Raw genomic sequence first — 69,584 nt, forward strand, 5'->3', positions numbered from 1 at the left:
AGTTCAATTCCCAGCCACCATATGGTGGCTCACAATCATTTGCAATGAGATCTGGTGCCCTCTTCTAGCATGTAGGCATATATGTGTACCAAATACTGTAAAGATAATAAATTTAAAATTTTTTTGAGAGATCACATCCAAAGATGATCTAGGTCTGTGTGATCTGACTGGAATACAAACACATCTTTAATCCCAGGAGACAGAGGCTAGCAGATCTCTGAGTTCAAGGCCAGCCTGGTATAGAGCAAGTATCGGGTAAAGAAAAGCTTAGGTCCAGGCCTGGTGGTACATGCCTTTAACCCTAAACAAATGTAGAGTTAGTTTGTAGAAGGAAGCACCCATGTTTGAAAGTGATGTCTAATTGAGTGGCAGAGAATATTTGGCAGAATAGGATACGCCCAACTCTCACAAGAAGAGAGGAAAAAGGGAAGCTACTTAAGAGGCAGTTTTGTAGAGAGAGCAGGCAGTTTTACCAGGACAGTAACAGAGAGATGGATTGCAGAGAGAGAACTCAGGTGAAGACAGATCACATCAGAAAATGAAAAGAAGCCAGGTTAGAGCAGATGATTGCATTAATCTGGGGCCAAGCAGAGCAGTTCGGGGCTGAGAGAGAAGCCAGATTAAATAAGTCAGCTGGGAGGGGAGTTTGAGCCAGAACAGCTGAGTTGAACCAGGCAGCCCAGAGCTCAGAAAGAACAAGTAAGGGCGAGCTCGTTAAGCAGTAAAGAGGCTGAAAACATTCTAGGCCTAGCTTAGATTGTATGGAGGCTCGAAGCTTCCAGGACTTGGCCTAGGTTAGCAGAAGGAGGCAGTAACCCCCCCCCCCCCCCCAGGCAACAAATGAGCCTGGAGAGTAAAAGTTACTTTTACATATATTAGTATCTCACTCCTTTTTATAGCCGTGTGATATTCTACGATATGGATATGCCACATTTTATTTATTCATTCTTGAGTTGCTGGGCATTTGGGTTATTTATGATTTATACCATTCTGAACACTCATGTATGACCTATGGCTACAGTTTTCTTGATTGTAACTAGGAGTGGAATTGCTGGGTCATATGGTTATTCTGTGTTAAACTTTCGGGGGGAACCACCAGCTTTTTTCCAAAGCAACTGTGCCATTCTATACTCATACCAGACACGCTTTCCTGCCAGCTCCACACCATTACTTGTGTTTGTTGTTTTTTTGTATGAAGTGGTATCGCACTGTGGTTTTGATTTGCACTTCCCTGGTGCCTAATGACATCAGGTGCCTTTTCATGTGTCTGTCAGCTTTTCTGTATTTTCTTAAGGGGTGACCTATCACCAACCTTTGCCCATCTTCAGACTGTCACTTCATTGTTAAGCTGAAGGATATATTTTGAATGCAAGTCCTTTGCATGTATGTGTGTTGATATTCCTTTTAATCTGTTGCTCAACTTTTTAGTTTTCATGGTCTTTTTCTTTTCTTTCTTTTTTTTTGGGGGGGGGTTGGTTTTTTAAGACAGGGTTTCTCTGTGTAGCCTTGTCTGTCCTGGACTCACTTTGTAGACCAGGATGGCCTTGAACTCACAGTGATTGCCTGACTCTGCCTCCCAGTGCTGGGGTTAAATGCGTGCACCACCACACCTGGCTTTTTATGGTCTTTTTCAAACATCAGAAGATTTCAATTCTGAGGGAATCCAATTTATCAACTTTTGCTTTTATGTTGTATTGTTGTGTCCTAAGAAACCATTGTCTAGGGCTGGAGAGATGAGTTAAGAGTATTTGCTGCTCTTCCAGGAGACTTCAGTTAGGTTTTCATCCCTCATGTAAGGCAGCTTACAACCTCCTGTAACTCCTGTGCCGGGAGACCCAACACCCTCTTCTGGGCTTGTAGGGCACTCATATGGAGGGTGTGTGTGTGTTAGAGAAATTTTTTTTCTTTTGTTGTGTTTTGGTTTTTCCAGATAGGGTTTCTCTGTGTTTCAGATAAAGAAAAGCTTAGGTCTAGGCATGGTGGTACACACCGTTAATCCCAGCATTTAACAGACAGACATGCAGATCTCTGAGTTCTGTTCAGGCAGTTTATTGGAGTCAGGCAGTGCAGTGGAGTTGAGTCCCTGGCAGCTAAGTTTATGGAATTCAGGTTTTAGCAGGAGAGTTTTACAGTGAGGTGAAGATAGAACAGCCTAGACACAGGTGAAGACAAAACAGCCAGAGAATGAGAATGAGCTAGCAGATTAGAACAAATTGCTAGTTTGTTTGAGGCCACCAGAACTTTTCAGTGAGAAACAGAGAAGCCAGATTGAATCAGTCAGCTTGGAGAGGAGTTCAGCTCCAGAACAGCTGAGTTGAACCAGCCAGCCAGAGTTCAGAAAGAGCAAGAAAGGGTGAGCTTATTCAGCAGTGAGTCTCAGAGCTGAAAACACTCTAGGCCTAGATAAGATTGTACAGAAACTAGAAGCTTCCAGGACTAGGCCTAGGTTAGCAGACAAAGGCAATAAGCCTTGGAAATGACAATTAAATCAAGTAAATAAAAGTTACTTTAACAGTACATTTTTAAAAATCTAGAGGCTGAGGCCGGGTGTGGTGGCACACATCACTCAGGAGGCAGAGGCAGGTGGATCACTGTGAGTTCGAGGCTTGAGGCCAGCCTGGTGTACAAATCGAGGCCAGGACCGCCAAGGCTACACAGAGAAACCTGTCTTGAACAGCCAAAGAAGAAGGAGGAGGAGGAAGAGGAGGAGGAGGAAAAGAAGAAGCCGCCTATATGTAATTCAGAGTTCCGTGTATCTTCTTACACCCGGTGGACACAATGACACAATGGTCAAGGTCAAAACTCCTTGAAGAGAGCTGTTTAGGACCCGCCTATGTTACAGGAGGCAGGGCATGGGCCATAGCCCTATGTACTCTGCCAAGATCAGGGGAGCATGAGGGTGGGAAGAGGCTCTTGGGACAACAGCAGCCAGGATCAGGCCTCTCATATGGACTTGTTGGCTTATTCTTCGTGTGCTGGCTCCAAGCTGGACCTTAGGGTAAGCAAGTTACACGTTTCTGAGCACTGAAAGCTCAGTGTCTGGATTGTCTGGTGGCAGCCACTCCTCAATGGGATTTAAAAGATAGGAGCTTTAATCTCAGCACTGGGAGGCAGAGGCAGGTGGATCGCGGTGAGTTCGAGGCCAGCCTGGTCTCTACAAAGCAAGTCCAGGACAGCCAAGGCTACACAGAGAAACTCTGAAACTCTTTCTCAAAAGAACAATAGTAGTAGTAGTAGTAGTAGTAGTAGTAGTAGTAGTAGTAGTAGTAGTAGTAGTAGTAGTAGTAGTAATAATAATAATAATAATAATAATAATAATAATAATAATAATAATAATAATAATAATAATAATAGTATTGTAGCTTCAGACAGATGGACCAGGAAGACTAGAGATTCTATGGATATGTTGCTAGGACACTGTAGGAAACCCTCATCCATATGACAGCCTGTATTTTAGGCTCACCAGTAAAGTGGACTTAGTCATGTTTCTCTTTTTTGTTTTTGTTTTTTGGTTGTTTGTTTTTTGAGACAGAGTTTCTCTGTGTAGCCTTGGCTGTCCTAGATTCATGTTGTACACCAGGCTGGCCTTGAACTCGCAGAGATCCTCCTGGCTCTGCTTCCCGAGTGCTGGGATTAAAAACGTGCAGCACCACGACCACCACCACCACCACCACCATTGCCTGGCTTAGTGTTTCTGTCAGGAGAACTATGCAGGCTAGAGCATTGTTCACCTAGCACGGAGGTCTGAGACCATCAGCAATCAGCCACACTCAACACTGGCCTGACTTGCCCTGCAGGCTCTGAGAGGGGCTGGTGGGATCAGCCAATGGGGATGGGGAGAGAAGGGTAGCACCTCCTGGTGCCTGAGGAGGGCAATGGGCCTGCCAGGGTCCTGTCAGGCTTCCAGGGACAACGTCAGGCCTTTGTTCCCTGTCATTCCCAGTCTCTTCCTGTCTCTTTGAACTGGCTCAGTGTGAAGGAAGTGACTCCACAGTGACCTATGGATGGGTTTATGAGAATAATAGAAGATAGCGGATGTTGTGTGGCACAAGTAGACTTGGAAGCTCCTGTCTGGGGTCTTATTTGAGCTGACACCAAGAGGCCACCACTACAGGACTCTGGTACCCAAGAGGGTCTCAGCCTGCTTAAAGACCCTGGTTGAAGCCATATGGCACGTTGATGGCCGTTAGCTTCCAGCCTGGACCTACAACCTTAACCTAATTCTTCCCTCATTCCTTCTCAACCGGAATCATGGCCTATGAGGAGGCTACCCTAAGTGGTCACACTAGACACACTTGAGACTGTCACCTCAGCAGTAAATTCCTCAAGCCACCAAGAAGCTTAAAAACAAGAGCTCTGTGGCCTGCCTTCACCTCAGAAAAGCCACGTGAAAACCCAGGAGACTGGGCGGGGGCCCAGGGGTTGGGGCCCAGCTTTGTCAGAGGGTCGGAAACAGGATGTGAGCAGAGAGGGGGCTGTGAGAATCAAGGTGGCTTCCAGAAGAAGCGGCCACTTGGCACTGCATGTTCTTAGCTGTGGAAAAAGACCCTGGGCTGTGTGGGTGTCATCACATCCTGCTGCTTAGCAGGCTCCCCCCGCAGCCCTGCCTGCCTCCCTCCCAGAGCACAGTCTGACCCTTGGGCTTGGGGGATGGGGGGTGGGGGTGGGTGAGAGGAGGACAGGATATGACCTTTCAGAGAGATGGGATTAAATGTTAACTCATGTTCCTGACTCCCCAGGGAAGCCTGGTACTCAACGTGAACCTAAGCATGAAGGAGAGACAAGGCAGGCTGAGTGAATGGGCTGTCCATCCATCTGATGAATGGAAAAACAGTGATGTCCAGGCACTAGCTGGGGGTGGTAGGGTGAACTGAAAAAGCCCCCTTCCTGAAGTCAGGGAGCCATGGTGGGTGGAAACAAAATCAGGCCTACAAGGGGCAGAACCTGGTCTCTGAGTGACCCAGGGACAGGCACTGGATCCAGCCTGTGCATCTGCAAAGGCTTCTGGAAGGAAGTAAGGCCTAAAGAGGAGTCTCAAAAATAGGCAGGTGTGTGTGTGTGTGTGTGTCTGTGTGTGTGTGTTGTGAACCTGCAGTGTGTGGATCTGTGGCACAGGGGCTTTCTATTAATAAGAGCCCAACCCCTCTGACCTACTTGGGGTTTTTCTTTCCTTTTTTTCTTTCTTTCTTTTTTTTTTCGGGGTGGTTTTTTTTTTTTTTTTTGTTTTTCGAGACAGGGTTTCTCTGTGTAGCCTTGGCTGTTGTCCTGGACTTGCTTTGTTTGTTTTTTGTTTTTTCAAGACAGGGTCTCTCTGTGTGGCCTTGGCTGTCCTGGACTCGCTTTGTAGACCAGGCTGGCCTCGAACTGACAGCGATCCACCTGCTTCTGCCTACTGAGTGCTGGGATTAAAGGCGTGGGCCACTAAGCCCGGCCTTACTCGGGGGGGGGGGGGGGGGGGTTCTAACACAGCCTTCTAACCTGACCTCTCCACTCAGCTGAGGGGTTGCCTCTGAAGTCACTTTGTGTGATGACTTGGTATGGCTCCCCAAATCACCATCAGCCATCTGATGGACTAAGGCTTCCCACTTGCCGTAGCACCAGACTCTTCCTGCCTGAAACCTTTTCATATTCAATTTTACATAGAATGTAGCACTTTCTCTTTTATTATGTCTCTCCCAGGGAAGGAATTTTGGAGATAAGTAGGTATAAATTCACATGGTGATGGTGATGGTGATGGTGATGTATGGGGGTGTGTGCATACAAGCACTCACACATTTGTGGCTGTCAGATAACAATTTGGCAGAGCTGGTTCTATCCTTCCACAATGTGGGTTCCTGGGGTAGCTCTCAGATCCTCAGGCTTGGCTGCAAGCCCCTTTACTTCCTGAGCCATCTCACCAGTCCTGGTTATCTTCTCAAACAGAGCCTTATAAGGACTATAAAAATCATTTTTCATCTCCCGCATCACAGACCATGCTAAGTTGGAAGTCTTTGTCCCTGCCTTTCCAGGCTTGGTGTCCCGAAGAGGACCTGAAGGACAGCTCTCAGCACAATGTACACGCCTAGCAGAGGGCCCTGACCTCTCCTGTATCTGCCCTGCCTAGTGGGTTTCTCTGTATAGGCTTGGCTGTCCTGGCCTCCCTTTGTAGACTAGGCTGGCCTCGAACTCACCGAGATCCACCTGTCTCTGCCTCCCAAGTGCTGGGATTAAAGGCGTGTGCCACCACACCGGCTTGGGTATTGATCTCTTTAGATTACTTCCTGCTGATTAGGAGCATCCAGTTCCTTGGAGTAAATTTGATCTTTGCCATCAGAATATCTATAATTTCTTTTTCTCCTGGTTTCTTCTTTGCCTATCACTACTTGACAGACTACAGCAGCAGCCGCCCTCTCTCCCAGGACTCTGGCATCTTCTTACCCTCTCACGAGTCCCCAGAATTCCAAAGGTAAACTATCTGCAGCTGGCAAAGGTCACGTCCCTGTAGAGCATGAGGTAAATAAAGCATAACCACTCTCTGTGAAGCAGCCTCTTATCCCATGCCTGAGATTAAAACAGAAACATTTTCATATAGCATAACTGGGAGTTTTAAAGAAACCACATGCATTGTGGTAGTTTGAACGAGAAAGGCCTCTATGAGCTCAGATATTTGAATTATTATTATTATTATTATTATTATTATTATTATTATTATTATTATTATTATTATTATTTGATATTTGAATTCTTGGTCCCTAGTTAGTGGAGCTGTTTGGGAGGAACTAGGAGGATATGTGTCACTGGGTAGGTGTCAAAGGCCCACACTAGGCCCAGGCTCTCTTTTCTTCCTGCTGCCTTCAGATCAGGATGTAAAGCTCTCAGCTACTGGCTGTAAGATTCCAGGTGGCCTGAGCTTAGCCATCCTAACAGTAACATTGCTAGCTAAGCAATATGAGATTCCAGGTGGCTTGGCCTTAGCCATCATAACAACAGCGTGGTTAGCTGAGCAAAGCAAGTTAAGAATTGCAGGCCAATAGCAAGGGCAAACAAAGCAACAGCAAACTGAGAAGAACAAGTTAAAAATTCTCCACTAGCCTCCATCTCAACCCTGCCCCCCGGGATTTACTGCCCCCCTCTCACCCTACTTGGAATTTACTGCCTCAGACCCCCATTCACCTTAAAGGTCACCTGCTGTTAGCCTGTCACTTGTTAACTAACCACTATCGCTAAGTTCTGCTTCTGTATATGGTATATTAGTCCCGACTCTTGCAGAATGGGGTCTTCCATCTCCTCGGAGCTTGGTCAGCCCCAATGCGACAGTTTAATAAAAATTCCTTTGCTGTTGCATCTGTCTCTCATTGGGCTTCTAGGAATAGACTCTAGCTATCCGAGTCTGGCTACACTAATGGACTAAGCCTCTGCAACTGTAAGCAAGCCCTAATTAAATGATTTATTTTTTAAGACCAAGACATAGGACATGAAATGTTTCTCTTTGTCCTCAGCTCTGTTTTCCATGCAGTCACACTGCAGAGGTCTCTGTCTCCAGACCTTACTTTGTTCTTTGGGGCTTAGCCTCAGAGTCCTAGGGATACCTTTTTGTTGTTGTTTTGTTTTTCTCTGTTACACAGAGCCCTGGCTGTCCTAGACTCTCTTTGTAGACCAGGCTAGCCTTGAACTCAGAGATCCACCTGCCTCTGCCTCCCAAACACTGGGATTAAAGGCATGTACCACTGAGCCCAGCTGTCTTTCGTGTCTTTGTTTTTATTTTGTTTTGTTTGTTTGGTTGGTTTGGTTTTTGGTTTTTTTGAGACAGGGTTTCTCTATATAACCAGCCCTGGCTATCCTGGACTCTCTTTGTAGACCAGGCTGGCCTCAAACTCACAAAGGTCTGCCTGCCTCTGCCTCCTGAGTGCTGGGATTACAGGCGTGCACCACCACACCTGGCAACTGAGATAACATTTTTTTTTTTTTTTTTTGGTTTTTCAAGACAGAGTTTCTCTGTGTAGCCTTGGCCATCCTGGACTCACTTTGTAGACCAGGCTGGCCTCGAACTCACAGCGATCCACCTGCCTCTGCCTCCCGAGTGCTGGGATTAAAGGCGTGCGTCATCATGCCCGACTGAGATAACATTTTTTGATCATCATTTCTCACTAAATTTTCTAGAGTGTGGAAAAGCAAAGAGTCATGTGTGATCTCAATTTTGCTTACATTGTTCATGTCTCTGGGTTAGAGTGAGGGTTGTTTTCCTTGTCATCTCATCTCTCCTTTCTCCCATGGATGGCCAGCACTCCTGGAACGGGAAGCCATACTTATTCTTGTACCTTGTGCCTCTTTCTCCGAGGAGAGCTTCAATCAGCAGTGTGATGAGCTTGGGCATTTTTAAATTCTTGTATTTCATTGTTAAGATATCTTCTATTCGCTGGGCAGTGGTGATGCACACCTTTAATCCCAGCGCTTGGGAGGCAGAGGCAGGCAGATCGCTGTGAGTTCAAGGCTAGCCTGGTCTACAGAGCAAGTCCAGGATAGTCAAGGCTACACAGAGAAACCCTGTCTCAAAAAACCAAAAAAAAAAAAAAAAAAAAGAAAGGAAAAAAAAAGATGTCTACTGTTCTAAGAACCTACTTCCTGGGACCTCACTGAGTGTTGTCAGTCTTGTGGCAAGCTTTCTGGGCATACAGCTGTGTGCACAGGATGGCATGGCCCTCCTTAGAGTCCGGCGTGGCCAGGTGACCATGTTCTGGTCTGGATTTTGGAATGACAGTAATCCCTCCAGAAGTTTCTAAAGAGAGGTCCTGCTTTGCCTCTTTCTCTTCTTTGGTGGCTGAAATGTCTGTGATAGCAGGAGCTGCAGCAGGCATTATGGACTGCCAGGCAAACTTAGAAATGGGTACCAAATCCTACAGAGGTAAGCACTGAAGGAGCCAGTGCCTGGGAGCTTTAAGGCAAGTCTCTGTGGCAACTACTACCTAACGCTCAGCTAAACTGGAGGTGGTGTCTGTCGACTTCTCACCAGAGGCTACCAGGGACACATCTGTGGCTGAGGAAAATAGGCTTATCTACAGCGTGAGGTAACATATAGTACAGGAAACCATGGTGTCTCAGTAAAGGCCTGGGAAAGAACCTGCTCAGGATTTGGGCTGACATGGTGACTTTTTAAAAAAAATGTATTATCACTAGGGTTGAGGAGATGGCTCACCTATTAGCCTTGTAGTTCAATTCTCTGCATCCACATCAGGTGGCTCGCAAGTGCCTGTGACTCCAGCTGCAGGGGACCCAAATGCCTCTGTCCTCCTTGAGCACCTGCATACATGTGCACCCACACACATTTACAGATGCTTATTATCTGTGTGCGTGAACACCATGAGGTGAGGTGGGGGTCAGAGGTCAACTTTTCAGAGGTGGGTTTCTTCATTTATATGTGGGTTCTGGGGCTAGAACTCTGGTCATCAGGCTTATGCGGCAAGTGACTTACCCACTGAGATATCTTTTGTTTGTTTGTTTTGCTTTTTTTGAGACAGGGTTTCTCTGTGTAGCCTTGGCTATCCTGGACACACTTTGTAGACCAGGCTGGCCTCAAACTCACAGAGATCCGCCTGCTTCTGCCTCCCCAAGTGCTGGGATTACAGGTGTGTGCCACCATGCCTGGCCCACTGAGACATTTTGCCAGCTCCTTTGTAACTTGTTAGGGCAAAATATGGAGAGTGAGGCTTCAGCTCTGGGTAGAAAAGTTATCAAAACAGCATCGGCATTTTTTTTTTTAAGATTTATTTATTTATAATTATGTATACAGTGCTCTGCCTACATATACATCTGCAGGCCAGAAGAAGGCACCAGATCACATTATAAATGGTTGTGAGCCACCATGTGGTTGCTGGGAATTGAACTCAGGATTTCTTTTCCACTTAGCCATCTCTCCAGCCCCAGCATGGGCATTTTGCATTGCACTTCAGAGCACTCATACGCTGAAGGGCACAGGGAAGAAGGGAGGATGGAGGGACGCCAGAGCTGGGGCCGTGCAAAAGCAGCTGTCCACTGGGAGCCTAGGGTCCCAGGAAAACCAGCTATTGCTACACATGAGTGCTGGCACAGAAGCCCAAATCTCTCATCTCTTTGTCTGCCTGAGCCTCCTGGCAAAACCCTTAGGAAGCAGAGAAGGGAACTCACTCAGATGGGCCTTGAGGTCCAGAGCAGGGAGGAAACGGGTCAGGAAGTTGGAGATGACACGACCAACCAGGGCACACAGTGCATCCCCAAGGTGGAGGAGTTGCCTGACCCTTATGTTTATTCCAGAACCAGGGTGTCACTCATCCTAGGCTGTATGCTACTCTTGGGGAGACTTTGGTTAAAAAGTTACTGCCGGGTGTGATAGCACATGCCTTTATCTCAGCACTCGGGAGGCAGATCAGATCTCTGTGAGTTCAAGGCCAGCCTGCTCTACATAACAAATTCTAGGCCAGCCAGGGCCACATAGAGAGACACCCCCTATCCCCCACAATTGAGAGAGAAAGAGAGAGAGAGAGAGAGGAAGAAGGAGGAGGAGGAGGAAGAGAGAGAAGAAGAAGAAGAAGAAGAAGAAGAAGAAGAAGAAGAAGAAGAAGAAGAAGAAAGAGGAGGAGGAGGAGAGAAGGAAGGAGGGGAAGGGAGGGAGGGAAAGGGAGAGGGAAAGGCTGGGCCTATCTGGATGGAGCTTATCTCCTGTCATGTCCAGCCTTCTGATGGGGTAAGCCTTCATTGAATATGTGTAAGGCAGCTGGCTTCGACAAAATCCTTTCAAGGAACAAGTGACTGACTCCTAGGACATTTCTGCCTGGTCCCAGGGCTTTCCAGGCCTAAGCACGTTAGTCCCTCTGTTCCCAGAAAACAAACTTCTCAGCAAAGAGCATTACAAAGAAGGCTCAGGCCGGCTGGTGCGGGCACTGGCTGACTTGTGGACCCTGCCTGACTGCCTGACTGTGGACAACCATGAGGGCCTCTTTTCTCTTCTCTTTGAATGCTTTCTCTTGCCTCGAAGGGTTCAGGAAGTGGGGATGGGGCCAGGAGATTGAGGGACCAAGAAAAGAAAGGCCCTGAGGGAACATGTGTCCTCAGCTGGAAGAGGCAGCCTGTGCTTGGGCAGGTGGGTGATGCCCCTGGCCCCAGGCCAATTGACTTTCTTGAATTCATGAATCTGCTGTCCCTTAATTATTTAAATCATTTTTCCCACAGACAACCCTTCCTGGTTTCCAAAATGCCTTCCTCTGGGCTTGGTGAATTTGCACAGTAATGTGCTGAGGTGGCCCTGCTCCGGCCCCTTCCTCGGTGAGGCTAAGAGGACATGACTCATCAGAGGGGTGGCCCAGCGTTTGGCTGGGAAGGTTCCTTGCTGGTTTGTGAGCAGTTTCTTTCTTTCTTTCTTTCTTTCTTTTCTTTCTTTCTTTTAAGATTTATTTATTTATTGTATATGGGTGCTTTATCTACAGAAGAGGGCATCAGACCACATTATAGATGGTTTTGAGCCACCATGTGGTTGCTGGGAATTGAACTCAGGATCTCTGGAAGAGCAGAGCCATCTCTCCAGCCCGTCTTTCTTTCTTTCTTTCTTTCTTTCTTTCTTTCTTTCTTTCTTTCTTTCTTTCTTTCTTTCTTTCTTTTTCCTATCCCCTCCCCCCCAGTCAGGGTTTCTCTGTGTAGCCTTGGCTGTCCTGGACTTGCTCTGTAAACCAGCTTGGCCTCAAACTCACAGCGATCCACCTGCCTCTGCCTCCTGAGTGCTGGGATTAAAGGCTGTGCCACCACCACTTGGCTTTGAGCAGTTTCTATGTCCTTCATTTGACACACTGGGGGGGTCTCTTCCCTGCTGGGATCCGCAACTCACACTGGACTCTATTAAGAAGCTCCCCCTGCCCTGCAGGGTTGGGTATGGTGAAATGTCTGGCCTCTGGGCAGCACCTTGCATCCTTTCCTCCCTCATTCATTAACCAGTAAGCCCCCCCACTCCATGCCCCAGCCCCCCAACCTCCCCGCCTGTGCTTCCTCCCGCTTCTCAGGGCCCCAGGGAAGACTAAGCTGATCCTTTCCATCCAACAGGAACCAAGGCTGTTGGCTCATCACAGCTCCAATACTGATTGGCTCTAGGGAGATGGAAGGACCAGACAAGGTCTGTAGAGTGATGGGGGGAGAGGGGGCAGCCTGACTCAACACTCAGTCTTCTGCCCTGAAAGCCGCTTGCTTAGACCTTCACCAGGCCATAACTCATTCTCCTTCTCAAGGTCTCGGTGGGTTTCTCCCCTGAAGGAGGCCTGAAGACTGTCTCTGTGGTGAGGCTAGAGCAGGTCACTGGGGAGAGGTGAGGGTGGGTAGTGCCAGCTGTGTGGAGCGTGGCCTCAGAGGATCAAGCCTCTGATGGTTTCATAGTGCTGGAGGCTAAGCACTCAAGAAGTAGTCATTTGCTCTTCACTGTGGCAAACTGGGAGGCTTCCTGGAGGCGGTGGTATTGGTGCTGGACTTGAACAAGGGAGCTTTGGGGCATTCTGAGTCTATCTGGGTTCTTCGATGGAAAGAACCACTGAGCAAAAGGGGTGTGAGGTCTCAGGGAGCTCCATGGTAGGGGGACTGTTTGACTTTGCCATGGAACATGAACCAGAAAAAGGGAAGAAGAGATGACAGCCTTGACTGTCCTGCTGAGGGGTTCAGGTCCCCTCAGATGGCCTTAGAAAAATAATTTTGACTGTAGTGTGGAAGCTGGCTGGAGCTGGGAGGCAGGCTCCCAATGTGTGGGCAGGAGGAAGCTTACCATAGTCTGCTGGGGGCTGAGAGTGATGGCTCAGCTGAGGTCTGTGATCCCCACTGGCGGGAGGCTGAGACAGGATGACGGAGAATATTGAGGCCAGTCTGGACTATATAGTGAAGTGCTGGCTTTTTGGTTGTTTTTTTTTTTTTAATCTGGTTAGGAGATGACTAGGCCTAGTCAAATCTGAACCAAACTGGTTGGTTTGGGAAACCTCCCTGCCACAACCTCACATTGGCCTCAGAACAGTCTGTTCTGTCCCTTACATGCGTGGGAGGCCAGTCTCTGGTCGTTTCACACCCTGGGCTTAAGTACTCTGCTGCTTTCCTGTTAAGTGGTGTCAGGCAGGCTCAGGACACAGCTCAGCTGGTCAGATGCTTTGCTTGTAGCTTACACAAAGCACTGAGTTCAATCCACAATGTGTAAAACCAGGCACACCTGTGGTTTCAGCTCATTTTTTTTGGGAGATGTGAGGGAGTGTTTCGAGACAGGGTTTCTCTGTGTAGCCTTTCCTGTCCTGGATTCACTTTGTAGACCAGGCTGGCCTTGAACTCACAGAGATCCATCTGCCTCTGCCTCCCTGAGTGCTGGGATTAAAGGCATGTTTTATGATCAATATAAAATAAGAGAATAAGATAATAAGATGTCAGGCAACAGATATTAGGTTTTATGAGGTTTATTAAATGAGCATGGAGAGAGAAGGAAAGGGGGAGGGGTACCCCAAGGGAGGGAGAGAGAGAGAGAGAGAGAGAGAGAGAGAGAGAGAGAGAGAGAGAGAGAGAGAGAGAGAGAGAGACAGACAGACAGACAGACAGACAGACAGAGGAAGAGAGAAAGAGATTGAGGGAAAGGGAGTAAGGGGGTAAGAGAGAGAGGGGGCTAGGTGGGTCTGTACTTTTACAAAGCTCTGGGCAGGGCCAAGCCCCCGTGGTAGGTAGGCAATGACATCACAGGTAGGCAGACTGAAGCAAAACCTAAAAGTGTGTACCACCATGCCTAGCTATGGTTCCAGCTCTTAAGAGGCAAAGGCTGGAGAGATGGCTAAGAGTTAAGAGCATTGAGTGCTCTTCCAGAGGACCTGGGTCCAAGTCCCACTACCCACATGGCAGCTTACAGAGGGAGTCTGTAACTCCAAGAGCTGACATCCTCACACAGACATGCATGCAGGAAGGCAGGAGGAACAGAAGTGCATGGTCATCTGTGCTGTGCTTGGCGTTAGAGGTCTTGGATATGTGTATGACTGCTCCCCTTCCCTTGGATCCTACGTCAAGACAAACAAATAAACCCACAACAAACAAAAAAGCCTTGCTCTCTGCCCTCCTTTATGTTCTCACTCCAAACAAGTTCTGAAAGAGTCACGTAGATGAACTGGGGAGCTGGCTCAGCAGGTAAGGCTCTCGCCTCAAAAGCCTGGGAGACAGGGAGAGAATTCCGAGGAGTTAGACTGTCATCTCCATGCGTCCAAATGGAACTCAGGACCTCCGGAGAGCTGTCAGTGCCCTTAACCTCTGAGCCCTCTCTCCAGCCCACACTTCTTCTTCTTTTTTTTTTTTTTTAAAGAGTAAGACAGGTTTTCTGGGTGTGGTAGTGCATGCCTTTATTCCCAGTAGTTGGGAGGCAGAGGCAGGCAAATTGATGCAAGTTCGAGGCCAGCCTGGTCTACAAAGTGAGTCCAGGACAGCCAAGGCTACTCAGAGAAACCCTGTCTCCAAAACAAACAAAGAACAACAACAAAAAAACCTCTTGCTGTAACTGACTGGAAGGAACTGTGAAGGTTGTGTTGGCCATCTCCCTGCCTCAAGGAGGCCTCAGTTCCCAGAGGGAAAAGACTCTGGATGGTGTGAGTGTGTAAGTGTAAGTGTGTGTGTGTGTGTGTGTGTGTACCTTCAGAATACTTACCTTGCTCCCTCATCTTGCAGTTTCCTGACTTACTTCTGATCCAAGGGACAAACACCTGATGCTGGGGCAGGCCTGGTCTGGCTTCAGCCAGGATGCCCATGTTCCTCCTTAGACCCAGGGCTCAGAGGAGTGGCACTGAGTGTATGCTCCAGCCAGGGGCTGCCACCGAGCTGGGGAAGAGACGATGCAGAGGGAAGTCAGCTGGGTCAGCTGGTCTAGCCAGGATGTGTGGAAAGCTGCACAGCCAAGGTGCCCCCCCCCAACACCCATATGTAAGGAACACTAAGAGCAAAGGTACAGAATTTGGGGTGCAGAGAGAATGAAGTTGTGTGTGGAGTTCTTTTGTTTGTTTGTTTTGTTTGTTTGTTTGGCTGTTCTGGACTCGATATGTAGGCCAGGCTGGCTTCAAACTCACAGAGATCTGCCTGCCTCTGCCTCCCAAGTGCTGGGATTAAAGGTGTGCTCCACCACACCTGGCTTGGATTTTTTTTTTTTTTTCAAAACAGGGTTTCTTCATGTAGCCCTGGCTGTCCTGGAACTCACTCTGTAGACCAGGCTGGCCTCAAACTCAAAGATCCACCTACTTCTGCTTACCGAGTGCTGAGATGAAAGGCGGGCGCCACCACACCTGACTACGTGTGTGTAGTTCTTTAAGGCAGGCTTGGAGCAGGGAATCAGGTCAATGCCATCCTGAGGCTCTGAGCAGGAAAAAGTAGGCTCTGGTGGCTGGGTGACAGGGGCTCATCCTTTGTGTCTGCAGAAGGAGGCTGACAGAAGGACTTGTCAAGGCATTCGAGAACTGGCTCCCTCCCTCAGCTGCTCAGCCCTCCTCCCTTAGTTCTCTGTCCTCCTCCAGGGGGTGGGGGGAGGTGAGGATGGGGCAGCCTAAAGAGGGCCAGGAGAGAGGGATTGAGGAGGGGGCGCAGGGCTAGCAGAGTGGAGAGAACAAAGCCAGACCAGGGAAAGGAGAAGGCACTGCCTTTCGCTTTTTCTGGCCTGAGTGAAGGCAGCACACCTTCCCTCGTGTTGAGTGTCTGGTGTCCTCCCTAGCCCTCAGCAGGGAGGAACCTCAGCACAGTTGGGGCTCTGGCCTAATGACTACTTTCTTTGGGGTTGTACCCTGAGGCCTGGGGCTTCCCCCTCCCTTTCTTGAGACATTCCTGGGAGATCTCCATCTCAGTCAACTGCCCTGTGATGGCTAGCACATGGGGTCTGCCTGATTCCCTTGGGTTCCAGGCCAGAGGCCATGAGCAGGTCATTATAGCCCCTGCCTGATTTAGCCTGGGGGGCCCTTCGTGGCCACTGGAGCCATCTCTCCAGAGATTCTCCCTCTTCAGGGCCAATCTGAGTCCTGCCTCTCTATATTGGGCCCTGCTATGAGTAAAAGGCTGGGATCAGAGTCAGAGGGCCATCTGGCCAGCAGCCTCACCTTGGAAGGAAGCTAGGGACAGAGGGTGATTTAGTCTTATGGCAGTGTTCCAGAAGGTCCTGCTAAGCATGTGGCATGTCATGGTGCTACCACAGCACTGCCTGGACTGTGTCACCTCAGCGCAGCGGGAGGGCTCCAGGGTTGCACTGCCGCAGTGACAACTCTTCTCCAGCTGGCTGTACAAAATTCCTGGCACACCCCGTATAGTGCCTGACACCAGAGGGTTGGGGAGCCTACTGCTAAGTTTGCAAGTCAAAGGCTAATGTCGTGAACCATTTCTGACAACCTGGAGATCTCCCAAGCTGACGTTCCCCCTCTCAAAGCGGCACTGATGATGAAAATGTGTGCATGTGTGAAGGGTGAAGGATGCCTGTGGGGGCTTTGGATCTAACCAGCGTGGGGTGTGCGTGCAAGTGTGTGTAATTGGTGTACTTGTGGGTATGTCGGAGTGAGGTATATGTGACGGTATTGTCTAGTACTGTTGTGGGTGCCAGTGCCTATGTGAGGAGAGGGCAGCAATCAGGTCCTAGAAATGGTCTGAGAGCTTGCTCCTTCCTGAGGGCAGCACAGAGGAGGTAGCACTGGGTGATGGGAAAACGGGCACTGGCACTCCTGAGCTAGCTGAGAAATGGCCTAGAGGACTTGAATCTTGGCGGGGACAAGTCCCATGTTAGAAGTGGCCAGACACTTATAGGTAGTCTTCTGTCTCAGGGGGAATGGTTGGGGTGAAGGTCTTTGGGCTGCAGAAGGAATGGTGGGAGTGTGTGAGGAGCTGGTCTGTGGACCAGGGCTCTGGCTCCTGGGGTGATGGGGGAACTGATGATGCAGGGCTTCTGTGGCATTGCTGGCACTCGGGCGGCCACATCTTGGTGGGTGTGCTCAAGTGCCCATGGTTGAGAGAGGGTGTCTCAGTTTGGCTGCATAGCATTGTGGGTTTGAGGACAGGTCTGCTGGTAGGGCTGTGTGAACATGTACACATGTACCCATTGCACATGGGTACATGTGTACACATGGGTACATGTGTATGATACTACATGTGAGTGTAGGGGCACATGTGACCCCAGTATCTGAGCAATGTGATGCCAGAGCAATGGTGATGGTGATTGTGTGCACATTTATGTGTGGTACATGTGACCCCGTTGTCTGGGGAGACTCTGTGACGACCTGCAATGGTTGGGCTTTTTCCGGAACTGTCATCTGCAGGAAACACCTTATTTAACTCAAGCGGTAATCCTGCCTGATCCTCCCAGGTGCTTCCTCTCTGGTGCCCACCCACAAGGTGTCTGCTCCTAACTTGAACCCCTGTCCCCATATCCTGCTGCATCCACCCCCACCCCCATGCCTGCTGCCAGTTCTCTTGGACTGTGGCTTGAATACCCACCTTCCTTTCTTAGCCTTTGCCTCAGCTTAGAATGAGCACCCCTCTTGCAGTCACAGAGATCTGAGTGGCTGGGCTCAGGGTTAGGAGGATGTAGATGGGAGGCTCAGGCCTCGTCATGCCCTAGGAATCTGGCCACTGCCAGGGTCCCCTGACTCCTCACAGCTAACCCTTCCAGTCACCTCAAAGTTCTTGCAGGCTCTTTACACTTGCTACCTAGGCTGAAGTCACTGTCCCCTGTCCCTGGACCACTGCATGAGCATCTGACCTCACTCTGTGGCCACTTTTACTACCTACCTGTTCCTCTCTCCCAGCTAAGTGCCACTCTAATGGTTCTGCCCCATCGGAACCTTCCAAGGGTTCCCACTGGGTTTTCAATAGGGTCAGATCCTCACTGGAAGTAAAGGGCCTGCCAGCCAGCTGCTCCCCCAACCCCCAACTCCTCAGCTTGGCCTTCTGTCTCTTGCTTTGTTCTGGGGTACCTCCTCCCAGATGGTCCCTTGTCATCCCCCAAGCTATAGCTAAAGGCCACATTCAGTGGTTCCCTCCTTGTTACCAGTCTGCTTTCTCCCTGTCCTCTGAGAGCTTGTCACAGGCCCTGCCTCTCTGATGTGATCTTGCCAGATCTTCACAGTCTGGTCTCTGGCTCCCATGGAGGGTCACCCCAGAGAGGACAGAAGCCTTGTCTATCTTATTTATAACCACACCCCCAGCACCCAGAACAGAGCCTGGCACCCTGTAAATATACCTGGTGAGCCATGAGCACTGGCCCATGAGGAGGTCTGGGGCAAGAGGTGTGCCCAGTATCATCAAAGTGGCTGAGCTTGCCCTAAGGTCTGGTCTTTGTGGAAGTGATGACAGGCACTCCTGCTCTGATCCGGTCCCCTGTTCCTGAACCGCTGGGCGTTAGCATCAGACCTCACTCCGTGGCCACTCTGGTCACACTCTGTGTGACTGCAGAGTTTGCTTTCTGGAACCATCCACTGCTCTGAGGACCTAAGGACACTTCTCTCCCAGGCCCTGGAGCATGGTGGGAGTTAGGGCCCAGTTCTATGTTGAAGCACAGCAGCCAGTAGAGATGCCTCAATCTCCATCAGACCCCAGGCACTGGTGCTTTCAGTGGGGAGCACAGTGGACTTTTTGGTGGGGAGCAGAGGCCTGTGTGTCTGAAGCCTGGACTGGAAAACAGAACTCCTATGTTGTAGGATCTTTGATCCCATTGTGATCCCTGAAATTGTGAACTGTAAAAACCTGTCTTTTGTTTGGTGTGTTGAACCCTAACACACACCTTTAACCCAAGAGCTATCTGTACACAGGATTTAATAAAGTTAACCTTAGGTCAAGAGGCAGAGCAAGAAAACCATCTGACCGGAATTAAAGAGTAGGAGGGACTTTGAGTTGAGGGGTATTTAAGATCCAAGAGAAGACATAGAAGGGGCTCTTTGGAGTTTCGCTCTCTAGCTCATGAGCTCCTCAGCTCCTTGGCCTTTGGTTTTTTTGCACGTTGAGCTAGCAAGCCTTTAGCCTTGGGGTTTTTTTGTTTGTTTGTTTGTTTTCTTTGTTTGCTTTTTTGGCCTTTTCCTCCTGGGCTGTCAGCAGAGCTAGTGAATCTTTTGGGATTTTTCCATAAGGACCTGAGCTGAGTAGGAAGGTCAGCTGGGTGCTTTTTACACCTCTCAGACCCAGCATCTGGCTCCTGAGTCTTTATTGGTAAAATAGAATGTTTGGGGAAATCACTTAAAACAATACTCCTGCTCCTGAGATAGTCAATGTCTCCATTAGGAGCCTCAGGGGTCAGGGCTTAGTGAGAAGAGGGCTGTGGGCAGAGCAGGTCATCTTGTGGGACAGACCTGGGCAGTGGATCTAGGGCCTGGGGCCTGGGATCATGGTAGGAGGGACACAAAACTTAAGTACCAAGTAAGTGTGTCTCCACTGGCTAATGACTTTGGCAAATTATACAGTTTCTCAGCCCCTTGGATTTCCCCCATGTATATTTGTTTTTTGTTTTTCGAGGGTTCTGTGTTAGCCCTGGCTGTCCTGGACTCACTCTGTAGACCAGGCTGGCCTCGAACTCACAGCAATCCACCTGCCTCTGCCTCCCAAGTGCTGGGATTAAAGGCGTGTGCCACCACGACCGGCTCTCCCCCATGTTTATTTGGTGTAGCACGATTTCTGGCCTTTGAAGGCTTTTGGGGTTTGAACATGATCATTTTTGAAAAGATCTCAGGACAGGGTAGGGCCTGTAACTAACATAAGTCATCATTCCATATAGTTGTGGCTGTGAAGAAAGGTGTGTGCGTGGTATGTGGCTGGGGAAGGAGTAGATGAAGGACAAACACGGGTCCCTGCAGACTCTGTCTAGAGGCAGGACAAAGCCTAACAGTTAAAATCCAAGTTCCTGTAGGTATCCCCATAGAGAGGTGGCTGTCCTAGTTAGTGTTACCATTGCTGTGATGAAACACCATGCCCCAGAGCCAGTTGAAGATGAAGGGTTAATTTGGCCTTTGCTTCCACATCTCTGTTCCTTCACTGAAGGAAATCAGGGCAGGAACCTGGAGGCAGGAGCTGAGGCAGAGGCCATAGAAGGGTGCTGCTTACTGGCTTGCTCTTCATGGCTTGCTCAGCCTGCTTGCTTGACTTCTTTCCTTGCTCCCTTTTTTTTTTTTTTTTTTTTTTTTCCTTTCTCTTTTCTTTTGTTTGTTTGTTGTCTAGGCTGTCCTGGAACTCCATCTGTAGACCAGACGGGCCTCAAACTCAGAGGTCAGCCTGCCTCTACCTCTCAAGTGCTGAGATTAAAGGCGTGCGCCATCATGTCCCGGTCCACCTTGCTTTCTTATAGAATCTAGGACCACTAGCTCATGGTTGTCACCGCCCACAATGGGCTGGGCCTGCCTTCATCAATCACCAATGAAGAAAATGCCCTATAGGCTTGCCTACAGCCTGATGTTATGGAGGCATTTTCTTAACTGAGGCTCCCTCTTCTCCTATGACTACCTCATACCAAGTTAACATAAAACTAGCCAGCACAGTGACCTTGGTACCTCCCCTGGCATGTCTTTGAACTTTGGTTTCGTCCCAGTTCATTTGTGCTGAGTGCCTGAGGCTGCATAATTAATAATTAAAAAAAAAAAACAACCAAAAAAACCCATCAACAATAACAACAAAAAACAAAACAAAACAAAACAAACAAACAAACAGGGACAGAACAAGAAGACTTTAAAAAGTCCAAGGGTTGGCATCATGGAGGGCCATGTTACTGTGGCGGAGGATGAACTCATTTCTACAATACAGCTACTTTCTTGGCCTAGCCTCCTCTCATTAGGCCCTTCCTCTAAACCAGTAGTTCTCAACCTTCCTAGTGCTGTGACCCTTTAACACAGTTCCTCATGTTGTGGTGACCGACCCCCGCCCCCCTGCCTGCAAGCATAAAATTATTTTTGTTGCTCCTCTATAACTGTAACTTTGCTACTGCTGTGAGTCATAATGTAAATATCTGTGTTTTCAGGCAACCCCAGTGAAAGGGTCTTTTGACCTCCAGGGCAGTTGCAACCTACATATCAGGAACCACTGTTCTAAACATTGTTGCATGGACCACTGTAAGTGGCCGAGGCACGCTTTCCTGTAGATGCATTAAAACCATTGCAGTTTCTCTCTGTCTCCAAGAGATAGAGACACAAAGGATATGAATCTTAGACATAGTAATGCCGATAAGGCTCCTAACACACTGCTTGTCTCTGCTTTCTTTATAAAGGGTCCAGAAAGGTTGAAGCATTTGCCTAAGACTACACAGTAAGAAAGCAGCCCACTTGCGTTTCAGCCAAAGCAGTATCACTCCAGCTGTGGTGGCTGGCTGATGGAGTTATCCTACACCTGCCTCTGTCACCTCTGCTGCCACTTCCACCAGTCTGGCAGGCAGTCTTCACGGGAGTACGGGAGGTCCAGCCTGGTCTCTGATCATGGAAGTCTCTAAGTCCCTAGGGCCTAGAAGTCCCTTTGTCTCCTGCCACAGTGCATGAAGCTCTGGTTAGGGCAGAGACCCAGGAGTCCTCTGGTCACCCTGGAACCCCAGTGTGGTCATATTTCTGAGAATGAACTTCTTGGTAGCAGCTTTTCCACCACAGTTCCCTCTTCCACTGTGCCTAAGCCACAGATGCCTCCAGCTGCCAGCATGGGAGTGGGACTGGTTCATTGCTGGGCTCATCCAGGCTTGGGGAGCACGGTGTATGTTGAGGGTGGGTGCTCTGGGGTTGGGGGGGTCTTTTCCAGGCATACCCAGGAACACAGGCAGGGCCACAGGCAGACCCCCAGTCCTCACATGAATGTGCCTACCAAGGTATAGACTCTGCCCTGACCATGGGATGCTCACCATTGTCCACTGTGGCTCCTCCCTGCTCCGTGACTCAAGCTCTTGTCTTTATGGGAGACCATAGCCATGGGGACAGCCAGATCCCCAGAACCACACAGTGCACAAGGTGGAAGGGACTGTGTGACAATGGCCCTCCAGGGCAAGGTGTTTCCACTCTGGCGTCTCCTACGTGCATCATCACTTACAGAGTGTTTGGGAGCTGTCTGTGCCTTACCTAACAGCTTTCCCAAGGTGACTTGATTTTTTTCCCCCCCTACAACCCTAGCATTTATTTTTAAAAGGAAAAGATAATCATTACTCTAGTGGGCAAATAGCGTCACTGGCCACAGACACAACACGATCACGAAGGTGAGTACTTCTGACACGATGAGGTGAGCCCCTTGAAGGCGTCATTAGGGTTTACTGCTGGATCCCCGCTCCCCAAAGCAGGACCCAGCACATCATTCTCAGGACTGAGAGTGCTAGTGAGTCAGCAAGTGACTGAAGAAAGGAATGGAGGACCAGAGCCTTCAGTGAGGAGGAGAGAGAGGAGAGGTCACACAGAAGCTGCTCGACGCCAGCCAGCCATAAGTAGACAGACTCAGCTCCTTGAAAGGAATTTGAAAAGGGGGGAAAAAAAGGGGGGGGCGGAACGTTCTCACTGTGCGCTTTCGGAGTTCTTCAGTGCCCTGTGCTTCAGGGATGTGTTCCCTCTGCACATCAGCGCGGCCACCTGGGCATAACAGGGACCCAAAGCTCAGGTGGCAGGCCCCTCTCGCCCACATCCAGCATGAGGTTGGGTTCAGGGGAGCTGCCTATGTCCCTTCTGCTCCCGTTAAACTCGCCTATCAGACATGTGGCGCATGCCAGCCCCTTCTACCACGTGCCCATCTACTCCTGACCAGCATGATCTTTGGAGCTTCCTGCTGTACCTTCCCTAGCAGGAGACTGAATGGCTGTGTGACCCTCTCTACCTCCTCCCCCATAGTGCTGGCCAGGCTGTGAGGGCAGCTGAGCTCAGGACTTGGTTGGGGGGGGGGGGGTGGGGGATGTCTTTGCTGAGCAGGAGCCTGTGGGGGTGGCTGTAAGCATAGCATCCGGGTGGGAGGCCTGGCACAGGAAAGCTGACGTCACTCCTGACTCATTCTTCAGGCAGGGCTGGGGGTGGCCTGTCACTCATCACTAAGGTCACTCTCACCTTCATAACCACCCTGTCTCAGGCCTCCTCAGCCCAGCTACTCACACCTCCTTTCTTCCCTGGGCCATCTGCTTGAGGCTAGGCTTGGGAGGAGGAGGAAAAGAAAGGGCATCAGGGTAGAGCCTGGAGCGTCTGATCGTGGCAGGGAAATCCATGCTGCAAACAGGCTGGGTGGACAAACTGGAATCCCCAAGGCAGAAGGCCAGTGACGTCTAAGCAGCCATCCAAATAAATGGTTACAGGAAAGAATAACACAGAGAATCATTGTTGGTTCCAGTTGCGTCCCACACGGTTTTAATTGAAGAAAGAAAAATAAATAAATAAATCCAGTGAGCACCAAACTCACTTGTTAGGTGGGTTCTGTAAGAGCCAGGCCACGAAAAGCCTTAAAAAGAAACCAACCTCTGTGTGGTCACTTACTGTGTAGTGATGACTCACTGGCAGCCAGCCTGGCTGGGTGGCCTCATGCTATGCCACCATTACGTCCAGAGTCCTGCCTCCTCTTGGCAGGCTCCCAGCGAATGGCTCCAGAGAACAGGGTCCTGAGGAGGTGGGAAGGGGTTTGCAGACATCCCACAGATGACTCATTGGTGGCAGCATGGGGGACCTTTAGTCAAAACAGGGAGGGATGTGGGCTCTTCTGCCCTAGCCTTGGACTTTCACCCACGTATTGAAGGTGGGGCTTCCCCCTGGTCTGGGAATCCAGCAGAAGACAAAGGCAAACCGCTGTTTTATGGTTACATTTGGCCTCCTGGGGGTTCATCTGTGTGTGTGTGTCAGAGCTGAAAAGGGGACCACTCCAAGGAGGTGGGCTCTGGGATTTATGTGACAGACCCACATTGGCTCAGATGCAAGGACCGAGGCACCCAATAAACTTTCAGCAACACACACTCTCACCCTGTAAGGAGGGCCAGTGGCTCAGTCCAGCATTGGAGTCAGGGGCCTGGAATTCTCCACAAAGCTAAGCTGATTTCATTCCTGTTGCAGGGACCTCAGCTGGCAGTGCCTCCCTCCCTTCTCTCCACAGCTGGAAGGCAGATGCTCCAGGCATGGCAGGTGACTCTGGTCAGCAAGACTAGACAGGTTGGTCCCCCTTCACGCTCTGTAATTTGTCCCCAGAATCAGCCATTAAGTCATCCATGAGGCCGATGCCAAGGATAAGAGCGGCTATCAGCTTCCGGGATCTACGGCCCAGACTCCCTGGCTGGGCTGCCAGTTCTGCTGTATCAGCCTCCAGACGGGCTTGCTGTGAAGGGACCAGTCTAGCCCTGGAACCAATGCCTGATGGTGTCCCTGATGGCCCGGCCCAGGAGTCCGTGTAGCTTCTCCCTTGCATTCTGTATCGTCCACAAGTCCCAAGCTCCCCAAACAAAAAAGGAAAGGCATACTACCCTGCTCCAGCACCTATATAGCATACCGTATGCTGAGGGTCCACATAGGTCCTAGCTGTAGGCGTCTACGACAGTGGGGACATAGGGTCTGCCAAGAAGCCGGAAGGGTCTTAACTAAAGGGGTACAGGACTGGCTCAGGGGAAGGACGATTTGGGAGGTTGGGTTTTGGACACTGTCCCCACCCACCATGTCTTCTTTAGACGAGAGTTCAGCCACCTACCAGCATTTCTTGTCCCCCAACTCAGGAGTGTCCCCGGGAGCCCACGCACACCTGGTGCCTCACCACATACGGGAGGAGGGGGGCTGGCACTAGACTGGGGAAGGGTGGAAGGTGTGGGGCCCGGGCCTGTCCCAGGAGGGTTTGCAGCTCCAAGGAGTTGGAAGAGGGCAGGTTCTGTGAGTGGTTGGTTCTCCTTCTTCCCCTGAAATTCCCGTCAGATCTGGTGAGGCCCCGGTGAACCCAGCATCGTCAGCAGAGTTCCCCTTCAGCCCTAGTCTGGGACACGGGAAGTACTTCTTTTTGGGCCCCCTGGGGGTTTCCCTGGGCCCCTGGGGGAAAAAAACTGCCGCAGCCATAAATGGAAACTCATCACAGGCCTCTGCTCCCCTTCTCCCCTAAAGCCCCCCAGATTCAGGCCTTTGGCTTCAAGGGACTACTCCTGCTGGTGGTGAAACCCTGACAGAAGGGGACAGACATTTCCCTCAGTTTTCTAAAACGAGACCAGTAGTATCTATTCTTCAGGTGGATCATCGTCGTCGGTAGCAACAGGTAATTTGTCCATGTTTGTTATCAAAATTCCTAGAATGAAACCCCTGGGAGAGAATGGGGGAAGTGAGGAAGCTTAAGGCCCCAGTAACTTCCCCGTGCAGCTGAGAAGTTGAGTTCCATCTCACTTACCGGCCTGGAGCCAGGCAAAGAGTGGGGAGCGCTCAGGCATAGTATAAACTGGGGAGACGTGGGTGGGGCCTTTCGACTCCAGGCTAACACTTGTCACAGTCTAGTCCGCAGTTTATTCCCCTCTGTGTGTCCCTCCTCCAAGGTGCACGCCCGCCCCCGCCCCCCGCCTCGCCCTCGCCCCCGCCCCCACCCCGCCGCATCCCCTCCCCATGAGCCCCAGGGGCTGCCCAGCCAGCACCCCACGTGAAGCCGCGGGGGCGGGCGCTGGCGCCTTCCTGCTCTACCCTTGTATGGGGACCCGAGGGGCCGGCCCTCGGAGTACTTAAGGCCGGGAGCGACAAAGCGCTCCTAGAGTCGACAGCTCTAGCCACACAGTCCCCGCGCCGTCGCCGGAGCGGAGGAAGGGCGAGTCGAACCAGAGGACCGCAGGGAGCAGGACGCTTTACGATGCCGATCGCCATGAGGCTGGAGGCAGCGCGCGAGCTGGAGTGCGAGGCTCTGGGCACGCTGCTGCGGGAGCCGCGGGAGGCCGAGCGCACGCTGCTGCTTGACTGCCGCCCGTTCCTGGCCTTCTGCCGGAGCCACGTGCGCGCCGCACGACCTGTGCCTTGGAACGCGCTGCTGCGGCGCCGTGCGCGCGGCACACCCGCCGCCGCCCTCGCCTGCCTGCTGCCGGACCGCGCACTGCGGGCGCGCCTGAGCCGCGGGGAGCTGGCTCGCGCAGTGGTGCTGGACGAAAGCAGCGCGTCTGTAGCCGAGCTCCAGCCGGACGGCCCCGCTCACCTGCTGCTAGCCGCACTTCTGCATGAGGTGTGCGCGGGATCCACAGCCGTGTGCTTCCTACGAGGTGAGCCCGAGCCCTGCGCCACCTGCCCCGCGCCCCGCGCCGGCGCCCGGCCTCTTGGCTAATCGTAGCTTTCCTTTCTTGCGTTCCCCACAGGCGGCTTCGAAAACTTCCAGGCATGCTGCCCTGATCTGTGCTCTGAAGCCCCTGCCCAGGCACTGCCTCCTGCTGGGACCGAAAATAACAGCTCTGACTCTAAGGCTCCCATCTATGACCAGGTGAGTTGATGTCAAAATTCTTTGTCTTTCTGTCTAGACCCACTGTCCACGCTAGAGGGATGTCTCTGGGGAAAGCCAAGGGTGTGTTCAAGTACTTATTCCCGTGCGCGCGCGCGCGTGTGTGTGTGTGTGTGTGTGTGCGTGTGTCCCCTGCACATGGTGTGAATGTGTATATCCTCATACAGACTTTAAGGCATGCCTGGCACACGGTGTCCGAAGATATGTCCCCTTGTGTTGTCGAGACTTCAAGTTCTATCTTGGTCAAAAAGACTGGCCTAGAGCCCTCTTGTTTCTAGGCAACCCATAATGTCTCTGCCCCATTCAAGGCTCAAGCCCTCCAGGTCTAGGCTGAGGTCTTAACACTGTCCCTTTCTTCCTCCAGGGTGGTCCTGTGGAAATTTTACCCTACCTGTACTTGGGTAGCTGCAGCCACTCCTCAGACCTTCAGGGCCTGCAGGCCTGCAGTATCACAGCAGTTCTCAATGTCTCGGCCAGCTGCCCCAACCATTTTGAGGGTCTTTTCCATTACAAGAGCATCCCAGTAGAAGATAACCAGATGGTGGAAATTAGTGCCTGGTTCCAGGAGGCTATTGACTTCATTGGTAAGGGAGCCTCAGCCCAGGGATGTGTGGCTACTGTCGGGGAGAAGGTAGAGGGGCAGCTGTTTCCTCTGTCCATCATCCTGTCTGACTCCTCCCTCCCCACTTCCTTTTCAGACTCTGTCAAGAACAGTGGGGGCCGGGTGCTGGTGCACTGCCAAGCTGGCATCTCTCGCTCAGCCACCATCTGCCTGGCATACCTGATTCAGAGCCACCGAGTACGGCTGGAGGAGGCCTTTGACTTTGTTAAGCAGCGACGGGGAGTCATCTCCCCCAACTTTGGTTTCATGGGGCAGCTGCTGCAGCTTGAGACCCAGGTGCTGTGCCACTGAGGCTAACCCCACCCCATGGCACTGGCTCTCGTGGACTCCTGGGGGAAGCTACTGGGACTCTTGGCTGGGCTCCTCTCTGGCCTAGCTCATCTCTCACCTTGTCCTCAAGTTGGGGTGCTGGAAAGCCAGAATGATGGCTTTTCTGATATGGTGCTCTTCTGAGGGGTGGGGTTTAAGGGCTGGCCCTTATTAAGGGATGGGGCAGATAGGATATTTGCTCTCCCTTCCCCGCCTCCCCCTGCCCCCCCCCCCGACTCTAGCAGAAATTAATTGGACTCTAAAGCTATGTATTGCAGTCCCACTATGTATGTTCAAGCCTTTGGTAGCCCAAGGGTTCAAGAAACAAGCTGTGACAAGCAGGAACCATGTCTAGGGGTGTGCACCCCTTGACCCAAAGCTCTAACCTTATGCTCCCAAGGGAGCCAGGGGGTGATGCATGTATCATGTTACCAACAGACTGCTTTTGTGTGTAAGTATGTGTGCATCTTGCCGTAATTGGTGCTGACAAGTTACTTGTGTTCAACTGACCTTTGACACCCCCTCCCTGACTTCCTCCAAGCCCTGTGGGCCAGCGAGGGGGCCGTTGGAAACAGCACTTTATATTTATAGAGAACATTGAGGATGTGTCAATAAAAACAGTGTTTTGTTTAAAAAAAACAAAAACAAAAAAAAACAGTACCACATGTGTCTGGTCTCAAGTCCATGCCTGAGCAACTGAGTGGTCTTTAGCAACCTGGCCTGGGGGCTCTCCCACGCGGGTCCTAGCCTGTGGTTGAACTGGGAGAGTGTGGGGAGGCAAACTCCAGACTAGGTCTCAAAGCAGCTCAGAGCCTCCCTGATCCGACCCCACATCCTTAGGAACCACATTTTCCCAATGTATGTTGGCTGAGGGCATTCAGGTCAGAGGGCACTGGCTCCCTGGGATTGAGTGAAGGGGACACAACCTGTCCCTACGGCCCATTCTCCCTGCCTTGCGGTAAGGCAACCAAGAGCTAGGGTTGTTCTTGGTCTTCCTCCAGGACTCTTACCAGTTTCTTTCTTTTTTAATTGATTATTTGGGAATCTCTCATGAAGCACCCCGACTGCACTCACCTCCCAGTTTGCCCATGTCTGCTCCTCTTCCTGGATGCCCCCTCCCAAAAGAAAAAGCAAGTCCATTATGTGTTGTCCATATACTCACTGGAGCATGGTCAAATTCCTAGTGGCCAGCCCCCACAGGGAGGATGAGTTTTCTCCTCCTGCATCCATACCAGAAGCTGTCGAGGATCAGAGGATTGGAACCAGCTCTCCCTTGCCCATAGACATCAACATGGCCAGCCATATCAGGGCCATTGACCTACTCTTGGCCCTCAGCAGCTGCACAGGCCATGGACCTCAGCCTGCCACTCCCACTCATATCAGGGTGCTCCACCCCCACCCCCCCCCAGCAAAGCGGACATCACCTAGTCATTGGTCAGTGGTGCAGACTGCATAGGCATACTGCGTACACTGATCTCAGGCATCATTGCATCCTGGGGTGGCAGCATGGACTGCAGACACTAACATGGTCTCCGGTGGTCCTCACGGTGATCCTTTGAGGATGTCTAATCCACAAAGTGAACCTTTCTTTGAGGGCTTCTGTTGTTGCTCAGAGCTGGGGGAGGCTGGGGGTTGGTAGAGATTGGGGGGAGGGGAAGGATAGAAGGGTGGGGGGAGGGGAAGGGTGGGAGGGAGGGTGGGGGAGGGGAAGGGAGAAGGGTGGGGGAAGGGCAAGGGGGAGGGAGGGCAGGGGGAGGGTGGGAGGGAAGGGTGGGTAGGGAGGGGGGAAGGGGGTTGTGTGTGTGTGGGGGGGGAAGGGGATGTTCACAGAAGGTTCTGGGAGCTAAGTCTGCCTCTGCATAAGCTCCAGGCTGTTGTACACCATCCTGCCGACCCTACTGGGCAATGGCAGCATGTCTACCAGCCCCCCCTCTCACTTGTCACTGCCATCACATCTTCAGTTCGCCTTCACCATAGCGCATGCACCGATCTGTTTATCTATCTTCCCCCACGTCTCTATCACATATTTGTTTATTGCTGTGGTGCCTGACTGCTTGCCTCAGGCCATGGGGCTGCAGCTATACCAGTTTCTATTGGGACCTACCTGTGAACTTGATGTTCACCTCAGGGTGAGTAAGGGACACCCAGGCCCCAGAGTCATTGCCATTTCATATATAGTATGACTGGTTGCTGGCTGTCCCATTTCATCTCATTCCTTAACCTTCTGTGCTTCTGACATCTTACCCTCCTAAAAAATGGCCTTTCTTTTTCTTCCTTTTTTTCTTTTTTCCCCCTCTGTGTAACCTTGTGCTCACTTTGTAGACTAGGCTGGCTTTGAACTCACAGAAATCCGCCTGCCTCTACCACTCTAAGTGCTGGAATTTATTTGTTTATTTTTTTGAAACAGTCTTGCTATGTGGCCTTAGCTTGCCTGGAACTGGATATGTTGACCAGGCTGGCCTCAAGCTCTCAAGAGATTCTCCTGCCTCTGCCTCCCAAGTGCTGCGGTTAAAGGCGAGTGCCACCACAAATGATATTTTATATTCTCTCCTTCAAATTTAATTGTGAAAAAAGTGACAAACATGACCATCTTTGCCATTCTAAGTGTTCAATAGTATTAGATAAAAGTCATAGTAATTAATTGTCTCTAGTACTTAACATTTTGAAAAAATGGGAACACGTTATATGTTGACACTAATTCCCAAATTGTCCTCCAGGTGGCCTCTGCCTTCTCCTGTATTGGTGACTCTGGGGACCTCAGTGAGTGGAGCCATTCAACAGTCGTCTCCTTTGAAAAATACATACTTAAAAAATGATTTATTTACTTTTTTGTGTAAAAATGTTTTGTCCGCATGTATGCCTGCACGCCAGAAGAGGGCACCAGATTTCATTATAGATGGTTGTGAGCCACCATGTGGTTGCTGAGGCTTGAACTCAGGACCTGGAAGAGCAGCCAGTGCTCTTAACCTCTGAGCCATCTCTCCAGCTCCAAAAATATATACTTTTTAGCTGGGTGGTGGTGGCACATGCCTTTGATCCCAGCACTCGGGAGGCAGAGGCAGGTGGATTGCTGTGAGTTCGAGGCCAGCATGGTCAGCAAAGTGTTCAGGACAGGCAAAGCTACACAGAGAAACCCTGTCTCAAAATAAATAAATAAATAAATAAAAATTTAAAAGAAAAGAAAAGAAAAAGATAGAAAAATATATACTTTTTATTCTTTGAGCATTTTATGCAGGCATGTATACAATATGTTTTGATCATATTCACCCCTCCCTCCCCCAACACATCTCTCTCCTACCTTCATGTCCTCTTCCTATTTCATAACCCACTAAGTCCAATTAGTGCTTCCCAAATACTCATGCATGTAGGGTCATCCAGTAGCGCGTGGGCATACCTCCAAATAAAAATGACTAACAACCATCAATTGCCAATGGCTGCTTAGAGTGAGGCCTCATGCAGGGATTTTGACTGCCTTGCTCTTGCACAAGTAACCTCAGTTGCTACAAGTTTGAGTGCAACAGGCACACGTCATGTCCAGAAGACAGCATTTCACAACTCTCCTCCCCGTCTGCTGGCTCTTACACTCTTTCTGCCTCTTCGTCTGAGATGAGCCATTCTCTCTGCCTTGGAGGGGACAGGGTGATGTAGAAGTGCCATTTAAGGATGAACACTCACAGTCACTTTTTTGTTTGTTTGTTTTGTTTTGTTTCTCAATATAGGGTTTCTTGGGCTGGGGAGATGGCTCAGAGGTTAAGAGCACTGGCTGTTCTTCCAGAGGTCCTAAGTTCAATTCCCAGCAACCACATGGCGGCTCACAACCATCTATAATGAGATCTGGGGCCCTCTTATGGCGGACAGGCACACATGCAGACAGAACACTGTATGCATAATATATAAATAAATAAAGTAATTAATAAATCTTAAAAAAAAAAAGAAAGATAGTGTTTCTCTATGTAGCCTTGGCTGTCCTAGAACTTGATCTGTAGACCAGGCTGGCCTCCAAATCACAGAGATCCTCCTGCCTCTGCCTCCTAAGTACTCCAACTTAGTTTATAACATTCCTGTTCGAGGGAAAAACTGTATTTTTTTGATCAGGTGTGAGATTTTCCACCAGTGTGATGATGATGATTTTACTAAGCACATTTAACTAGGCCGTTGTTTTATATATATATTTTTGAGACAGACCTTCACTATGTGAAATTCTGTGAAATGCTGTCTTCTGGACATGACATGGCTGTGGCACTCAAACTTGTGGCAACTGAAGTTACTTGTGCAAGAAAGGTCAAGCCTGGGTTAGTTTCAACCTCTTGATGGCTCATATGGGATCATAGGTGTGAGCCACCAGGACAACTCGTGCTTTCTCTCTTATGGCAAAAAATACTGAATGTTTAGGGTTGTATGTGGTAAACTTTTGACATATATATGCATTGTGAGATTTTTTTTTTTTTTTTCGAGACAGAGTTTCTCTGTACTCACTTTGTAGACCAGGCTGGCCTTGAACTCACAGCGACCCACCTGCCTCTGCCTCCCAAATGCTGGGATCAAAGGTGTGCTCTGCCACAGCCGACTGTGAAAGATTCTTTCAATCAAACTAAGTAGCATCTCCATTGGATGCATTGAAACCAGTCCTCACTCTGCGCAGACATCAGTGGCATCTCCATTTCTGGAAAAATGCTAACAGGCCCTTGTGGTCAACAACAACCAGTGCCCTTGGCTTTAGCTGTGCTTCCTTGGACATGGGATGGACTTGTTGGTGTGGTCCAGGCTGTCAATCCAAGTGGGATCTCTGGGTATAAGGAATAGAAAGAGAGTTGAGGAGCTTTGCATTTTGAATGAGTGAAATGGGAAGGGCCCTGGCTGATCATGCCAGCAGATATTGGAAGGACCACAAGCCTGTGAGTCTGAGTGTGTCTCCTCTGCCTTGGGAGGTGTCTCTGCATCCTGATGATGCCTGCGGGGGGGGGGGGGATGGAGAGGGAGAGAGGGAGGGAGGGAGAGAGAGAGAGAGAAAGAGAGAGAGAGAGAGAGAGAGAGAGAGAGAGAGAGAGAGAGAGAGAGAGAGAGGAGAGAGAGAGAGGAGAGAGAGAGAGAGAGAGAGAGAGAGAGGAGCTTATTCCATAATTAGGTGCCTGGGGTGGGGGGGGGGCGTGCCTTGAGCTCTCAAACAGCTTTTCTGTGTCTGAGTCCTCTGGTAGGGGTGGGGCAGGAAAAGTGGTCCCTTCAAATGCTGGGAACCTTGCTACGATGCTTCTCTGCCCTCTGGTGGCAGGAGGGGATATCAAGGAAGCTACACTGCCAAGTGGTGTCCCAAGGGTTTGTTTTGTGTCTCTTGCCCACTTTTTACCCACTTCAGCCGAGGTAGGTGGGCCTATGGTCCAGAAGGCCCAGGCCTGCTGGGGAGGGTCTTCAGGTAGGAGTGGGCAGGTCTTCAGGTGGTAGCTGTTGGGAGAAACTGCAGGTGGAACTGGTTGGGAGGCTGCAGGTGTGGGCTGGAAAAGCCCCTATTAAAGGGGGCGGGTGGTAAAGCACCTGCTCTTAGGATGCCCTTCCCCACCACAGTTCTGTGCGTAGCTTGCTGAGAGTTTCGTGAGGACCCACCATGGGGAGTGTGGGAGGCCTGTGGCCTTCGATGCTAGCTCTGCTCTCCTTGCCAGGTAAGCTGACTCCAGCCTCTGGGGCATTAGAAAGAGGGGAGGGACTGTGGCTGTGCCTTAAAATAATCTTTACTGAATTTTATAGTTGCAGATGAAGGCTTTCAGGGGTGTGTTTAGAAGTGAACTCCTAGGGACCAAGGAGGAGGCCTCCTGATATCTGTAGGAGCAGAGAGGGCCCACGTAACAGCAAATTGTCTAGTGTCTTACTGCATACCTACTTGTTTTATGGTAGAGGCTCTGTTCTAGCCTGGCTGGGGCAGCAGTCACTCAGGCTAAGCCTGGGTTGGGAAAAAGTTGAAGAGAAGAGTCTGAGGCTAGCCCTGAATCTGGTGTCACTTCAAGATTTAAAGTCCACAATGCCTCTTTTCTGCCTCATGTGGGCTGCTCTAACCTTTTTTGAGCCAAGACATTAAAAAAAAAAAAAAATTGTTTTTTAATTTAGTATACAGTGTTCTGCCTGTATGTAACACCTGCAGGCCAGAAGAGGGCACCAGATTTCATTGTAGATGGTTGTGGTTGAGGGGAATTGAACTCAGGACCCCTGGAAGAACAACCAGTGCTCTTAACCACTAAGCCATCTCTCCATCCCTAAGCCAAGGCCTTTTTAAAAGGGACCGCCTTCACTGAAGGCATCTAGACCTTGTCACTAGGTATGCCTGAGTGGGATAGGCAGGCAGGCTTCAGGGATGTATGTTGGGAAGCCTCTCCTGGAGGGGCTGGCATTTGCTGCCCAAATCCCTCAGTTTCCCCATGTCCTATTGTTCTATCTCTTCAATGGAGCCCCAGGGGCAACTATGTGTCTACACTTGTCTGCCTGGGCCAGGTTTGATCCTAGGAGTACCCTCATCACCCAGATGTTCCGGAGTCTGCAGTACCAGCGTCCCAGAAAACTTCACTCCTGAGGAAAGCCGGGTATCTCAGGACAAGGACATCCCCGCAATTAACCAAGGTGAGACCACTGGGTTATACTTTAAAAAAAAAAAACCAAACCAAAAAACAAAAACAAAAAACAAATTCACGCCGAATGTGGACATGCAGAAACAATTGAGAGGAAACGTCCCCACATATGAAGGAACTTCTAAGTATGTCTAAGTTTCATGAGGAAATGCTGAAATCTGTTTTTCTGTATCTTTCACTAGTGAATTATTTATTTATCTTTTATAGTTTTGATTTTTTGAGACAAGGTTTCTCTGTGTAGCCTTGGCTGTCCTGGACTCGCTTTGTAGATCAGGCTGGCTTTGAACTCACAGAGATCCACCAGCTCCTGCCTCCCGAATGCTGGGATTAAAGGCATGCGCCACCACACCTGGCTTGAATTATTATTTTTATATGAGCTATTATAAGTCTCTTAAAAACCAGCCTGACTGCCTGACAGGAAAGCACTGGCGCGCTCTCAGCCTGGGAGTTGAGCAAACTCATCAGTAGATATTTGAGAACAGGTCAGTCCCTCTTTGAGGAACAGTGTACGAGTGTGACCTAGTCGGTTGCGGGGTGGGGTGTTAAGGAACAAAGAAGCCTGTGGCTCAAGGCCTCCCTGTCTTGGAATCTCAGACATGAGGAACACAGGCACAATGGGCTAAAGTCGGTGGCAATGAAGGTGAATTCAGATATTGGCACCATCACGGGCTGAAATGTTGGGGGAACCTTTCGGTGGATGGTGGCCTCTGCTCCCTTCTTTCTTTGTGAGCTGGTTAGAAGCTCAGATGGGCACCGGTTGGTCCTTACTTAGTTGTTGTCCTCTGGAGGGGGCCAGACCCAGAGTCTTCCCTGGCATTCACTTTCAATGCCACAGAGAAGACTCCACCACCCTGGGACTCACAGTAGTTGCTAACAGCTGCCCCTGCCTATCCGATGTCTTGTTAGGAAACATTGCTATCCCCGGCTGCTGTGGATGATGACCAATGGCTGTTAATGCCACACAGCTGTCCCAGGTTCAGGAGCGTGGCTTGTAGATCTAAGGATGCAGCGTTCATCAATCTTTTTTTGTTTTGTTTTCTTTTGTTTTTTTTCGAGACAGGGCTCTCTGTGTTAGCCTTGGCTGTCCTGGACTCACTTTGTAGACCAGGCTGGCCTCGAACTCACAGCGATCTGCCTGCCTCTGCCTCTCAAGTGCTGGGATTAAAGGCATGCGCCACCACACCCGGTTTTCATCAGATAATCTGATGTCCTCTTACCCGAAGAGGACTCACGAAGGGGTGGGGCTATTCTGTGTCACCATCTGTAGTCTGAAGGCCTGATGACTGATGACATGAACCGGCACCTCTGAGCTCCTCTCAAGCTTTCTGTGGCTCCCCTCGATGCCTCAGGGATCCTCTTGAGAGTTCTCTTCCCAGAACTCTGCTCCAGAAGGTTCCCTGACAGGAAGATGAGAAGCCCAAGTAAACATGAGACAAGAAGTGTTCACCCTTCTCAACTTCCTTCTGTGGCTGTGACTTGCAATTTTGGTTCCTAGCTACCTCAAGGGCTCAGATGGTTCCTAGCTACCTCAAGGGCTCAGAATAGAACAGGCAACAGGGACTGGATGGTGGGTGGGAGGGAGCAGGGTAAGGCAAGAGAGATGAGGACATGTTCTGGGGGAGTGTGGCTCAGGCTGGAGTGGGCCTGTGTGGAAGAGGAGGCTGTGTCCTGTCAGCAAAGGGTATTGAGTCAGCACTGGATCATGGGTGCTGAGGGAGCCATGGGTTGTGTTTGGACAGGGGAAGGATGGCAAGCAAGCTGAGAAACCTCACGTGCCTTTCCAGGCTGGGACTCAGCAGGGTGGCTGGATGTTACCAAAGCCACACACCGGGGCCTCTGGTGCTCATAGAAGTTTAGCCCCAAAGTAGAAGGCATAGACACTGGCATTGCTGGGTCCATGCCAGCCTGTGTTCTGGAAGTCACAAGTTCACACACACCCTTTCCTCTTCCCTCTCAGGGCTCATCTCAGAGGAGACGCCAGAAAGCAGCTTCCTGGTAGAAGGGGATATCATCCGGCCGGTGAGTGTGCACACGGGGGTGGGCAGCCTCAAGGCCGTGAGAACCCTCAAAACCCTCTTCTAGGTGTCATGAGTGCTTGCTTGGCAGCTGGGGTCCATTGTACGGTTGGTTAGGTACCATTTTCAAAGTCCTCATGAATATGATAATGGTGACAGCTGAAATGACAACCTTGTCAGCCAAGGAGGGCTCCCTGGAGGAGGGGATTCAAGCCCTCAGACTCCACTTGACACCCTGTCCAGGGGGACTGCTTAGAAAGCACAAAGGCTAGAGACATGAATCTGGGCCTGACTGTGGTGGTGCAAGCCTTTAATCCCAACACTTAGGAAGCAGAGGCAGGCGGATATGAGTTCAAGATCATCCTGGTCTATCTACATACTGAGTTCCAGGACAGCCAGGGCTGCACAGAGAAACCGTGTCTCGAAAAACTAAACCAAACCAAAAAGAGACATGAGCCCGACTGACTCATGCATGACACTTGGACGGCTGTCAAGACCCCCACCCCCACCCCCAGGGAAGCCAGAACAAAAAGTAACACAGAGAGACCATCTTTGCTAGGGATGGAGGGTTGGGTCAGGAGAGAGGAGGCTGATGGAACTGAAGTGACTTTATTGCAGAGAGGACACACTGTTGAGGAGAGGTAGTGACGTTAGAAGTGTTATACTCATTGCTGAATATGACAGTGAGCAGTGGAAAGCAAGACTCCCTGCTTGTTCAGAGGTGACGGGCTACTGAGTCCACAGGCAGGAGAGTTTACGTTATCCATTCGAGATCTGTACACATGTGCCTGGTGCTTGAAACCCTTTGAGCTAAATCAAATCAAAAGTTGATGGGCAGAGCTGCAAGGCCTTTTGGGAGCCATGAAGGCTACACTTTAGAGTTCTGGTTAGTGAAAGTTGGGAGAGAAACATTCTGAGTAGGGCCCTTCCCTTTCTGTCTGTCTGTCTGTCTTTCTTTCATTTAAGATTTATTCATTTGCTGGGCATTGTGATGCACATCTTTAATCCCAGCACTTGGGAGGCAGAGGCAGGCAGGCAGATCATTGTGAGTTCGAGGCCAGTCTGGCCTGCAAAGCGAATCCAGGATGACCAAGATAACATAGAGAAACCCTGTCTCGAAAAACCAAAAAAAAAAAAAAGAATTTTTTCCATTTATGTTATGTATGAGTGCTCTATCTGCATGTACACCTGCACACCAGAAGAGGCCATCAGATCCCAGTATAGATGTGAGCCACCATGTGGTTGTCAGGAATTGAACTCAGGACCTTTTGAAGAGCAGAGAGTGCTCTTAACCACTGAGCCATCCCTCCAGCCCCTCAACCTTTCCATTCTTGTGTTAGGGAAAGCTTTGCCAGACTCGTGTTCCATGGAGCTGCTTGGGTGGGGCTGAGTCTCTCTGAGTCAGGCCTCCTAGGGTAGTAACCTTAGCAACTTTAATCAATAGATCGAGTTCTGACTTCCGTTCTCTGAGTTCTCACAGCTGGCCCATTGACTTCCCATGCTTCCGCCCCCTTGTGATGGTTTCCTCTTCCCAAGGCCTCCATGTCTTGCCTCTCGCATCTTTAGAGTTCTGGTGGTCTGAGGTATGGTGCCCTGGGGAGTTAGGAAACCCGCCCATTTAACTCTGAGCTTGCCCTCTCTTCTCAGAGCCCCTTCCGGTTGTTGTCGGTGACCAACAATAGGTGGCCCAAGGGTGTTGGTGGCATGGTGGAGATTCCCTTCCTGCTCTCCAGCAAGTATGGTGAGTGAGAGAGAGCTGCATGCAGCCAGGCTCTTGCAGGGAGCTTCTCTCCCCTTCTCTGTGCAGCACTGCAGCCCTGTGCAGGCCTCCTATGTCCAGGGCATTCTGAGCTGCAGCAGGGAGGCGGGTGTTGAGACTCTGGAGGAGAGCCGATGGAACTCTCTGGTCCTCTCTGGGCCACATAGTCACACAGCTAGGGCCTTTCTGCAGGCCAGGCTTCCTCTTCACCGTTGCCCTCTCTGAACGCTGTTTTGGAGCTCAGTGTCCTGGTCTCAGCTCCATGTGGACTTCCAAAGACCCCCAGGAGCTATGGGACCTCTGCAGGGGGTCAGCCATGCTGTCCTTTCCAGATGAACCCAGCCGCCAGGTCATTATGGAGGCCTTTGCTGAGTTTGAACGGTTCACATGCATCCGGTTTGTTGCCTACCGGGGCCAGAGAGACTTCATTTCCATCCTTCCTATGTCAGGGTAAGTGCTCTTGGCGTGTGTGTGTGTGTGTGTGTGGTGTGTGTGGTGTGGTGTGTGTGTGGTGTGGTGTGGGTGTGGTGTGGTGTGTGTGTGGTGTGGTGTGTGTGTGGTGTGTGTGGTGTTGTGTGCTGTGTGTTGTGTGCTGTGTGTGCGTGGTGTGCGTGGTGTGCGTGGTGTGCGTGGTAGTTGTGTGTGTGGTGTGTTGTGTGTGGTGTGTTGTGTGTGGTGTGAGTAGTGAGTGTGTTCACACTCTGTTCATCCCTTTGTGTACACAAATGATATCTAAGCCTATTTCTGACCCTGCTTTCTTGGGTTTAACCCCAGCCTACCCTGAATGGTTCATTCATGACCTGAACCTTCTGGGCCAAAGGTGGGTAAGGGATGGTCACTGGACACAGGACCCTTCTCTACAAAGCCCTCACCTTCTGTGGGGGGCTTGTGGTATGACTCTCATGTGCCACTGAGTCCAGGTGAGTCCCCTAATTTAGCCTCTTCTGCCTTCTCGTTGAGGGTAGGGGTAGTGGTAATACCTATATCCTACCTTCCCTGGGGCCTGACATGGTGTGGACAGAAGCTGTGGCTCAGGCTTATGACAGAGGTCTGCTTGAGTAATGACCTGCTTCCGTTGAGTGTGAATGTTAGGTCCCACCTTTTGGCAGCCCAGGTGGTAGTGAGGCTCCCTGTGACACCCTCTTCCAAGGCCAAGCAGTTAAGGGACCTGGGAGATGAGACTAAGTCTGGAACTAGAGTCCAGGATGGGGACTGACCATCTCACTTGTCCATCCCAGGCCCTAGAGCAAGCACAGCAAGTGCCTGTCTGCCTTGCTGCTGATGCCCAGCTAGCTCACCTCCAAGCTAGCTTACTCTCATGGTCTTTCAGGTGCTTCTCTGGTGTGGGACGCAGTGGGGGGATGCAGCTGGTGTCCCTGGCACCCACTTGTCTCCAGAAGGGCCGGGGCATTGTCCTACATGAGCTTATGCACGTGCTGGGCTTCTGGCACGAGCACTCACGGGCAGATCGGGACCGCTACATCCGGGTCAACTGGAACGAGATCCTCCCAGGTAAGTCAGCCAGTGCCCAAGCTAGGGACCCTGAGGGACAGAGGCTTTGGGCAGGGGCTGGAGTTGAGGAGTTGCTCGCCCTCCCTGAAGAGTTCATACCCTCCCCCCACTGTCTGTCCCTTTCTCGTGAGGCAAGTGGGATTCATGCCTCTCTGGTATTTGAGAGTGGTCCTCCATGCCTGCTCCTCTGGGCCTCTAGAGTTGTACCTAAGGAAGACCATCAGCCATTTGTTTTGCGTGTCACTTCTTTCTGACACTGTCAGTCATCTGGATGTGAGGTTGGCAGTGTCCTGTGAGTCTTGATCACTGAGTCCAGACTTCATCTGTTGCCCACATTACAGATGTTACTGGGGCAGGGGCTGTGGCTCTAAGCCAAGACAGAAATCCAGAGGGTCAGGCAAGGGGCAGCACTGAAAGGCTGAGGTGCATGAGCTGGGCATCAATGGGTATGTGGCTCAGAGAATACCCTGGAAGTGGCAGAGCCCAGGCTGACAGGAGGGGAGCCCTGATGCCCTTGGGCAGCATGCGCGCTGGGTGTGGTACATGGATCAGATTGCAGTGTAAGCCTGTATATGGGGCTTGGGGCTCAAGGGTAAGAGTGACAACTTTCTTGATCAGGAGGGCAGTTTTGGAGGGGCAGGATCCACAGTGTGTTTGGGGGTTCAGGAAGCATCAGAGGCCTCCTGCTGGTGGGAACTGCTAAGGGTTCTCTGCTGCCCCGGGGTGGGGTGGGGGTGGCTACATGAAAAATGGGAAACTTGCCCCAGAGATGCTTTTGAGGTAACTGGGCAACACATAACAAAAGGATGGGCCTGGAGAGGTGGGGCTGGGGGGGGGCATGATCTTTCCAAGTGCTCTTGGGGTGCTGCTTGTAAGCACTCATCCTATGGCAGGCTGGGAGAAACTTAGATTTGAAAAATCGGTCAGTGCAAACATCCTGATCATGACAAAGCAGACACCAATAACCAATGAACCCCTACACTGCTCTCCTTTGGGAACTATAGTCAAATACTTTTAGTTCTGGAGGTTGAAGGACTTGCAGGGTTTTTCCAAAGAAAGGAAAGGAAAAGAAAACTATGTAATCCCAGTACTCTGGAGGCTCAGGTAGAGGATTCCAAGGGTGAGGCCTAAGCTACATAGACTCTTTTAGGTAAATAATCATAAAACGCAATTTTAAAATCTCGGGTCTCTGGTTAAGGGCAAGCTAGGTTAAGAGCAGGCTCAGGGAAAGTGTAGAGCTGTTGATATTTATATCCGTGAAAGCAAAGAGAACAAATAAATTAAACATGTCCATTTAAGTTTAAAAAATAACAGGGGGACTAATTAAAGTAAAAGCATAAATTAGAGTTAAAAAATGGCACTAATTAATCCAAGAGCTGTTCTAACAATGAAATTGGTTCCAAAAGTGTCTACCTAGGGCTAGCGGCATAGCCAAGTATAGCACTTGTTCAGTTTTAACTGGAGCTCCGTCCCTAGTGTCAACAGAGGCTCAGCTATCCTAGTGTGGGAAATATGGCTCACTCAAAGATCAAAATGTGAGAATACATTTGCATTAATGTGCATAAGCTCTGCCAGGGCATAAACCTAATCACAGTAATTCTGTGGGGATCAAGAGGGAGAAATTGAGAGAAGCAGGTGGTTCTGGGGACTCACTAGTATCTTTAATATATGTGGGTACAGTATCCCCTGCTGCTGGGGATTGAGCCCCGGGGCCTGGTACATGTAGATACTTGATATTTTTTGTTTTGTTGAGACAGGGTCTCACTATGTAGCCCTGGCTGTCCTGGAACTCTATGCAGACTAGGCTAGCCTTGAACTCAGAGACCCTCCTGCCTCTGTCTTTCAAGTGATGGGATCAAATGTGTACCACTACACCCAGCTAGGTACTTGGTGTTTGAGTTAGAGGGCTATATTGCCTATTAAGGTAAGGAGGCTGCTGGTGACTTTGGGGAAAAATAGAGTGTGGACACAACCTGCTGGGTCTGGATGGGAGGAGAGGTTGGGGGAACAAAGGCAGCAATCTTTCCTCCCTTGCTGGCCTGGAGGGGAGAAGTGGGCATTCGGGCCAACCAGGATGACTGGAATGCTGCTGCTGGGAAGATGAAGGTGATCTGGCTATTGAGGGGTTGGACACCACAATCCTGGATGGGAGAGGACAGCACTTCTCTGAAGCTAGCTCAAGGAGTAAATGTGGCACCAGTGCCTAGGGCACAGCAGCCATAGCTTTGTGGGTGCTGTGGGTTTGCAAAGATTTGCATCAGGCAAAGTGAATTGGGAAGGAGGAAGAGCTAGAGAGAGCTTGTAGGTGGTCATGGCTGCCTGTCCATAAGGTGCCCCCTGCTTCCACATCACCTGGGGTAGGTCTGGACTCCTTCCAGAGTAGGGTAGCAAAGGTGTGCAGGGGAGTCAGACTCTGCCACTTACATGGCTTCTGAGTTCCCAGAAGTCGCCCCACTTCCCTCCCTTGCCTGCTCTTCCTTGCCCGTCTTCCTAGTAAATATCTACAAAGGTGTGGTGTGTGTGTGTGTGTGTCTGTGCTTTAAGGCTTTGAAATCAACTTCATCAAGTCTCGGAGTAGCAATATGTTAGCACCCTATGACTACTCGTCAGTGATGCATTATGGAAGGTGAGCATCCTCCCCCCTTCCCCTGCCCCTCCCTCTTTTCTTCCCCTTCCCCCTTTTTTCTTACCCCCCATCCCTCTTCCCTTGGCCCTCTCCCTCTGACGCCCCCTCCCTCAGCCCCCCTCCCACATCCTGGCACTACCCTCCTAGCCACCCCACTACTGTGATCTTGACATAGTCCCCACCCCTGGGTTCCAGGTTTGCCTTCAGCTGGCGTGGGCAGCCCACCATCATACCACTCTGGACTTCCAGTGTTCACATTGGCCAGCGATGGAACCTGAGCACCTCAGATGTCACCCGGGTCCGCCGGCTGTATAACTGTGGCCCCGACTCCCACAGGAGAGGTAAGTGACAGAGTGAGTGACTTGATGTAGCTAATGATGCTCATGTGTGAGGGTGAAGATGTAAGAGATGGCGAGGAGGTCAGGAGAGGTGAGTCAGGTCACTATGACACCTCACAATTGCACTTGAAAACACACTGAAAAAAGTCAATACCCATTAAAGGCTAAAACCCCTTAGCAAAGAGAAATAACTCAGACTATGGACGTCTTCCAAAACTTAGAGTAGAAACAACTTTCAGTTGGCAAAATATTATATCTTGGGACAAAGGCAATTTCCCCACTATCCTTCATCTATTCAGTGTTGAAATGAAGGTCTTAGCCACTGCAGCAAGGCAAGAAAAAATCACAAACTCCTGGTGTTTAGAAAGGAAGCGAAAACTTCCTGGCAGTGGTGCTGCACACCTTTTAATCCCAGCACTCGGGAGGCAGAGGCAGGTGGATCTCTGAGTTCTAGGCCAGCCTGGTCTACAAAGTGAGTTCCAGGACAGCCAGGGCTACAAAGAGAAACCTTGTCTTGAAAAACAAACCCTGCCCCCCCAAAAACCCCAAAACAAAAGTGAAACAAAAACTGTCACCAATCATAGATTACGATACTGAAACAGTGTCTATGAACAAATCACTAGGACTAGGATAATTTAAAATATCAGTATATTCAACTTAGAATTATATTTCTGAAAACCCTCAAAAATAACTTTAAAAAAGATTTTCTTATAATGCTAATAAAAACAAGCACATAAAGAATAGACAGAAGCTATGTAAAAACTCTATGGGGGAGGGGGGAGCTGGAGTGATGGCTCAGTGGTTAAGAGCACTGCCTGTTCTTTCGAAGGTCCTGAGTTCAATTCCCAGCAACTACACGGTAGCTCACAACCATCTATAATGAGATCTGGTGGCCTCTTCTGGCATGCTGGTGTAATAAATAAATCTTAAAAAACAAAACAAAACAAAAGCAATCCCCCCAAGAAAAAAACCAAATTCTATAGGGGAAAACATTTATTTAAAAAAATTGCCATGTGCCAGGTGTGGTGATGCACATCTTTAATCCCAGCACTAGGGAGGCAGAAGCAAGCAGATCACTGTGAGTTCAAGGCAAGCATGGTCTACAAAGAGAGTTCCAGGACAGCCAGGGCTATTACACAGAGGAACCCTGTCTCAAAAAACTAACTAACTAACTAGCTAGCTAATTAACTAAAACAAGTAAATGCCATGTGTGATGTGCAGCTGTGATCCTAGCACTTGGGAGGCTGAGGGAGGAGGACCAGTTACAAGTTTGAGGCCAGCCTGGCCGACATAGTGACAACCTGTATCAGGAACATTTGAATATAAAATTGTATGTTCTACCTACAGATAAGGAAGACTGTTCAAAATCTTAAAAAATTCACACTCAAGGGACTGGAAAGACAGCTCAGTGGTTAAGGGCAAGCCTTACTGAGTTTGGTTCCCAGCACTCATGTTAGACAGCTCACTGTCACCTGTGACTCCAGTAGGCACAAGCTCTCACCTGTACTTACCCCCTCCATATATTTAAAAACAAAATAAATGTTAAAAAAATCAACACTAACATAATAACTTTTGATATTGGTAGTGCAGCTTATGTGAAAAGATGAAAGACCTAGGAGCTAAGACTTTCCTAAGTAGTGGAGAGGCCTGGTGTGATAGCACAGACCTGCAATCTAAGCCGTGTGGACTTTGAGGCAAGAGGATGTTAATTTAAGGTTAGCCTAGGCTACATCAGTTAATTCAAGGTTAGCCTATGCTACATCGTAGTGATCCTGTCTTTAAAACCAGCCAACAGCACAAAAGGGATGCGGAGAGGCTGCCCGGGCCAGTTATGAGTTTACAAAATGTCCTTACATATGTGGAAAGCACACACGTGTATAAATACCTGTCTGCTTTCTGAATACAGGGCTTTATTTAAATGCCTGGGATGGGTGCAGACATACATGTCTATGGGAGCAGAGTGGAAAGTTCTGAAGTAGATCCTATTCAAATGTGAAACTTAGTGGAAAAGGTGTGGCTCAGGCCTTTACTACAATCCCAGCACTTGGGAGGCAGAGACAGGTAGATCTCTGTGAGCTAGAGACCAGTCTGGTGTACATAGGGAGTTCTAGGACAGCAAGAGCTACATAGTGAGGCCCTGTCTCAAAAAAACAAAAATAAAAATAAATAAATCCAATGTGAATCCTCCAAAAGGGGACCTTGATTATGAAAGAAAGGAAGGCTCAGTGGAACCTGTGGTGTGGGTTTTCAACCGCTTTGGGGGTTGAACGACCCTTTCACAGGGATCACATGTGAGATACTTGCATTATGATTCACAACAATATCAAAATTACAGTTATGAAGTAGCAATGAAAATAATATTTGTGAGTGACCACAACAGGAGGAACTGTATTAAATGGTCACAGCATTAGGAAGGTTGAGACACCCCTGCACTAGATGGTCTGTCCAGAGACAACTAGTTATCAACCACCACACACCATTACATTCTATACTGTGTAAAAGACTTGTGTGTGCATGGAGAAACTTTAAATAAAGCTAAGTAAGAAACATAGCAAAATGTCTTTATAACACAGGGATGGGAAAGAATTTCTTCACGGATAACTTTAACAGCAGAAAGATTGAGAAGTCCAGCACTAGCCATAATAAGAGGCACCGCAAGTAAATCTATTAACACAAGTTATAGAGATGCTTCTGGGCATATCTAGTAGTGTTCTGAATTCATAAAAAGCTGTAAACAAAGTCAAAATACCAGATAGAAAAACTCATGAAGTGGTTAATAGGCGTCTCTGAAGAAATCAAGTGAGAAGCAGTTACCCCACTCACTCTCCCCGCGCGAGCAGAAGCCTGCTACCTCACAGATAGTGATAATATCAAATACCTCTACAGGGTATGAGGCAAAGGGTAATGTTTGGATCCCACTGGCAGGACCATAGGGGGCTGCACCCCTTTTGGAAGACTGTGTGATACCTGGTGAAGCTGCTGTGCGTGCCTGTGACCCAGATTTTGTTTCTAGGTCATCCACACCCGAGTCCTTACCCTCTTTCCCCAGCAGCCCCAGTTAATCACTAATCTACCTTCTGCCTCTATGGATTTACCTTGTCTAGACGTTTCCTATAAATGGAGCCACGTCCCTTTTGTGTCTGGCTTGTCGCCCTCGGCAGGACCTTTGCTGTTCACCTGTAATGGCATGTCATTCCTTTTTCTGCCAAATGACATTCACGTCTTAGTTATTCACCACTTGATGGCCATCTTGAGTTCTTTCTACTCTGGGGCCACTGTGAATAAACTATGTCAGTGTCTACCCCAGGCGTAAACCTGCTGGGCCCCGTGGTAACGCCATACTCCGCTGTCTTCCAGAGCAGTCGATCCACTTAAAAACTCTACTAGCTATGCAGGTGGCTAACTGACTTTTCCTGCATAATTGCCGAGGTTGATAGTCTATGGTTTTGGTTATGAGCAGCTCAGTGGGTACGGAAGTATTTATTGTCGTTCTGATTTGCATTTCTTTAATGGCTAGCCACATCTGGCCATTTTCTGAGAGGGCTAGCCAGCTGTATAACTTTTGGTTTTAGATAGATGTCTTCACAGATCCTCTGCTTCATTTTCACTTGGATTGGGTTTTCCTTGATGAATTACAAGACTTTTAAAAACACTCTTAGTGAAATCTCCATGTACTTGATTTTTGCTTCTTTGATGATAATCTTTGAACAGCAACCCTCTGCTGTTCATGTGTATATGTGTGTGTGTGTGTATGTGTGTAAGTGTGTGTGTGTGTGTGTGTGTGTGTGTGTGTGTGTGTGTGTGTGTGTGAGCTGAACCTGGGAATTGAACCTGGGTCCTCTGGAAGAGCAGTCAGTGCTCTTAACCACTGAGCCATCTCTCCAGCCCTTAAGTATCATTCTTTTTGTTCGTTTGTTTTGTTTTTCAAGACAGGGTTTCACTATGTATCCCTGGCTGTCCTGGACTCAGTTTGTAGACCACGTTGGCCTCGAACTCACGGAGATCTGCCTGTCTCTGCCTCCCAATTGCTGGGATTAAAGGCGTGCGCCACCACACCTGGCTTAGGTACCATTCTTAATGCCACTTCCCCGGGTACATATGCCTGCTTTTAGTATTTGAATGTTACATAACTTTTGTTAAAGTTAGAGGATGAGATGATGTGAGAGGATTGCAGGTCAGTCTGGAGCTCTGACTGTTACAAAGAGCAGAGACTGGGACCCAGTTAGGAGGGACTGGTCCCAGGGAAGGCTGCTGTCACAGTGGTGGATAGATAGGCATGTTTGGGTGTTGAAATGATGTTGCAGGGGGCAAAGGGCGGGTGCTGGAGGAGAAAGGAAGGTGGCCAGTCAGAACTTGAGGGAGGGTCTGGTCGGCCCTTGGAGGGTCAGACACGTACTTAGACGTGAGAAGGAAGACAGCAGGAGTGGACCTGGGTCCATGTGCAGATCTGTGGCCTCGGCTCCACACAGTGAGGTGAGGCTGCTGGGAGAGCAGTGGAGATGGCAGGGACATAGGGTGGTGCTGGGGACCGGGGTGTGGCGGGGGCTTTCGACAGAAGGTGGCTGAAGATGTGTCCACAGTGATGATGGCAGCTGAGGTGGGCAGCAAAGACGGTGGAGGACTGCTTGTAGGCGAATGGCTAGAAATGGAGGCGTGGACTCTTGTGGTTTCTGATGCTGATGTAGTTCAGCGAGACGGCATGGGCTGTGAGAGCGGCAGGACCCGGCAGGAGGAGGGTCAGTGGTTAAAGGAGTCCGCACGGATTGGTCTCTGTACACTGATGGAGGTATGTGAGGTCATGGTGTGTGAGCAGGGAAGAGGGGACCAAGAGGCGGCAGTGGGACGCACTGGAGCAGATAACGTGGGTCATGAAACTCAACTGTCACCCACAAAGCAGCGTCAAGTTGTGGTCTAGATGTGGCAACAGAGAGAAAGCTAAGAGTTTCCTCATCCTCCTGGCAGGACACAGACCAGAGAGCACTCAGGACCTTGTGATGTCCTCCCTTGGGTTTGAACAGGAACGGTTCTTCCACAACATGTTCAAGACGTGGGCGTGGGAGGTGGGTGTCAAGTGACCCGACGAAGGACGTGGTAGGAGAAGCCTGCTTGGTCAGTTGGGCTAACAGAAGCCCAACTGGGTCCCCGGGGGGTGCGGGTAGGGAGGGCCAGCAGCAGCTTTTAGTGGTGGCCCGAGGGGCCAAATGAGGGAGTGACAGACATACTTCCATTGTCCTGGTTTTTCCTATTTATCCTCGAGACAATCCTCCTGCTTCAGGCTCTCCAGTACGGAGATACAGACACACCCAGCAGCTGTACTGGTATGTGATATGTGATAGGAATGCCTGTGCCTCAGCGGAGACCTCATGGCCTATGGAGACCTCTGGCACTCTGGCTCCATAACCCCCTAAGTAAAGCCGAAGGCCAGCATGAATCCTTGCGGCCATGCTATACATACTGTCTGTGATTCTGAGGCCTAACTTCTGCTGTCTCCTGCTCCAGGGTTTGAGGCCCACAGTGACGGAAGTAGCCGCACTCCTGCCTCCATATCACATCTACAGAGACTTCTGGAGGCACTGTCAGAAGAATCCAGAAGCTCTGCCCCCAGTGGCTCCCGCACAGGAGGCCAGGGTGTTCTTGCCAGGCTTGTAGACGGCCAGCAAGGATGGGAGCAACCTGCTCAGAACACATTCAGTGTGGGACCCTTGGCTGGACTGCCTCAGACCGGAGCTGCCGCTTCAAGGTCAGGGTCTGGAACAGGTGCAGATAGCATTTCTCTAGAGCAGTTCCAGCTAGCCCAAGTGCCCACTGTACCTCCTGCTCCATTTCCAGAAGCCAGGGACCAGCCAGCACCTGTCCTAGATGCCTTTGAGAGCCTAGCTCTGCTTCCAGGAGGTTGTACACCTGGAAGTCACTTTAGAGAGGTGTCCAGAGACTGAACCCATCCACTTCTGTCTCCAAGTGGGGGGAGGGTGTGTCTGCCCAGAGCAGCTAGGTCATCTAGTCCTTGGTCCCTCTGGGAATCACTCCTGTATTCTGTCCCCTGCACTGGCCGCTCCTGGAGGCCCAGGTCACTCCTTAGGGTCTCTTTCCCACCATACCCCCATCCCTGCAGAGTTCCTAGGAATAGGGAGGCCCCAGGGTCGGTCTGTTCTTGACTTGAGCCCCAGCCCTGAATGATGCTGGACATGGAGGCAGGATCCTGGGAGTGGTGGGCGAGAGCAAGGATCCAGCCCTGAAGGCCTCTGGGAGTTCTATAGCTGAGGACTGGTTCCCAGCATAGACTCAAGTGCTGCCTTGGGCCTTAGTGGGAAGCCCTGGGTCTGGGACCCTCAATGTCCTCCTGTCCATGATGCCTGACTCTAAGGATATTCTGAAGCCCTGAGACTCAGCCCTGGTCTCCAGGAGGCGGAGATCGCACTTTGTTCTCCTGCTAAGTTGGACTAGCAAGAGGTGGCTCCTTACCAGGTCTGCATGGTGGAAACTTTGGCAAGACCACCATGGACAGCAGCCTTGAGCCTTAGTCCCACGTGAGATCCCTGTTTTCTGTTGCTTTTCCCACACGTTGCTCAGCTAGAAGCCGTTGGGGGTGGGGTGGGCCGTCACTGCTACTTGTCCTTGAGCCATGCCACATTCCTTATTGGTCTTCCATTAGGTTTCTTTTAGGAACGAAGAAAGTGTGTAGGTATCAGCGTCTGGGCCATGAGCCCTTCTTTCTCCAGGAGGCTGTTGGGAGGCCAGTGGACCCCTGCTTGGGATGGGAGGGGAGACAGAACCCTGAACTAGCGAGGAAGGGCGGGTACCTCGTCCATATGGGAAATGGCAGAAATAAAGTTGGGTGTTGCTTCATGCAATGTGCTGTGCCGACTGTGTCTAAGAGCCCACAAAGCCTCCCAAGGAGTTATACCCAACTCTCTAGAGGACCAGGCTTCCGACACACATAAGCTTGCTCAAGGTGGCAGAGCAGGAAGCAGAGACACAGTGTGGTTTGGTGTCCCGGAGAACTTGGCCTTTGCCATCCTCCTGGAGAGGCCACATGCTGGGCTGTCTGGGAGGCTATGAGGACGCTACAGCCACTGTCCTCAGTCTAGTTTAAGCTTCAGAACATCTGTTTCCTGAGATTGATGTGGGGGCAGGGCGCGGGGCGTGCTGGGTATCAGTCTCGGCAAAGGATCATGCCTAGGGGTGCTGCCTCTTGATCTTGGCTATGGGAAGAGGTGATGTCTGGCTTGTGATATTAGCAAAGTGGGCCTCTGCAGAAGCATCAAAATACGGCTCCCTCGTGACATCTCGAGTGTCCAAACCAGGCATCTGGCACTGGGCTGGGGTGTCCAGGGTCCCCACAAGATCAGAGGAGGGGGAGCCACTCTAGACTCTGTGACCCCCTACCCCCAAGGCTATCATGAGCTTCTTTAAGATGTTCATTGAAGTCAGTTTCAGGAGACTGGGTTGAGTGACTCTGGTGGCCCCTTTCTTTTGGAGTGGCCGGGGACAAAGGTTCTGTTAACTCTCTCCCCCACGGGAAGCCATGTGCCCCTGTGAGAGCCTGGTCTCCATGACAGCTCTGGATACTGGAATGTTCCACAAGCTACATTCAGCAGAGTGGTGGGCCAGGCCTTGAAGCGTGTCAGTCTGAAGACTGATCAGAGTGGCTTAGCCACCTCCTCAAACTCCAGTAACACAGCCACGTGGTGTTGCTCACCACTGGATTTATTCAACAGGCACTTAGGAAAGCCATTAGGCACTAGGGAAGGCTCTGTTATGGGCACCAGGGACAGCATGAACAAGGTAGAGAAAGGCAAAGGATGGATAACTGGCATCTCTTTTTGAGACACGGCTTCTCTGTGTAGCCCTGGCTGGCCTCGAACTCAGACATCCACCTGCCTCTGTCTCTGCCTCCTGAGTGCTGGAATTAAAGGCATGTGCCACCCGGCTATGTAGGCATGTTGAGTGGATAAATGACACTTGTAGGCTGTTGGTTAGGAAGGCCCCCTGTAAGAAGGCATGCACAGGGCCTGTGGATACCTGTGAAAATGCTAGGGTTAGAGCCACCAGTGCAAAGGTCCTGGGGTAGAAAGAAGCAAGGAGTTTCTGGCCAGCACATTAGGTGAGGTGAGGCAGGCAGAGATAGGTTGGGGGAGGGTAAGAACAGTCTGGAGTAACAAAATGTAACTTAAGGCTTAAGAAGGCATCCTAGGGGCTGGAGAGATGGCTCAATCATTAAGAGCACTGGCTGCTCTCCCAAAGGTCCTGAGTTCAGTTCCCAGCAACCACATGGTGTCCTCTTCTGGCATGCAGCAGAACACTGTATATATGATAAATAAATCTTAAAAAAAAAAAAAGAAGGTATTCTAGGCCCATGCATACATGTGTGAAAGGTACCTTTAACCCCAGCACTCTGGAGGTAGAGGCAGGCAGATCTCTGAGTTCGAGGCCAGCCTAGTCTACAGAGTGAGTTCCAGAACAGCCAGGGCTACACAGAGATACCCTGTGCTGAAAACCAAAACCAAAACCAAAAACCCTTTCATGGGAAATAGATTGGAAACAAAGAGACTTGGCCATGGAGGTCAAACCCCTCAAACCCCAAACCTGGGAAAGCCAGGTGAACAGCAACTCTGAAAGCTCAATCCAGGGAGAGGTAGGGATGGAAGAAATGAATATGTTAGGTCTGAGTCTGCTGTAAGATATTGCATGGGTGGGTCAATGAAGGGGTAAGTGCAAAGGCCCTGGGGCTCGGGGGGAAAGCAGGACAGCAGATGTCCCTGAGCATTAGAAGGGTGCCATCACTGGGTGAAACTCCTGCAGAATTTAGATGCAGGAAAGGAGGGACTCCAGGACCAGACAGTATTGCATGTTAAAGAGCTCAGCACCATTAGCCCATTTTACCTGCTAGGCTTTTACTGTGGTCGCTGACCCATGGAGTCATAGCAGTGTCACTGTGCTGTGACTGTCAATGGTGTCGCAAGGCATCCACAAATGGTCCTTGTGAGTCAAGACCACATTCACTGAGATCCTCTGAGTTACACTTTGAGAGAGTAGGATGCTGAGGAAGAACGGCACCTTAAAGCATCACAAAGCTAGAGGGTGGTCTACGCTTCTAGCCTACTGCAAAAGAAAGAGGACTCAGACAGGGGCCCAGCTCTTGGTGACTCGAAGGCATGGGCTCTGGAGGGCAGGCTGCAGATGCTTCCCTAACCCCAAGAGTCAGGAAGAGCGTATGGGGGGAACTGGGGGGTTGAAGGCAGCCTGAGGGTGGTGGTGGGGCAGTGGCAGCGTGAAAGGAGTAGTGGTTGTGTGAGGGAGTAGCTGGAGGAATGGAGTCTGCTGGAGGTTGGCCACAGAAGGCAGTGGCTCTCAAACTGTGGGTTGCTACTCTTGTGGGTGTGTGTGTGTTCAAACGACTGTTCTGCAGGGGTCACCTATCAGAGATCCTGCATGTCAGAGATTTACATTATGATTCATAACAGCAGCAAAATTACAGTTATAAAGTAGCAAGGAGGGGGCTGGAGAGATGGCTCCGAGGTTAAGAGCACTGGCTGCTCTTCCAAAGGTCCCGAGTTCAATTCCCAGCTCCCACAGGGTGGCTCACAACCATCTATAATGAGATCTGGTGCCCTCTTCTGGCATGCAGGTGTACATGCAGGCCAAACACTGTACACATAAATAAATCTTAAAAAAACGTTGAAGTAGCAAGGAAAACAATTTTTATGGTCAAGAGTCACCACAACATGAGAAACTGTATTAAAGGGTCACAGCATTAGGAAGGTTGAGGACCATGACATAGTGTTCTGGAAATAAGGGTCCCTTCCAAGGGAGACTAGGTAGCCAATAAGAGTCTGGGGTCAGTCCCAAGGGGGATCTTTAGGGAGAGCAATGCTAGAAGCTGCTAGGCCCCCAACCAGGAGACTCAGTGCCACCACCTCAGCTCTTAGATGTCACACATCTTCCTAGTTCCTGTGGCCAGTTTGCCCATTTTTGGAAAAAGATGTCACCTACATGCCTAGTCACTTTCCCCTATGGCATGTCTTCCCAGGGATGTCACTCTAGGGCACCATAGGCAAAATGGGCCTGTGCACATGTGTCTGCCACACATTGATAGGCTTCTACCATCTCTCACCAACCAACAACCATGGCCAGTCATTAGCAACAAGGAGGCAGAGTCCTTCTGATGGAGGTGGGGGTATAAGTCAGCCAATCCTTGAACCACACCTGAGTGTGAAAGTGTGCATAGAGCTTGAAGTGTGAGGTGAGACTCTAAAGGAGAGTGAGTCTCTAGCTGAACAAAGCTCTGGAAGGGACCAATGGCACGCAGACTGGGGCATTCCTGGTTCTGGGACAGCTCCCACTGTCCTCCTAGCTGCAGTATAGGAGAGCATCTCTCCTGGGGTGTGGCCATCTTGGGCTGATGCCTGACTGGTCAGTAGGTGCCCAGCATGGCCTGACACTTGGTAGATGTAGAAGTGCCCCTCCAAGGAAGAACCAGGTGGATGTTCCTCAGTAGGACTGGAGGTAAGAGGGGGATTAGAGGCAACCTTGGCTCCTGTTCCCACAGCATCCTGGAGAACTGGCTCTTTAAGGAGAAGGGCCATAAAACATCCCATCTGATAGTCTGGGAAGTCTTCCCTCAGTTTGAGTATGGCTGGAAGTTGTTTGGGACCAGCAAGAACTTGCCTCATTGGCTACTTCTCAAGCTCCCATGGCCACCCTCAGCCTTTCTCACTAAAGGGACTAACAGGACGTTAGCCCCTGTGGCTGTGGGCTCAAGCCCTGTCCAAGATGGGAAGGATGTATCTGTAAGCCTTGCTGGGCGTGGTGGTGCACGCCTTTAATCTCAGGCAGAGGCAGGCAGATTTCTGCGAGTCCGGGGCCAGCCTGGTCTACAAAGCAAGTCCAGGACAGTCAAGGCTACACAGAGAGACCCTGTCTCAAAAAACAAAGAAGATTACAGCCTCAAAGGGGCAGGTGAATCTGGCTGTCCAGGCAGGACAGCCTGAAATAAGGCATTGCTCAAAGTGCTCAAAGTGTGGCTAGCCATGATCTGGAGACTCCCTGCCTGAGTTGGGGAAAGACTGGTCTGTGGGGACCCAAAAGTCACATGCCAGCTCTCAGAGTGGTGGCCATGAGGAGTGAAGGTCCAATAGACTCACTGACTTGAAGTGAGTATTATGAGTGGACCTCATTTTCAGGAATATATATATATGACCCTCAGGAATAGGACCTGTAAACATAAAGCCTGGTTCTTTCCACACAAGCTGTGGAGAAACCTCCTTGAGGCTGGGGGTTGCAGAGGGCCTAATTCAAAGTTGGTCTTATTTTTAAAAGATTTGCTCTTTTATATGTCTGGATGTTTTTGCCTGCATGTATTTATATGCACCCCACATGTGCCTGGTGCGTGGAGGTAGGGCGAGGTTGTCAGATACCCTGGAACTAGAATTGCAGATGGTTGTGAACGAACTGACGGACTGACGGACTGACGTGTGAGTGCTTGGAGCTGAAATCCGATCCTCTACAAGAGCAACAAGCTCCTCCCACTGCCACCGGGGAGACCAGCTCCTTCCTACACTGCAGCCACCACAGAGAGGTCTCACTTCTGACCTAGGTCTCCTCCTGCTGTGCTAGAGGATGGACCTCCTCTTCTGTTGGTCCAGATGCCCCTCTCCAAACCTTTGCTTTGAACTGGTATCCCTCTTTAAGATTTGTTTTAAAGTATGAATCTCTGCATAGGCATGTTCACATGAGGCCAGAGGCATGTCATCCCCTGGAGTTGGAGTTAGAGACGCAGGTCCTTTACAAAAGGCACTGGTTTGTTTGTTTGTTTGGTTGGTTGGTTCTTCGAGACAGGGTTTCTCTGTGTAGCATTGGCTGTCCTGGACTCACTTTGTAGACCGGGTTGGCCTCGAACTCAGCGAGATGCCTGCTTCTGCCTCCGGAGTGCTGGAATTAAAGGCACAAAAGGCACTCTTTAACAGCTGATCCGTCTCTCCAGCTGTCCCTCTCCCCTTTAACTTTTTTGCTCTTCATGGAGAAGATCGAGGCAGCACCAGGGTGATTGCAGTCCACCAGCTATTTCTCACTGGCAGTCCTCAGCTCTGAGGACGCCGGTCCCCAGCCTCTGCACTTAAGTGGCAGCAGAGGGCGCTTGCAACACAGAGATGCACTACTTGCACCTCGCAAGTCGGACCCAGTGGAGTCTGGGTGGGGAAGCATTAGGAAAGGGGGTTTGGAACTCTCTCCCCACTCGGGTCCGGCCCCTAAGGTTCTTGGTTGCTGGGATGCTGGATGGAGGTGTGGCTTATTATGCTTAAGCGCCCAACATTCTCCTATACGCTTTCTGGAGCTGTCGGGTTGCAGCTCTCGCCTATCAACCTAAATCTGGGTGCTCGGTCCCAGACTGCCAGACAGCAGGCAAGTGGACCTCAGCTCCCCGCAGGCACCGATCCTCTTCTGTTACTTATCCTTCCCAGAACACCGAAGACCCCAGACTCCTTGCTTTCCGGACTCAGCCGCGCAGCGGTGGGAAGGAGAAAGGCGCTGGGGCCCAGGCTAGTAAAGGGAGCGGGTGACAGGTCCACTTTCCCTCAAAGCGCACCTTCCATCCACCCTCCTTCGGATCGCCTGCCCCGCCTCCTTCCCTCCTCCAACTCCCGCCCCCAGTCTCCTCCCTCCGCCCGCTGTGCTCGCTCCCTTCCCCACGCCCCTGCTCCGGCGGCTGACTGCAGGCGCGGATCAGGGAGCAAGAGCGCCTTTTCCAAGCGCCCGTTGCACTTTCCCCAGTCGGTTCTGTGCGTCCTGCAGCTGTGCGGCGCGACGGAGCGACTTTTCCTCAGGTCCCGGGACGGCAGTGGGGCAACTTGGAAAACTTCTCTGGGGCGGACTGCAGAGACGATGGGCATCGGTGGAAGGGGTTGTAGAAGAGCGACGGCTGGTCTCCCGTGTCCCCGGACCTCCTAGGCCGCTATCAGTAGGCTATGGGACGCCAGAGCTATCTCTGACGCCAAGAGGACGACTCCCAACAGTAGCGGAGCCAGGGTGGCGCTGTCTCCCACGCACCGGGGTTTGGCCAGCATCGGTACCTCTGGACGTCCGGCCCCACCATGGACCACCAGGAGCCCTACTCGGTGCAGGCCACTGCTGCCATCGCGTCGGTTATCACCTTTCTCATCCTTTTCACCATTTTCGGCAATGCGCTGGTCATTCTGGCTGTGTTGACCAGCCGCTCACTCCGTGCACCACAAAACCTGTTCCTGGTGTCACTGGCAGCCGCCGACATCCTTGTGGCCACTCTCATCATCCCTTTCTCTCTGGCCAACGAGCTGCTGGGCTACTGGTACTTCTGGCGCACATGGTGTGAGGTCTACCTGGCGCTAGACGTGCTCTTCTGTACCTCCTCCATCGTGCACCTGTGCGCCATCAGCCTGGACCGATACTGGGCAGTGAGCCGAGCATTGGAGTACAACTCCAAGCGCACCCCGCGCCGCATCAAATGCATCATCCTCACTGTGTGGCTCATTGCAGCTGTCATTTCTCTACCACCCCTCGTCTACAAGGGCGACCAGCGCCCAGAGCCCCACGGGCTCCCCCAGTGTGAGCTCAACCAAGAGGCTTGGTACATCTTGGCTTCCAGCTTCGGATCTTTCTTTGCTCCCTGCCTCATCATGATCCTTGTCTACCTGCGAATCTACGTAATTGCCAAACGCAGCCACTGCAGAGGTTCCAGGGCCAAGAGGGCCTCCGGGGACGGCGAGTCTAAGAAGCCCCGTACTGTCGCTGGGAGAGCTCCAACGTCAGCTAAAGTACCCACCCTGGCCTCCCCTCTATCTTCTGTGGGAGAGGCCAACGGGCACCCTAAACCTCCAAGTGAGAAGGAGGAAGGGGAGACCCCTGAAGATGCCGAGTCCAGGGCTTTGCCACCCAGCTGGTCGGCCCTTCCCAGATCAGGCCAGAGCCAGAAGAAGGACATTAATGGGGCAACTGCAGAGGGAGCAGAAGAGGAGGATGAAGAAGGTGTGGAAGAACACGAACCCCAAACATTGCCAGCGTCTCCTGGCTCGGGATGCAGCCCACCATTGCAGCAGCCCCAGGCTTCCCAGGTGCTGGCCACACTTCGAGGCCAGGTGCTTCTGAGCAGAAATGTGGGTGCTGCCAGTGGGCAATGGTGGCGCCGACGGACACAGCTGAGCCGAGAGAGGAGGTTCACCTTTGTGCTGGCAGTCGTCATTGGCGTTTTTGTGGTCTGCTGGTTTCCTTTCTTCTTCAGCTACAGTCTGGGGGCCATCTGCCCACAGCACTGCAAAGTACCACATGGCATCTTCCAGTTCTTCTTCTGGATTGGCTACTGCAACAGCTCTTTGAACCCCGTTATCTACACCATCTTCAACCAGGACTTCCGCCGTGCCTTTCGAAGGATCCTTTGCAGGCAATGGACCCAGACTGCCTGGTGAGCCTGCCTGCTCGCTGCCCGTGCCTGGGTTGGTACCAAGACCACCCTCATAGTCTACGTGGCCATTTCTCTGGAGGCCCACTTGCAGACCTCATCCTCAGAATCCCCCATGAAGGGGTAAGGACAAAAATGATGTTCCCAGGGGCCCATTTGAAACATTCCCTTGCTGACTGTACTGTGGGGTAGCTTTTCCCTACTCTCTCCTGAGCAAGGGTAACTTGGACCTCCCCCCAAATGTGGCCAAGGACAGACTGGATTAAAATACCTCCCTCCAGGCCACCTGTAAGCCAACAGGCAGGCTTCCCATTCCTGGAGACCCCCTGTGCCTTGGCAGGCCACTCACTCGTGGTGTTTTTGTTTTTCTTGTTTGTTTGTTTGTTTGTTTGTTTGCTTGAGACAGGGTCTCATGTAGCCCAGATCAGCCTCAGACTTGTAATGCAGCTGAGGATGATCTTGAAATGCTGGTACTCCTGCCGTAACCTCCCCAGGGCAAGGATCACAGGCGTTCACCACCATGGCTGGTTAATGTGATACCGGGGAATGAGTTCTGGCCTTCAAGCATGCTAGGCAAGCATTCAGCCAACTGAGTTACATCGCCACCTTGATCTTCCTCACGCCCTTCAAAGAGCAGGAAGCAGCCCTCTACATTCCCAGGAGGACCTGATGTTGAGAAAGAGGATGGAATGAAAACCGTTTGCCTATGTTGAGCACCTGTGGTTCCCATTGGCTACTGGAATGGTGTAGTTATGGGCTAGTATTGTGTTTTTTGTTTGTTTGTTTGTTTTGTTTTTTTTTTTAGACTTGTAGCTCTTTTAAGGCTAGAAGCACAGGTTGGTTTTCTCACTCAGCATCCCTCTGGGAGGCAAGTGGGCACGTGGATGCCTCAGTGGGGAGGTCTGGAAGCCTGGCTTCAGCCTCAATAGGGGCTCCTCCAGATCACTGGCATTCACCTGTGCAAAGAGGAGGGCGACAATTGCCTGCCGCCTACTTGCGCAGGGAGATGAAAGGATTTGCAGAGAGCTTTGAGCTCCATGGGGGAAATGCGCAAGAGAGCCAGCAAATGTGATTATCTGGTGATAAAAAAATCCCTTTCCTATGTGTTTACCACTGTGAGCCTTCCTGTAGACTTTTGTTCTGGGCTTGGGGCGTGTGAATTCCTACCCCAAACTGGAAGTGGGTTGAGGTGAATTCCAGAATTTCTTTGAGAATGTATTCTTGTATCCAAAAAGGTTTGTGTTATTTACGCTGGTGTTGGCTTCTCCGTCCGTTACCTGTAACACCCACAGAATCTTCAGTGGCTTGGCCCCAACCCCATGAGAGGATATGTCCTTTGTCATCAAGCAGGCAAATCGTTTCCCTAAGCTAAAAATACTCACATCAAGGAAGCAGTCTGAGATGAGATCCTCAGGTGGGTGTTGGGGCTGGAGCAGGCAGCCAGGGCCCTGTGGACTCCTGGGCGAGCCACCCACTGTGTGTGTGGAGGGGGGCAGACAACTCCCCGAGCCCCATGTGGGCCTTTGGAGACATAACTAAGTCTACCTTAGCCCAGAAAGATGTCTCTCTGCCTGTTAAGACCCCTCATGGTGATATGGCTGTGCACTGGGGCGCCTCTACCTCTTGGTTGCTCCCCCAGCTTAGGAATTGCTCTCCAGACTGACTGGGCATCTGGAAGGGGTGTATGTATGTCCTTCCTCATGGACAGTCTGACTTCAGCTTTGGGCATAGCTCTCTTAGCCTGTGGGAAGGGGCAGCTTGAGCCAGGTAGGCTATTAGCCCAGGATGGATTTATCAGATTTGGAAGGTGGGAATTTTCCCAGGCAGAGACAATGGTGGGCGCCAAATAGAATCCTTTTTGGAGAGGATGTCTGTCCAGCTTGGTCCTCCATTGGTTGGAGGCCAGGACATTGATTTGGGTGTGGCTGAGAGGCTGGTTTATTTTTTTGGTTTGGCTTGGGTTTGGTTTTTCAAGATATGGTTTCTCTCTGTAGCCTGGGCTATCTTGGAACTCACACTCTGTAGACCAGGTTGGCCTTAAGCTCACAGAGATCTGCCTGCCTCTGCCTCCCGAGTGCTGGGGTTACAGGCAAGTGCCACCACTGCCCGGCAGAGGAGCTGATTTGCAACTGTCTGCTGGCTGATCTTGTGTATGCTCTGTGGGACATGCAGGTGTTTCTAAGACTCCGAGCTATTTTATCAATAAAGGCTATTTTGTGATAAGCAAGATGAGTCCTGTGTCTAAAGGTTTCCCAGAGAAGTCAGGTGACTCCTGGCATTCCTTGAGTGTCCTGATGAGCCGAGGCTCCCTCCCAGGGCTAGCTCTCTTCTCTGCCCTACCTGCCTATTTTTCATCCTTATAGCACCCTTACTGAGCACGAGCCCATGAATCCAGCTGGTCTGCAAGGGAAAGAGGAGCAGGCTTCCTTGAGGAGGTGGCATTTGGGCTGGGTTCTGTCTTAGAGGAGGGATGTGCAAACAGGCAGGTAAGAAAGTGTGTGGGGCAGGGGAAGGCCACATAGAGTTGACGGTATCTGGGAGACAGTTTTGAACTCCCCTGCTGTGTGCTGCTGCTGGAGGCAGGCCACTCTAGAGCGGTAGACACTCAGCCCCTGTGTCTGGCTAGGGCCAGGTGAGAGGAATGGGCATGCCTTGCTCCACTTATCCCAAATGAACTCTCAGCAATCTGAGCTGGAAGGCCTGCTGAGGTGGCGAAGCCCCAAGTGGTCCCACCAGTGAGTAAAGGAGGTAGCTGTGCTCCATGCCTCAGAGAAGGCAGAAGAGGCAGCCTCTAGGGTGCTAAGCTGGGCTGACCTGGTTCTAGGAGCAAGGGAAGAGCCATCAAACTGGAGCCTGGAGGTCACCAGCAAGGGTATCCATTGACATCAGTGGACATGGTATTGGCTGCTAATCTAACAAGAAGGCCCTTCTCTGCTCCCAAGTCTTCCCCAGCAGGGCAGCCAGCTCTGAGGACTCCAGGGCCTCATACAGGCACTTGCCCATCTCATCCCCAGGGAAATAAAACTCAGGAAGGTGCAGAGACTACAGGGTCACTGAAGTGCCTGCTTTCTTAAATCTCAGCAAACCCACAGGATCTCGCTGAGTTCGAGGCCAGCCTAGTCTACAAAGCGAGTCCAGGACAGCCAAGGCTACACAGAGAAACCCTGTCTCGAAAAACCAAAACACACACATACACACACACACACACACACACACACACACACACACACACACACACACACACGCCTGGTACCTGTGGAGGTCACAAGAAAGCTTTGAATACCTTGGAACTGGAGTTAGAGGGGTTTTTGTTTGTTTGTTTTAAGTTACTATGTTGGTGCAAGGAATCAAACCTGGGCTCTCTGAAAGAACATGTGCTCTCAGTCACAGAGCCATCTCTGCAGCCTAGTCCTGAAACTTCTTACTGAAAGAACTGCCGTATATACAGAGCCAAGGAGCAATAGGCTGGTGTTCAGGAAAGGTCTGCCAGGTCTTGGCCTAGGCACACCCCCTTTTGCTACCTCGGTTCTCAGGACTCACCTAGGCCCACTCAGCTAAGGAGGCAGGGGTGAAGTCAGCTCCAGCCCTGCTCTCCACCATCTTCCTTTCCTTGCCTTTCTATGCCATTCCTGACCTCTCCGAGCCCATCTGTGGACCACTAGGTCGGTAAGGGGGTGAAGATACGGACAAGACACTCTTGCAAACTAAGTGGCGGCACGGGTAGTGGCTAGAGTGCCAACGAGGGGCTGCTGCAGTTTTCCTGGTAGAAGAAAGCTGAGAACATGGGCTTTCAGAGGATCCCTTTCTATGACAGAGGGGTGTCCACATCCCAGAAGACACTTAAAGAAGCAGGCCCCCCTCCAGCTGCCCCTGCTTGTGGGACCGTATTCCTAGCACACGGGAATCCCCTTGGGGACGGCTTCAGAATCCATCTATGCTCTTAAGAATTCCTATTTAGAGCACCCTGGACCACCTGCTCAGAACAGAAGGCTCTGCAAACAAGGGGAGTCTTGTGGGTAATCAGGCCCAAGCCTCCCCCACTCCAACCCCTGTGTGGCCTCCACTGGGTACATGTGTGCAAGGAAAGTCATGAGAGGACCAGCCTGTAAGTGGGGTGGCTGCGGGATGGGCACAGCCTCTGCCCTAGTGAGGCCAGGGACTCTGCTCAGGGGACTTGGTCACTGTGGGTAGCAGGGCTGGTGTGGGGGTTGTTTATCTCCAAGTGTCAGTGGGCATGTGGCTTGCCCAGGGTTCGTGCCCTGCCTCTGCCATAGCTCTGAGCCTCCTAGAGAAAGGTTTCATCCTTCTCCGAGCCTCTGTGTCCTTGCCTGCCTGCCCACGGAGGATTGATGGTCCTGCAGTTCTCCTGCCTGTGGCTTCCTCTCTGCCCTCCTCCTCCCAACTCCCTGGAAGATCCAGTTATGGGGATTCTTCAAATCAATCAGTTGTGTTAATCAGTTGTATTCAGGGCTTGGATCCCTGCAGGATCAGGCTGCTTGCCTCGCTTTTGTACCTCAGGGGAGAACTGAGAACCTTGTCTGGAGTGACAGATCTGTTCGCAGTCCTCTGAAGTACGCAGTGGGGGCAGAAATGAAGACAGCTCTGAGCTGTCGGGGTCCAGGACTTAACGCGCTCTGCCTGAGATGGTGTTATTATTATCCCTGTGTCATAAGTGAGGGGACTGAGGTAGAAGGAAGGGCTGCTGCCGTCAGCAGCCAGAGTCTAGACAGGGACTCAATGCAACCTATGGCCCCTGCCTCAGCATTCTCAGCAGCCCCCAGAGCCTGTCCCCGGGTGAGCTGTAGGGTCACTCTGGCTGTGTCAGCTTTGTAGTTTGGGGGTACACCCTGCAGGTGGCACTCCCATAAAAAGCAGGAGCCCAGGCAGGGGTGCGAACCCCCACCCGCCAGTCTCTGCTCACTGTCAGCAGGGGAGGTGGGGCGCACTAGGCTAAAATTAGCTTCTGGGATTTTTTTTTTGTGTGTGCTCTGCATCCGTCCCTCTTCCATCCGTCTGGGGAAGCATGCTGTCAGGAGGCCAGGGCTAGAAGGAGCCCGTGTCAGTGTGCACCCTCCCCAGCTTGTGGGCTCTGATCTTCTCACACCATGAGCAGGCTCTGAGCCAAAGGCTTCTGCCCTTGGCTTGGCCTTGTGGCTACCTATCGATTAGCAGTGATTTCCAAGGGAAAGACCCATCACCACCCCCCTCCTACCCCTGAGATTCTAGCTTCAGTGTCCCCCCTCCCCCTCCCTCCTTTTTTTCCTGACCCTTCCTCTCTTGGAGGCTTGCACCCTTCACTCAGCATTCCTGCCCCTGGACCCTCTAACTTCTTTCTTACCCAGAGGGATGGTCCTGGGCTTCCAGGGAGCCCTGCAGGCTCTATGGATCTGTGGTGCCTGTGAGGGAACCGGAACAGTTTAGAGCCCAAATGAGTGTTTCTCTCCTTGGAAAGTTGGGGCTATTTCTGTCCTTTCTGCCTCCCTCTGGGGCTCTGGGCTCCAGAGCAGGACGAGCAGGCAAGGCGGGGGAGGTATGGGGCCAGGCCTGGGTGTGGGGGGTGTCTTTGGTTTCCCTGATAAGGGGCCAGGACCTCTTTTGGAGTTAAGGAGTGGGTCTTTCCAATCTCAAGGCTGCATGCAGGGTTTCACGGAATGACAACGCCCCCACCCTCCCCACCCCACCTCTCTCATGGGGACCCTGGGCTACTACTTTAAGAGGGAAAAGGGCTGGGCTGTGACCAAGGGGACCCAGGTGTCCCTGTGTCCCTTTCCCAGCCCATCCCAGCTGCAGCTGTGAGGGAGTTGAGGGAGGGAGCGTGAGAGGCTCCTGGGCCTGCCACTTGGATTCCCTGGACAGTTGGGGGAGGGGGAAGCAAGGGTTAAACCCAGCCTTCCTTCCTTCCTTCCTTCCTTCCTTCCTTCCTTCCTTCCTTCCTTCCAGTAAGAAGGGAGGTAGGGGTGTGTGTGTGTGTGTGTGTGTGTGTGTGTGTGTGTGTGTTGGCCCCACATGGTTATAGGTTGCAGGCTTCCCTGGGTTTCTCCCAGAGTGTTCTTTGTCAGGTGCCTCTGACACAGCTGTTCCAATTGGAGCCCTTCTTCCTCCGCTGGCCTGGTGGCTTAGACTACAGGGGCAGCCAGCTCTCAGATTTTGAAAGTCTCCATAGCTGCCTTAGAAGCCCTGTGGTGCCCAGAGGCAGGACTACCAAATTGCTGGATGACTTGGTGAAAATTCCTTTCTGTCTCTGGGCTTCTTTCTTGACTGATGAAAGGCCAGGACTAGAACATGCTTCAGATAACATGTGGGGGGGGGGGGGCTATCTCAGGAGCCACAGGAAAGGGAGAGAAGGGGGAATCTGAGGACAGGGCCCAGGCCACCAGGCTGGGCTTGACAGTAAGGCCAAAGGAGAGCTTGTGTGATAGCGGGGGAGGGGCAAGACAGGAAGTGAGCTGACTGCACAGGTGAGGCTAAGCACAGGCTGGGTGTATCCAAGCCTTGGCAATAGAGGTGCCTACAGAACAAGGCTGTGTGGATAATCTAGCCACAGGGCTCCAGTCCCCCTCCCCTTAGCCCCAGGGCATGCATTCAGTGAGGAGTTAGGGGACCTGGGACCAGTCCAGCAAACTGGAGCCATCTTGGCACTAGTCATCTGATGCTGGGGACTCTGGGGACATGTCTTGGATGCAGACTTTGTATTTTGTTCTGTTTTGGTTTGCGTTCCCTGCAGTTTCCTTGGGAGATTCTGCTGGGAGATCCATCTGGTTGTGGCTGCGTTAGAGGCATAAGAACTGTCCTCACAGAGTTTGAGAAGGACCAGGGCAAGAACCAGCCATAGAGAGTCAAGGTGTAGACCAGCTGGGCCGAGAGGGGACTGGAATAGAGGGGCTGTGGTTGAGGTGATTCTAGTGGCAACACAGAAAGAAAAAAGGCTTTGGCTACAAACCTGGCTCCGCTGCCCACTATCTATGTGGCCTCAGGCAAACGACTAAAGCCCTCTGAGTCACAAGTCCTTCATTTAAAGTCAGATGGCACTGGATACCTTTAGACTGGAGCTAAGAGAGAGCTAAGAGCTTTAGGACATCCTAATAGGGCGTGAGGGTGCAAAAGGTAGAATCATGATGTATAGGCTCAATTTTCTTTTCTTTTCTTTTTTCTTTTTGGTTTTTTGAGGCAGGGTTTCTCTGTGTAGCCTTAATTATCCTGGACTCGCTTTGTAGACCAGGCTGGCCTCGAACTCACAGTGATCTGCCTGCCTCTGCCTCCCAAGTGCCACCACTGCCCGGCTTCAATTTTCTTAACAATTATATTTTATTATGAACTTATCAAATGGCGTACCTCCCTTATAACTCGACTAGCATAAACCTGAGGAAGAGAAGATTAAAGAACACAAAAATGAAACCTGGGTATCAGTTCCCAGGAATGACTCTCCTGGCGCAGGAGCATTTCTTCTGCTGGAACCTGGAACATCAGCAGAGCCAGGAGCCCTGAAGCCTTCACTAGAGCGGTTCTCTTGAGGAGCATCTTGAAAGCCAGGGATGAACAACCACTAAATTCCAAGTCTCCAAAGCCCCGCCTCCTGTTTTTGGCTCTTTTTTGTTTGCTTGTGTGTTTGTTTTTTTTAATATCTCCTTTCAGAATTTGTTCAAAGATGTTTTTCAGCTGGTAACAGCCAAGCTCTCCCACAAAGTGGTTCGATTTCTAAGGGGGTAAACATCACCTGTTCTCACACAAGTCTGTTCCTTATCCCACACTTGGGATCTAAACAAAAAACATGTCTATCTCTCTTTCACCTCCCCCTTTCTATTAAATAAAATAAGCTATATACAACAAAATAATTATAAGAATTATCCAGTAAGTCACATTTACAAGGACCAGTCCATTTGTAGTTGACAATTTTTGAGAAATTATTCTACTACCTAGCCTATGCTATTGAGTCTTATCCTAATGTCTAAGATTTTTTTCCCCTTAAACTAAAGCTTATAGTAGTACTGTGCCTATCTTAGTCTTCAACCCCATCAGAGACCCCAGAAGGAAATACTATTTAATATGAAGGAAGTGCAGGCAAGCAACTTCCAAAAGTATTGGCAGGACAGAGAGAGCTGACTGTCTGGACGGTTAAAAGTTCCTTCCCATTGTCGGGGCATCCAGTCTTCAGCCAGCTAGCCAAAGCATCTGACAGACTGCTCTGAAGCAGGAATCCTGAAGGACTGGCCCACCTCATCTCTGCAAGGCTGGCCAGCCAGTTTCTCAGTGTCAGGCTTCATGATAGTGGATGGTCAGTCTGCCATCAGCAGTAGAGATAAGGGCAGTTCCTCGGTCCAGGGGCTATCTGCCACTCTTGTTTCTTGATGCCCACATAATTAGTCTGGAGGAGCTGGCAGGAGCGGATGTGTCTCTCTGTCATACAAGCCCTTTATTATTACGTGCCATTTTCTGTGGATCTCTGAAGCATTTGAAGACCATCTATCTATCTATCTATCTATCTATCTATCTATCTATCTATCCTATCCATCATCTATCTATTCCTTTGAAAACATATTTTTAAAAAAACCTAAGTAAGGCTTGTTCTGTAATTAAGTAATTTAGTATCTAGTAAGATTTATAAGTGACCAATTTCTATCTCTGACCATCCTGAACAAGTTATAACAGTTATTTTCATCTTTTCAATAAGTTGTACATGTATAATACATTAAATAAATGTCAAACAAAGTGATCTTAAGTTTCTACCAACTTACAACATACAGTTTAAGTTTCCATCAACATACCATATACAATACCTAAAGCAAAAGTTGAAAAAAAGTCTTAAATTTCCATCAATCTACAATATAAATATGAAATATTTGAATACCAATGTAAAATATTTGAGGCTAGTAGATTCAATAATCTACTAAAAAAAAAAAACCATGTTTATCTCTCCTTCAACGATGTCACTCTTGAACCTCAGATCCTCTGCAAGGTGAGCTGACAAAATCTTTTGCTCAGCAACTCTATGAAAGGAGGGTGGATTCAGTGTCCTGGAAGATAACCCTTCCAGAATATTCCATCTAGAATTTCATCCATCTGTCCTATCTGTCTTCCCTCACCCCTGGTTCCATGGCTCCAAAGACCCCACATCCAGTTCCAGTAGCTTCTCTCCAACATGAAGGATCAGACGGTTCTCAGGGAACTAGCTAATGTGTTTCATCAGCGTCTATGCTCCCCAACCTCATTCCAAGGCCCGTGACAGACATCAGCAACAGGTCACAGAACTTTCTCTGTGAACACAGACAAGACTGCATCAAGATCCAGGCAGACCTTTTGCAAATGATTGCTGGAGTAGGGGGAAAAAAACTGTTTTGTCCCTGAGTTGTGTGGGGAATCCCAGCCTCATCTCCTGGGCAGTGGAGAAAGGGCAGTCCATTATGGTGTGAACAGGCCATTTGGAGCAGTGACAGGGATCAACCCTCTAGCTTTTAGGATCCCTACATTGCTGAAGGGTCTACCAGAGACTCCAAACAAGATCAGAGAGAAAGCCAACAGAGGAGGCAGAGCGGAGACAGCAGCCCAGGGCAGAGCAGGCAGTCTTAGGAAAGAGAGGCAACCCAGGACAAGCCAGGCAGCATGGCAGGCACGAATGAAGGGGAGGCTCTTGGGTCTGCAACCCTAGACCTGGGATAGAGTCAGGTAGGGAAATTCTTGGAGATCTCATTCTCTCAGGAAGCTAGACACAAGGTAAAGATGGCTGCAGAGGCACAAGGCCCCACGTAGATGCAGTCTCTGATGGTTGGACCTTCTGCTTCTAGGTGAGTGTTGCCCCCTGGCTTGACCCCTCTTCTACCTGGTGCTCCCTAGCCACTGGCCAATCTTGAGATTCTCAGCCTTAAAATCCAGTCTCCCTATCAATGTGTCCCCAAGATATCCATCCATCTTATTTACTGTGTACCCGAGACTCTCTGTGACTCAGGCGGGATGTTCATGACACCATCTCTTGGAGTGCCAAAAAGTCCCTGGAAGTGTGGTGAGACGGAGGAAGGCATCTTTGTGAGAATTCTTCCCAAGGATGGGCAACAGTTGAAGCCTCCAGAGATGAATTTGAGCAAGAAGTAGATGTCGTGTCTGCTGAGTGGTCAAGCAGAGGGCGGGTACCCAAGTGCCTGCACAGTTCAGCTTCACGATGCCATGGTGCACTGTGCAGCTTGGGACTGGTAGAGCCTTGCTGGCGACCTCCACGCCACCCCCCACACCCCCAGGCCTCCTCTTGCCTGTAGTTATAGCATGGACAGCTGGCTCAGAAGCCATTTGAATAATCAGAAGTTGTATCCACATGACACCTGTGGGCTCCAGTGTGCTCAGTTTGATACTGGCCTAATGGACCATGGAGGGGGCCAACATCCCCTTGTACTCCAAAAAGTGAAGGGCAAGAGGGTATTAGCAGTGCCAAGTCCCTGGAGCTCTATAGACTCAGTGGGAACACATGGAGCAAGGCAGCACTCAGTGGGTACCTGTAGGATGTGAGCTTATGGTGGGAGGGAGAGTGGCAGGAAGATGGTGTTGGAGGCAGGAGGGTTCGGTGATGGAGGCAGGAGGGTTCGTGATGAGGTTGGGGACATTCTGGTCAGGTTCCGACTTAGTGCAGGCTTGCTCCTGTCAGGAGCGCCCTCCCAGGAGCAGGAGACAGGGAAGGGTGAGGCCCAGCTGTAGCTCAGCTTCAGAAGCAGCTGACTAAGAGTATGTTGGGATGTCAGGGGCTCTTGTATCCAGGAAGTGGGGAAGAATGTGTTGGGAGGGGACTCTTGGGTGTGGATGGACTACAGAGGCAGACAGGAAGAGGAGATGGGGCAGAGAGTGTCTCTGCGAAGGCGGCCAGCAAGCTTGTTTGTTTGTCTTCTTTTCTGACCCCATATCTCTTAGGCTGTTGCTCTGTGGTCTAGTGTGAATCATTGAACTTTGTGGGACCTCTGGTGTTCTCAGCTTCCCTACAGGCACACTCCCGGGGGTGGAGTGGGGGGAGGGGCTTTATGAGGTATATCCTTACACAGGAGGAGGGAATTTTTCAGGGAAGTTGAGAGGGTCCAGTTCCAAAGACGTTACCTTTGGTCCTTTGGTACCTTCTGGAAATTCCCAGAGGTGGTTGGTGTTCAGGGTCTTTGCCCCGGCTGCTTGCTCCCAGGTTTGGCTTTCATCTATATGTGATTGATTCCATTAGTGGCAGTGTCTCTGTCCACAGCACCCTGGAGGAGGGGTCAGGCAGCTGGTCAGCAGCAGTTGGCACAGACATGTGGGTACCCAGCAGACTGCTATCACAGTACCCATTGGTGCTTACCTCCTTAGCTGCCCACCAGACTCCCCAACATTGTGAGAGGAGGTTGGGCATGTAGGGTGCCTAATGGTCATTCTGTAAACAAGCACACCTGGGGCTCTGGGCATAGCTCCTCTTGTCCCAACTCTGCCTAGGAGACCCCAGAAGACTCCAGCGGCATTTTCTCTGCCCTCACCACTCTCTCAGAACCTTGGCTTTCCCCAAGGCCAGGCCAAGGCCACCTGCCACTAGGGAGCCTCTTTTCTTGTACCCTACTCCCTGACCTTCTCTCTCAGCCCTTAGAGAGCCTCTGCTGAGTGGAGACCCCTGGAGGTCGGTCATGGTTTGCTGGCTGGCTGGCTGTGCTGGGTCCTCAGTGAGGCAATGAGGGAAGGTCCTCTTATGCGTATGCTGGTCCCTAGAGTCTCAGGTCTTCTCACCACAGCTGGTTTGGAGATGGGAGAGAGCCTTCAGAGGAAAGCAACGCTATTCCTTGGCACCTACAGCTGCAGGGAGCAGGAGGGGTCCAGGACTGAGAGAGGCAAGCTGAGAGGCCTGCTGCCAGCTTCCTGTCTTTTCTCCTTTTCCTCTTCATGTTTAATGAAGCTATTGGCGAACTCTAGAAGCCTCATACTTCCTCAGCCTTCCTTTCCAAAATGCAGTTTTAGTTTAACAGCCACACTTTCTGTCTCTCTGTCTCTGTCTGTCTGTGTGTGTGTATGTGTGTGTGTCTGTCTGCCTGTCTCTCTTTCTCTCTCTCTGTGTCTGTCTCTGTCTCTCTCTCTCTTTCTGTCTCTGTCTCTCTGTTTCTCTCTCTGTCTCTCTCTCTGTTTGGAAGCCCCTACCCAGGCTCTTTCCTCTTTCCCCTGGGCCCCGCCCCACCATTGGCAGCTTTCCCAGGTTCTGAGGATAATTTTAGGGAGTCACTGGGCCCCATTCTTAAGGAAGCTCCCTAGGGATGGGCCTCCGGGCGTGAAGAGCTTCCCTTGGCCGTCACCCTGACGCCAGGCAGGCAGAGCTCTAGGCTTCAGGCATGGGGTTCAGGCCTGTGGCCTGTGGAACCTCATCCTTTCAGAGGCTGGGATCCACTCACAGACATGGCCTCCTGCTGAGGCCCTGCCTAGTTCCTGCTGCTTTCACGCTGCCCTACTGGCCTCAGCACTCCTTGGAGCTGGTGATTTCACCATCTTTTGACCTGGCCACCCTGATGCCAGTGTCCTGGAGGCTTTTGGCATGGGAGACCAGTGACCTAGAGGATGAAGCAGAAAAGGACATCTGTGGATCCCACAGCCCAGGCCTGGGGCTAACCATGCTGGAAGGCAGCTGGGACCCCCGCTAACTTTTGACCTTCAAAGTCCCAAGCCCACAGACTCAAAAGATGCCACTAAGCTGAGCTTTGGTCTCACGGCTACTCTGCATATACATGTAAGTGAGAATTTTGGTTTCTTTAAAATCACAGAAATGTTATGTGATTGTTTTTGTCTCATTCCCAGGTGTGGAATATGGGACTGCTTCAGAGTGACCACAGCAGCTGACTATGATTTGTCTTGTGCTCTGGCAGGGGCGTGGCTTTGCCAGCTGAGACTAGTTTACAGTGGAATTTCAGGGACTCTTCAGGGGGTATAAAACACCAGAGTCCTGAGAGGCTGGGAGGCTGATGCTCCCCTGATGCTGTGGCTGGTTGCTGTTTGTAGGAATATTGACAGAGAAAATCAGATTTGCCCC

General features: G+C 50.8%; 3 protein-coding genes across 3 annotated transcripts; all 3 read left to right on the top strand.

Annotated features, from left to right (window-relative positions):
• The first annotated feature begins 25,594 nt into the window (after window positions 1-25,594).
• Window positions 25,595-27,509, top strand: Dusp2 (dual specificity phosphatase 2). Its single transcript, XM_051144574.1, has 3 exons — window positions 25,595-26,128; window positions 26,222-26,343; window positions 26,726-27,509. Exons 1-3 carry the CDS (start codon window positions 25,729-25,731, stop codon window positions 27,272-27,274), a joined length of 1,071 nt encoding a protein of 356 aa, XP_051000531.1. The 5' UTR covers window positions 25,595-25,728; the 3' UTR covers window positions 27,275-27,509.
• Window positions 27,510-32,891: 5,382 nt separating this feature from the next.
• Window positions 32,892-48,447, top strand: Astl (astacin like metalloendopeptidase). The gene is made up of 9 exons (XM_051144915.1): window positions 32,892-32,946; window positions 33,770-33,895; window positions 35,861-35,922; window positions 37,566-37,659; window positions 38,010-38,127; window positions 39,008-39,189; window positions 41,734-41,815; window positions 42,011-42,156; window positions 47,653-48,447. The coding sequence occupies exons 1-9, from the start codon at window positions 32,892-32,894 to the stop codon at window positions 48,087-48,089; spliced, it is 1,302 nt and encodes a 433-aa protein (XP_051000872.1). The 3' UTR covers window positions 48,090-48,447.
• Window positions 48,448-55,226: 6,779 nt separating this feature from the next.
• On the top strand, window positions 55,227-57,183 carry Adra2b (adrenoceptor alpha 2B). Its single transcript, XM_051144575.1, has one exon. The coding sequence runs from the start codon at window positions 55,245-55,247 to the stop codon at window positions 56,589-56,591; it is 1,347 nt and encodes a 448-aa protein (XP_051000532.1). The 5' UTR covers window positions 55,227-55,244; the 3' UTR covers window positions 56,592-57,183.
• The last annotated feature ends 12,401 nt before the right edge of the window (window positions 57,184-69,584 follow it).

Source organism: Acomys russatus, chromosome 4 (genome assembly GCF_903995435.1).
Source record: "Acomys russatus chromosome 4, mAcoRus1.1, whole genome shotgun sequence".
Lineage (NCBI taxonomy): Eukaryota > Metazoa > Chordata > Mammalia > Rodentia > Muridae > Acomys > Acomys russatus.

Coding starts and splice junctions, on each gene's coding strand:
- Astl (XM_051144915.1), top strand. CDS start 32,892: ATGGGGAGTGTGGGAGGCCTGTGGCCTTCGATGCTAGCTCTGCTCTCC. Junction 35,923..37,565: donor AAGGGGATATCATCCGGCCG/GTGAGTGTGCAC, acceptor CTCTCTTCTCAG/AGCCCCTTCCGGTTGTTGTC. Junction 42,157..47,652: donor CCCCGACTCCCACAGGAGAG/GTAAGTGACAGA, acceptor CTCCTGCTCCAG/GGTTTGAGGCCCACAGTGAC.
- Dusp2 (XM_051144574.1), top strand. CDS start 25,729: ATGCCGATCGCCATGAGGCTGGAGGCAGCGCGCGAGCTGGAGTGCGAG. Junction 26,129..26,221: donor AGCCGTGTGCTTCCTACGAG/GTGAGCCCGAGC, acceptor CGTTCCCCACAG/GCGGCTTCGAAAACTTCCAG. Junction 26,344..26,725: donor AGGCTCCCATCTATGACCAG/GTGAGTTGATGT, acceptor TTCTTCCTCCAG/GGTGGTCCTGTGGAAATTTT.
- Adra2b (XM_051144575.1), top strand. CDS start 55,245: ATGGACCACCAGGAGCCCTACTCGGTGCAGGCCACTGCTGCCATCGCG.